The sequence below is a fragment of the Tasmannia lanceolata genome, unplaced genomic scaffold (assembly GCF_043159265.1).
Source record: "Tasmannia lanceolata isolate RefF3 unplaced genomic scaffold, GAP_Taslan_0.1 ptg000002l, whole genome shotgun sequence".
In the NCBI taxonomy this organism is placed as follows: domain Eukaryota; kingdom Viridiplantae; phylum Streptophyta; class Magnoliopsida; order Canellales; family Winteraceae; genus Tasmannia; species Tasmannia lanceolata.
Window position 1 is genome coordinate 27,505,494 of NW_027518679.1, and position 72,089 is coordinate 27,577,582.

The 72,089-nt window shown below is 38.2% G+C and overlaps 3 protein-coding genes, 1 long non-coding RNA gene and 1 pseudogene across 5 annotated transcripts; 3 read left to right on the forward strand and 2 right to left on the reverse strand.

Annotated features, from left to right (window-relative positions):
* The first annotated feature begins 282 nt into the window (after positions 1–282).
* On the forward strand, positions 283–4,579 carry LOC143851328 (uncharacterized). The gene is made up of 7 exons (XM_077360749.1): positions 283–454; positions 545–616; positions 1,425–1,492; positions 2,651–2,798; positions 3,266–3,346; positions 3,463–3,561; positions 4,143–4,579. The coding sequence occupies exons 1-7, from the start codon at positions 320–322 to the stop codon at positions 4,212–4,214; spliced, it is 675 nt and encodes a 224-aa protein (XP_077216864.1). The 5' UTR covers positions 283–319; the 3' UTR covers positions 4,215–4,579.
* A 13,085-nt stretch (positions 4,580–17,664) lies between these two features.
* Positions 17,665–21,003, forward strand: LOC143851405 (uncharacterized). Its single transcript, XM_077360857.1, has 2 exons — positions 17,665–18,052; positions 18,635–21,003. The coding sequence occupies exons 1-2, from the start codon at positions 17,869–17,871 to the stop codon at positions 20,686–20,688; spliced, it is 2,238 nt and encodes a 745-aa protein (XP_077216972.1). The 5' UTR covers positions 17,665–17,868; the 3' UTR covers positions 20,689–21,003.
* A 6,300-nt stretch (positions 21,004–27,303) lies between these two features.
* LOC143851478 (calreticulin-like) lies at positions 27,304–35,253 on the reverse strand. Its single transcript, XM_077360964.1, has 14 exons — positions 35,112–35,253; positions 31,864–31,971; positions 31,454–31,646; positions 31,082–31,340; positions 30,936–30,992; positions 30,093–30,140; positions 29,863–29,949; positions 29,720–29,777; positions 29,546–29,613; positions 29,331–29,426; positions 29,199–29,246; positions 27,854–27,883; positions 27,635–27,730; positions 27,304–27,510 (listed from the first exon to the last, which is right to left on the reverse strand). Exons 1-14 carry the CDS (start codon positions 35,209–35,211, stop codon positions 27,499–27,501), a joined length of 1,260 nt encoding a protein of 419 aa, XP_077217079.1. The 5' UTR covers positions 35,212–35,253; the 3' UTR covers positions 27,304–27,498.
* A 4,026-nt stretch (positions 35,254–39,279) lies between these two features.
* On the forward strand, positions 39,280–40,582 carry LOC143883415 (uncharacterized). The gene is made up of 2 exons (XR_013252381.1): positions 39,280–39,368; positions 40,217–40,582. It is a non-coding gene; the product is annotated as an uncharacterized LOC143883415 (long non-coding RNA).
* Positions 40,583–45,065: 4,483 nt separating this feature from the next.
* LOC143851556 (mitochondrial Rho GTPase 1-like) lies at positions 45,066–58,642 on the reverse strand (annotated as a pseudogene). Its single transcript, XR_013236418.1, has 5 exons — positions 58,455–58,642; positions 56,820–56,936; positions 46,270–48,309; positions 45,948–45,993; positions 45,066–45,753 (listed from the first exon to the last, which is right to left on the reverse strand). The product of XR_013236418.1 is annotated as a mitochondrial Rho GTPase 1-like (transcript).
* Positions 58,643–72,089: the final 13,447 nt, after the last annotated feature.

Consider the following 72,089-nt stretch of genomic DNA (forward strand, 5'->3'; position numbering starts at 1 on the left):
GTCGGGTAAAACCCGACCCAAGTTGCAGCCCTGAAGTATATTGTAGATCTGAATGAGTTGAGAGTTGAGACCTTACCCGACCCAAGTTGCAGCCCTGATGTATATTGTAGATCTGAATGAGTTGAGGGTTGGGACCAACATGGATGACGGGCATTTTTGACATTTGGCGTTTTCCGAGTTCTTTCCCCAAAAGCCGAGTCTTATGGGCATTTTTGACATTTCCATAACAGGGTCAAATTGGGAAATCTTCAGCTTACCGCCTGTTTAAAAGTACACGGAGGGAGAGAGAGGGAGAGAGAGAGAGAGAGAGAGAGAGAAGATGGGAAAAGAAATTCCTCTGTTTGTTGATGATTTGATCCCTTCTTCAATTTGTCAGTGTAGAATTTGCCATGAAGAAGAAATAGAAACATCAAAAAGCATAGAAACTCCTTGTGCTTGTTCTGGAACTCTCAAGGTAAAACAACAAAAGAGAAGAAAATACAACTTTTGGGTGTTTTTCTCTTGTTTTGGAATTTGAATTCATGCCCTTTCGTTTTCCTTTCAGTTTGCTCACAGAGAATGTATACAAAGATGGTGTGACGAGAAAGGAAATACTACTTGTGAAATCTGTCTCCAGGTTAGACTCTAATCTAAAGAATAAACAGATATTTGACTCTTTCTTGGATTTCAATTTTCTTGTTTGTTTTCTCTAGTTTCTGATTCTAATCATCTTTTGGGATTTTCTTTTTTCTGTTATTGAAATTGGGTTTTTCTTAATCAGGGTTTTGTTGGTTTTTGCCTCGATGAAAGTTGGACTTTCTTTATTTCTTGTTGCCTTTAGGCCCTGTTTGGATTGCAGGAATTTTATGGAAAAGTCTGGAAAGGAGAAATATTTCCAAAACTTGGGATAACTTGAACCTATCCTATTCAATTTTTACTTATAGGAAGCTTCAATTTATTATGATAACTCTCAGAACTAACCAATATCATATTATTTTCCTCTAAATTGTGGAAGAGAAATTTTTTTTCAGTCATCAATATTTTTCTTGCAATCCAAACAGGGAAATGAAAATGAAAATTGGCTTTTCTTTTGATGTATTCATTGTTTCTTACCAAGATAAGAATTGGGTTTATGTTTTTTGGATTGAACCCTCTTAATTAACCATACTCATATTTTTTCCTGAGAAAAACTTTTCCGTCAGAAATATTTTTCTTGCAATCCAAACAGGGGAAATGAAAATGAAAATTGGGTTTTATTTTGATGTATTGGACTTATGCTTTTTTGGATTGAAGGAAGCTTGGCCTTTTCAGCTCTGTTTGTTTTTAGTTGGTGCAAATTCTCTTGTTTGGTAGAAAAATCTTTCTTCCCAATTTTCTACGCGTTATTTCGATAGAAAATCCTTTCTTTGTTGTATTATTGAAAGAGAAATTTCGTCAACTTGCAGAAATTTGAACCTGGGTACACAACCCCACCGAAGAAGATTCGATTGGCTGATGTTGCAGTGACAATCAGGTAATTTTCTATGCCTTTCTTTTCTTAGTGCGCACGTTAGAATTTCCCCATACAATGTTCTAAACATAACGGCATTTTTTCAAACACTTCTAAAATACGCCGCCTGGATAAGTGGGCCCAACGGTCGCCAACTTTGTGAGGTTTTATACGTACACTATGGTGGGGCCCACGTGTTTGGTCCCACCGTAGATAGGCACTGGCTCAAAATCTTCTCCGTAGTAGAATGATCCTAACCCTTCAATTTGTAGAGGTTTTTAACGGTCATTTGTTTCAGCTCTCTGAGCCGTCCATTTTACACCAAAAATTTCGGAGGGTTAGGATCATCAACTGAGAATGATTTTCAAGGCACAGCCTATACAAGATTGTGACCACAAATGAACGGCTTAGATTCGAAAAATAGGTGGGCCTCACTTTATTTGTTGGCTTGTTATGTATGGACACTGGTCTAGAGGGCCCACATATTATATAAAAGGGAACTGATATATTGGGCCCTGTTTCTTCCCCGAGCCACCCTGCTCTAGTGTATTTATGAATTCTATTTTTGCACTAAAATGGGGTGGCCTGGGTTAGAAAAGGGGTGAATATATCATTTCTGCAAAAAAGGCTACTGATATTGGCACTCCCATGTTTTAATAATTTCACTAACTCAACTTGCCTTTTATCATTTAAACAACTGTCAAAGGTTACCACAGTTCCCAAAATCTCTTGTTAACCAATTAAAAATGAAAAGACAAGCTGAATTTGTGCAATTATTAAAACATGGTAGTGCCAATATCAGTACCCTTTTTGCAGAAATGATATATTCATCCCTTTTCTAACCCAGGCAACCCCATTTTAGTGCAAAAAGAGAACTCATAAATACACTAGAGTAAGGTGGCTTGGGGAAGAAACAGGGCCCAATATATCACTTCCCTTTTATATAAAAAGAGAACGCTAGATTACTTGCATGATATATGCTAAGATGTTCAGGGCCCAAGAAACAGGGCCCAATATATCACTTCCCTTCTAAATCTCTCCATACATTGTGCAAAGTGGTGCACGCTAGATTACTTGCATGATATATGCTAAGATGTTCAATTTTTGCTTTTAAATTTCAATACTTAAGCAATCAAAGAACAAGAAGAACTCATGTATTTTACTTGGAATTTATTGCCACAGAGGAAGCTTAGAGGTTCCAAGACAAAATCACAACCATAGATTAAGGGTGATCATACCAAGAGAAGGAGGAATTCACGAAAGCAATAACGGGGAATGCTCTTATGAGCCTGAAAGAAGTATTTCTTGTTGTCGATCCATTGCTCTAATTGTAAGCCTTCATTTTCCAGATTTACACTCCATTAATCCAAAAAAAGCTTTTAAATTAAAGAGTAAATTACACCCAAATTCGGTGTAAAGCAAACTGGTGATTGAAGGGTGGGATCAGGTACAAGGACCACCCAATCAAGGATGTAGTGAAGTATAGTTTTCAAAATAGTACTATGAGGCCCACTTCATTGGTTGATCCAGACCGTTTAACCGTTGGGCCACGATGTAAATAGGATGTAACCCAAAAATCATTTCCATATGATGATCCGAACCCTTTGATCTGTTGAGGGATAAGAGGGGTGGGATCATCCTATGGTGATGATTTTCGGGTTACAACCTATTTAAGTTGTGGCAGGACATATGAACGGTTTGGATCAATCCTATGAAGTGGGCCCACTATTGGGTTTTTTTTGTTTATCATTTTTAAGTTTTTTGTTTGTGTATTTATTTGTTTTATTCTATTGGCAGTTCACTATCCTTATGCTCGGGAGACATCTTGTTTCTGTGCTTACTGGTGTAGTAGACCACCATGGATTCACAGTTCTCACTGTAAGTATCAGATTTTACTCTAAGTTTTTAAACTAATATAAGCTTTGGGTGTTGAAAATATAATAATAATATGCTTATATACTTATTTTTGTTATTTATTTTGTGCAATTTTGCAGGTATTTGTTCTAAGAGCTGCTGGAATTGTTATACCACTGTATTTAATAATGCAAGCAATCGAAGCGATACAACGAAGACAGAGGCAACAACAGCAACATGTTTGTTCATGCTCTTTTGTTAAATTTTTTTTATGATTATTGTGAATTACTGTTAATTTAGTTAAGCCGTTCGATCCTTCTGTACATTCCCAAATGATCTTAACCGTCCAACGGATGGGCCCTCCCCTTTGATGGGCCATTGAAATCATGCTGATCAGATGGTTGTGATCACTCATTAGTGGTGATTTGATTGCTATGGCCCTTTGAACAATGGCCCATTGATTGGACGGTCTAGATCGATGGGCTTGTGCATGAATCGACAGTAGAGATCTCCGATCCAATAATAATACGTTAATTGGACGGTCTAGATCAATGGGCATGTGCTCCAGTTGACAGTAGAGATAATTCCTTTATGAGAATAAAATTTCTTGTAGCAAATGACCTTTTGTCTTGGTAGGAAAGAAATGGCAAAAATGTGAAGAAACTCTAAGAAATAAATTTAAGTTTGATTGCTTTTTGTTGAGATAGGGAAAGTGATTTTGACAGTGCTTTCACATAATTAAAAACCCATTTAGATGGAAACACTTTATTATGCTGATTTGAACCTAACTTTTAATCCATTTATGATTTGATTGTAACAGGAGGCTGATGTTTCATCCCTCGAAAGTGATCAAGAAGAAGAGCAGTTACAGCATACTATTCAAATACATTAATGATAATCCATTTGTAATTTTATTTGCAGTAAAGCCTTATATATGTTCTTTCTTTAACACACAAAAAAAAAGAGAGTAATTCCCTTGGAAGGAGGTGCTTTTCTCCTCATGATTTACTCATTAGATTAAGATAGATAATCCATTTGTAATTTTATTTGCAACAAAGCCTTATATATGTTCTTCCTTTAAGCAAAAAAAAAAAGAGTAATTCCCTTGGAAGGAGATGCTTTTCTCCTCATGATTTACTCATTAGATTAAGATAGTAAAAAGTGAGTATAGGTGCTGAAAATTCACTGATTTTAAGTCTTTTGGGTGTGTTTGGATGTACAATCAATTTGCAATTTGAACTTCCTTAGATTGCAGTTTGTGTGGCCAGTTTTAAATTACAGTTTACATATGAACTTCAATCCATAAAGACCCAGATTGCCATTTGGGTGTACATACAAAATGCACCTTTTAGCTACAAAATAAGATTGCCATTTTGGGTTGTTTACAGTATTAAAAAGCAAAGGCTCCAGTTGCTTGCTGGGTTGTTTACAGTATTAAAAAGCAAAGGCTCCAGTTGCTTGCTGGAGAGAAAAAACCTAGAAAGTATTGCACTAGAAAAACAAAACCCATTAAAAAGAATGGACTCATGCAGATAAGTTAACAGAAGCTTGCTCCCTGTGAGAATCAGAGGTACAATTCCACTGCAGAATTAAGCTAGCACTCTGCTGTAGATAGATCCATGCCTGTGCTTACCATGTATCACCTAAAATTCACTCGACTTGGTTGCAACTTTTTGTGAGTTCCGACTTGGGAAACCCTGGAATTTGGAACATGATATGAAGCGTGGAATGATAATTATGGAAAATTTTCTGCAAACATAGGTTGCTTTCTTTGGCCATTCTCTCAATTCTCATTCAGGAAGCCATGATTCTTTGGTGTGCTTTTAGAATCTGAATCACGATTGGTAACTCACAGCTAAGAATTACCTTTTCTATTTGGGATAATTACATTTACACCCCTCGACTATAGCCAATTTCCAATCGGGCCCTGGATTTCAATTTCATCAAAGACACCCCCTCAAGTTTCTGACATTTTTAAGTAGACCCCCTCTGTTGACGGACCGTTAGTTTAACCTAACGGAATGACTAAAACTAACCATGGTTAATATTTTCAGAACAGAAATGCCCTTGGTTTTAAGCCATTTGCAGAGGATTAGGGTTACGCCATTTCCCACCGCCACTGTCACACCTCCGCTCACCGCCGCTATCGCCACCTCCAGCCACTGCCGCCATCGCCATCTCCGGTCACCGCCGTCACCTCCACCATAGACAATGAAACCCCATCCCATGGCTACATTAAACCCACATTTCAAGAAAAAACAGTGATAAAAACAAAACAAAAAAGCCCTAAAATAATAGGGTTTCTATGCAAATCATAATAATGATGTGAATGAAGACAAATAAAACTCCTAAATAGAGGGTTATGTTGATAAATAAACAAGGGTTTGAATCAAACCCTTAATTTCAGTTTTCAAGTATGAAAATCCTAATTTTCAGTTGGGGAAGAGGAAGGCTATTATAGTCTTTTCCTCCTCTCCATCCGTTAAAAAAACCCACGGAAACTTGAGGGGGTCTCTTTGATGAAATTGAAACCACAGGGATCCGATTGGAAATTGGCTATAGTTTTTTTTTTATGGGTAAATTTTTTTTTGGCTATAGAAATTGGTTAGGGGGTGTAAATGTAATTTTCCCTTTCTATTTTTATTTTAAACAAGATCATGTTTCATTACCATCAAAGAAGAAATCAATTCTAGAGTACCAATTTATGATATAAAGTTGAGGCTTTAATAATTAATATTGTTGGTGGTCGCATTTGATATAAGGTACTAGAGTACTAATTATCAGATATGTGTTGTCCATCATCCTCTTTTACCCCTAGCCGTGAGAGATTTCTTTTGGGACATCCGGTCTTATCTGTCTAACAATAAGAAAACCTAGCAACTTCCAACTGCCATTGTCAGATATTGGTCTCTCTGTTTTTCTAAACATTAACTTAATGATCCCTTTAGATCTTGGGCAATGAAAAACAAAGAAAAATTCAAATTTAATGAGATGGGTTAGAGATACCTTGCACCATGGCCGATCATTCCTTTGCACGAAATCCAACGATTGTTGAATCATTTCCAAGCACAATGTAGGCACATAAATGCCCCTTAGAACTTCTCTCCCTTTATAGACCACTAGGTTAATGGGAAACCTCTCTCAAAGTGAACTCTCACTTAATGAGCTCTCTTGTTGTGATGGTAGGAAGAGGGTGCAAGTGTCTCTTTAAATCGGCAAAGAGCTCCCATAAAACTTCTAATTTGAGTGCAAATCCATTTCGATCTTTAGACATAAATTGGCATGCGTTATTTGAGCCAACTTGCCTGCCAAAACATTTCCAAATTAAAGAGATTAACTTATTAATGAAATGTTACTTAGAATGAAAGGCCACACATGTTTAGCAACCATAAGAAGTAATAATTGACATGCTAGATGTGGTTCTCGCTCCGACTTCGAACTGGAGGCCTTTCCAACAAATTAGATATTTCCATCAGGCAATTATTCTAGCATGTTTGGGCGAACGGTTGGATTCGATTCGAATGAAAAATATGCCCTCAATATGCTTATCGAACTGTGGTGGTGGTGACAAAAAGCAGCTCTCGCTTTGATCGACATCAATGACTTTGTATTCTTGACGGGACGGATCTTCTTTTTTTTTTGAATTTTATCTTCCTCAAGGTGTTCGTCTGGCGTCTGTGGATCTTCAACAATGATTGGAGAAACTGTTTCACTCTAATTATTTTCCTCAACTCTCTCGTCTAATCCATCAGTTCCTGCCTTGATTTGCTCGGTGAGGGCGTGTAGACACCCCATTTTGACCGTGTCCTAATCCCTTCATTTTTGTACGAAACATTATCAAATCAGTGAGGTAGGATCCCAAACTCCACCCTAGGCTAGCTTAGGGTCTCACCAAGGTCCGTTCAAAATTTCGTCGAAATCCGAGCGCGTTTGCCTAGCGAACGAACCGAAGCAAGGTCGTAGTGTAAAATGCAGAAGGGAGGTGAATTATCCTAGAAGGGGCAAATCTGGAGGCAGAAAAGGACACGATACGATCGTGCGCCTATCATTTTTTGCGCAAATTCGCACACCCACCAATTCCAGTAGTGCCAATATCAGCACCAAAAATTTTCTATATATATGTAAGCCCAATGGTTTCCACATTGGCATTCCCATCTTATTTTGATAATTCCAATACACAAGTGATTTAAGATCACTAATGTGTTTGAATGTCTAAGTTGTAGATCATAATGATGTTAAGACAAGATTGCTTGAATTGAGGCCAAGAATCTCTCATTGGACCACATTATGAAGGCCGAAGACATCGGAGATCTAAGACGATTGAAGACTTGAAGAATCTATTGAAGATCGAAGTCTATTAGAATGTATAAGATCCAATCTTAGTATTAGATTTTAAGAGGCATAAAATAAGTTAAACTCACACACCCTAAATATCTAAGAGATTGTCCTTGTGGTGTTCCAACACTTTGGAACCCTCATAACAATCCCATCTTGGTGTAAAGTTGGAAGCCCAAAAACAAGAAGTGAAAATCTGTTCAACATAGGCTTCTCGGAACTCCGAGATTTGGTCAAGTAGAAATTTTCCAACTTCTGTTCGTATTCCCGGAACTCCGAGATTTTTTCTCGGAACTCCGAGACCACTATAACGGGAAGAAAAATGTGACCGTTGGGACTTTGCCAGATTTACGACAATGCCCCTCAAACGGTCATATTGGGTTTTCCTATATATATATATATGAGTATTCTAAACTTCCCAATGATCTATCCTAACACTCTTAAACTCTACTTGAATATCCCAAGAGTGAATCAAAGCTTGTTTATGCCTCTCATCCTCTAAGATTAGGATTTGGATCATAGGCTCAATTTGTACATCTTATTCAAAGTTGTAAACCCTTGTGAGGGATTTTTTAGCTCTTTCTTTCTTATTCTAAGATTGTAAGTGGGCGAGTGCGAAGGGACGCGGAGCCATCCCTAGAGGGCTAGTGCGAAGGGGACGCGGAGCCATCCCAAGAGCGAGTGCGAGGAGACGCGGAGCTTTCTCCGGTTCGTGGCAAGTCTTGCGAGGCGGAGCCGAACCAAATTGTAATTGGGTTGATTCCTCGCCATTAAAGGAATCCTTAGTGAAGCCATCAACGGATTTGGTTGGTGGAGTGGAGTAGGCCTCGCGTTTTGAGGACCGAACCACTTTAAATCTCGGGTGCACTCTCTCTTATCTTTTGCTTTAAATTTGCATTGCACTTAGGATTTAACTTGTTTGCTTAATATTCATTCCTTGATCCCTTGATCTACAAAATTAGGTTAGAGGTTTTCAAAAGATTAAAACTTGTTAGGAACCTAAATTTTTATCTCCTCATTTGTTGCCATATCGGGACCACTCTTGGATTTTCAATATATCAGCTTAATCCTCATTTATCAAGGGGGGATTAGAGTTTTTCTTAGATTTTTTAGAGAGAGAGAGAGAGAGGGGAAAATGGGATTTTCTTGTTTAGATCTTCTTCTCCGATTCCTCCGGCCATCTTCGCTTCTCCATTGCCGGTCTCAATCATCTCGCTGTTATCTTCTTCCTTGTTGTTACCGGAATCTGTCCTCCATTCCGGCAAATCTCCGTCCGGCATCTTCTTCTCCGGTAACCTCTGCAAGTTCCGGCAACTCCGCGACTCCGATCATGCTCTGGTAAATTTTTGATTGATATACCTTCTCTATTTTCCTTACAGATCTGTTCTTCTCTCTTTTGTTTCTTCACTTGAAACTTTAATTTTTCCGATTGTCTTTTCCGACTCCGATCATGCTTTGATTCTGGCTTTCTCCGATCGAATATGGCGGATTTCGGCATAGCTCCGGTCAAGCTCCGGCTATTTCCCGGCTCTTTCTCCTTCTTCTTCTTCTCCAGCAAGCTCCGATCACAGATCCAAACCCTAACTAATTTTTCGAACAGAATCTCTCAGATTTCGATGAGTTTCACATAAGATCCGACCGCTGGAGTTTCTCCACATCACCTCCTTCACCTCCTCTTTACTGCTATACTCATTAAAATCCTAGATCTTCACTTTAGAACCCTAGATCTACATCCTAAACTCTAGGCCCAAACCCTAACTCCATTAATTTCGGTCCCAAAATCTCAGCTATCAAACACTTTAATCATGATAGATTCAGAGCAAATATTCTCCATTTGAGCGAAAATTGCAGAGAAATTTGATGTGCAATGGAATATAAAGAGGGAGGGATCGAATGAGAAAGAGAGGTTTAGAGATTATTGAATAATACGAGAGGAGGTTAAAGTTCTTGCTAAAATCAGAGAGAAAAGAGAGGTAGAAAGAGAGATTTCAGAGAGTGAAGGTTAGAGAGAGAGAAATAAAAAAATAAAAAAAAGAGTTGTCTTCTCCGGCAAGCACACCGGAGATTGTTATCGGAATTTACATTATTTTTTTTAAGTTCTCAAAGAGAGCAGAGAATTAAAGAAAAGAAAAATTAGAGAAGAAAGATTAGAAAGTGGAAAGGGAAGAGAAAAATCAGTGAGGAGAAATACAGGGAGGAGAAGGTTAGGGTCTGCAATTTCAAACTCCACTGTTGTTTTGACCTTCGATTGGTGCAAATCTCTTTACAACTTCTAGCAGACTTGTGGCTTTTATTTGCCGGTGAGTTTGGCTTAACCACCTCCTCTGTTACTACTATCAACTACTTCTCCATCTCATCTTTCTCAACGGTGCAGGTAACACTCTTTTCTTGTTCATGACATGTACCATGTTGATTACTTTATATATAGATTTGATACAGATTGAAAATTTCATGGTGTGATGGCTTGTAATAAAAACCTTGGAAAGTTAAGCAAATACTTTGGATTTTTAATAATTGTAGCTTTTATCCTCTTCTTGACAACTGGAAGATATACATGTCTCTAATTCACAAATTTGAAAGAAGTTCGGTATCTATTGATCTCTTGCAAAAAGTGATGTCCCTACTACCATATTTTGATGTTGTAACTTCTATCACTTTCACTTTTTCAATTTGCCTTTCACTGTTATTAGGGCAATCAAAATATTATCATCATTTTTAATGGTCAATTAAAAAGAAGACAGTCACAAACCAATCAAAATGTTGATGAGTTGTTTGCTAATTTTCTTGTTAAATTTTAGCAGGAATCATAAGAACCGATTGATTTTTTTTTATAGATTACAAGGGTGCAGTTAATAGAGACAAATATAATGAGTACAAATATTAGAACTGATAGGTGAAATCAGATTGTCCTCATTATTTTGATTGGATGCCTTCAGTTTGAGGAAGTTAACATAATTTTGAAGGTTGCTCGGGTAGTATGAGTTGAGGTGGGCGATGAAGGCGATAGCCCAAGCCCATCCTTAGAGGACTTACCTAGCATTCCCCTCTCACTTAGAAGACTTGCCCAGTCTTTTGGCTACCCTTGAATATTAGAAGCCCTTTCATTGTAAGAGAAATAAAAGAGTCATCTTGAGCCCACCCCTTTGAGGAGACTAGCTATGTCTCATGTAGGAAAATTCAAACCTTTAAGAGACAAGCTATGTCTCATGTAGAAAAGAGTTATACCTTTTTAGGAGACAAGCTATGTCTCAGCAGAAAACTCAAATCATTTGGAGACGGGCTTTGTCTCATTAGCACCTCCTTCTTAGAATTACTAATTTCAGAGTCAGTCCTTAGCATAGAAATCTCTCCTTAGCTAAAGAGTCAATCCTTCAGTTTCAGGAGTCAGTCCTATCATCATAGGGGTTAGATTTCCGTCCAACCTCTCATCAAGTCATGTGATTTTATCTAATCTTGCAAGGTATAAGATGCTGTCCAACCCTTGCAGATTCGTGATTCTGTTCAATTCCCCCGCAAAGCATAGGATGCTGTCTAACCTTTGCGGGATATCAGGAGTCTATCCCACCCTTATGATGATAGGATTCTGTCATCTTGAGTCAAAACTCAAAAACACATCAAAAACATCTGAAATTTCCAAAAAATCTCAAAAATCTTGAATCAGCAAGAGTAGCTAGGAAGTCTGGTCCGAACTACGTTGGCTTGATCCCTTTCCACAGGGTACATAGTGCAGCTTGGGATCCACATCCCAAGTCCAGCCAAACCTTTAAAAATTAACATTTCAAACTTTCCCAAAAATACAAAAATCTTCAAAACCTTTTCAAAAAGATCTTCCCATAGAGTTAGGAGTCTGTCCTAGCTGTTTGGGGTGTTTTAGAGTTAGGAGGCTGTCCTGTTTTTGTTGATATGCAGTGTCTTGTCGTGTGAGTGTCCCTAGAGTTAGGAGGCCTCGAGTCCTTGTCGGTTATACATTTAGTCGAACTGATGGCTAGACTAGGAAGCATATAGTCAACCCATGGTTTTCTTTAGGATGCATAGCCTAGTTACACATAGGATGTAGGGCCCACCTGCATTAGCTTAAGGCTAATCAACTTGCATTAGTTAGGGCATATAGGGAGTCCTAAAAATTACAATTCACGTGAACTTAAACAATTGTACAAAAAGCTTTAAAAATCAGTCGACTCTAGTGGATCGAGTCTAAGATAGCGGTTCTAGATGGTTAGGCATCGTAGTTTAGAATAGGTCATCGAACTACGTTGACTCCGATTCTTCCCGAGGTCGGGATACGTAGAGCAGCTGGGATGGACGGCCATCTTGGTCCGAGTCAAGTCTTGCATTAGAGTTTTATGATTTGTCTTGTCCAGTCAGGTATAGAGTTGATTTGTGTTGTGTGTTTCTCTGTGTTTTCTTACTTTCATGTACAGATCCTATACCTTTAGCTGTAACATGCATGTGTTTGCACGCCAGAACTTAGACACCAATTAGGTATGACATTCATAACCTAGTTATTCTCAGATGACACTTCTTTCGTTTCTTTTATGTGTGTTTATTAATCATCTCCGAGACATGCATGATTAGATAGACGTCTTCTCGGAGATATTCGTTCCTATTTCATATGACTTTTGCTCAAAACTCTTCAAAATCATTAAGTAAATGGCATAAGAGACCAGGTGCTTGCACTTGGGCGGACGAGGTGCTCTTCGGACCTTCCAAATTCATAACCAGGCACGAACCTTCTTTTTTATATCTCTGGTTATCCGTTGCAACAGAGCATAGTATGGGATCCATGGCCCACTTCCTTGGAGTCGACTCTTCTTTGTTTATGGTACGCCTCGAATCCGGGCTAGTCCCCGAATCGAGAGGTATCTCACCCTTTGTATCGCCACTCATGCTGTGAGGATCCTCTCCATTCACGTGGATGATTCTGAGACTGGTGTGGGGCTCGTCTCCCGCCTCTCTCGGATCGGGGTCCACAGGGCGTTGATCTGAGCTTGAAGTCGTTCACCGTGAACCCGTTGTTGTTCCTCCATCTTACTTATAATTTTCAACTTCTCGGCGATTAAATCCGCTCGTGATGGAGACATGGTGATGGCTCTTAATTTTCTAACCCAAGATTACAAGAAGATGGAATTCTTGTTTACCTGAGCTCTGATACCAAATAACGTAGGGGCATATACGACGGATTGCTTTGATACCAAATAACGCATGGGCGTATTGCGGAAGCTTGTTTTTGAAATATTCAACAGCAGGTAGTTGAATTGAGGCGGCAAAAACAAGCAGCATATGGCTTGTTGTAGAGATAGCAGCAAGTGGCTCTCCGGCGAACAAATTTCGCGGCAAAAAAAACAACGGAAAGGCAACAAATTTTAATTCATAAAAGCTGTAAAATTTTGTGTACAATGAAGTCTTTTTATAGACTTTTCATGGACGTTTCCTACTCCAACATAGTTTCCTAATTTTACTCAACCTTGTACCATAATCCAACCAGAACTAGGAAATAAATAAAATTCCTAAAATCTCTCCAACTTATCTCCTACACTTGACGTCCAACTTTTGCAACCAAATTCTAAAAAGTCTCCAAAAGAAATCTCTAAGATCACAAGATTCGTTCAACTCTACTCTCCCTAAAATTTCTCAAAAACAAATCCTATTATGTTAGGTACCTTACCAATACGCCAAAAGCTCCAGAACTGATGGAACGCGTTAGGCAAGGCCCTTTAAACTTATCTCATACCAGGCTGGGTCCCACCAAGTCCCATACCTAGGCGGGCCTCCACTTACGACCGTAACATAATAAAAGTAAAACTCCTAAATGTAGTATTCAATGTGAGCCGTTGATCTCGTGATCGTGCGATCTGTCAAGATGCACCTGCATTAGCATCTCATAGCAAGGCTTCTCATGGCACTATTCCCTTGAATTATTTTTACATAAAAATAGAAAAAATAGCATTTTGAGTCAAAATCATGAGAAAAACAATTTGCAACCATAAGATGCCCTCCTCAATGTAGTCTCCAAAAGCCAAAATGGTCCGAGTCTATTTTACTCGGCATAGGAAAAGCTGGGTTGGGTTGGTGAGAAGCAAAAGCTTTATCTTTCATTATCTCTATCCAGCATTATCATTTTAGTCCCAATCAAACAAACCCCCAATCCCACTTTACAAAAATCTCTTTACAAATGTCACACTTCCAAAACTACATCATAAATAATTAAAAAATAGCTTGCAGATCTAGACATTACATACCAAGCTCTCCTAAAACTGTTATAATTGCATTTCATATACTTGGATTTAGGGTTTTATGTATGATCCATGATTTAGAAAGTCTAAATCATGGAAATTCCACAACTTTAGAAACTCTAAAGTTGGAAAACATCCAACAGTCCTTGCCTACATCTAAAATTGGTGCCTCTGCCATTGCAACAACAGAGATACCTTGCACCATGGCCGATCACTCCTTTGCGCGAAATCCAACGATTGTTGAATCCTTTCCAAGCACAACGTAGGCACATAAATGCCCCTTAGAACTTCTCTCCTTTTACACACCACTAGGTTAATGGGAAACCTCTCTCTCTTAATGAGCTCTCTTGTTGTGATGGTAGGAAGAGGGTGCAAGGGTCTCTTTAAATAGGCAAAGAGCTCCCATAAAGCTTCTAATTTGAGTGCAAATCCGTTTGGATCTTTAGACATAAATTGGCAAGCGTTATTTGAGCCAACTTGCCTTCCAAAACAGTTCCAAATTAAAGAGATTAACTTATTTAGTGAAATGTTGCTTAGAATGAAAGGCCACACATGTTTAGCAACTCTAAACTTGGAAATCCATGATTTAGAAAGTCTAAATCATGGAAATTCCACAACTTTAGAAACTTTAAAGTTGGAAAACATCCAACAGTCTCTGCCTACATCTACAATTGGTGCCTTTGCCATTGTAACGTTAGGGTCCATGGCTACCACGACCACCATAATGGATTCCACTGAAGAATACAGTAAGTACTTACATACAATATGCACATTGGACAACATTAATGTTCATATGTATGTACTTTGAGCAATGGTTCCTAATAATGTACTCCCTTAAATCTTATATCACTATACTTCACCCAATAAGCTAGTGAATTATGGTTGTCGGGTATATAATATAACCCATATATGTTCTAATATAAGCCCAATAAGATAATGGACCGGTGTAGTGGACCTACATGGGCTAGAGTCCATTAATCAGTCATTAAGCCTAGTGTATCTTTATATATAGGGGCTGGAGGCAACAAACTTGGTATTCCAAACTAGATACCTTGGGAGTAATGCTTCAAGCAACCTCTTGCTTGACCTAATTACCTACCTTTAACAATGGCATGTCCACTCCCCACAATTAGAAGACTTTTATGGCTGATCTGATGTTTAATATATTTTGGACCCATTGAGAGACACCCATCTTGCTGAGAAATATATTGCAAGCTGCGGCAGAAAGAACCCATCATATATGTCGAATCCAACGAATCCAGCGAGCAAATGCATCGACTATGAAATTGAACTTTGCTCTCTCTCTCTCTCTCTCTAAACCTACGAGGCAGACACCACCAAACGACTAGGCATTCTTCAAATAAGAAAGAATAGAACAATGAAATGATCCTAATATTCAACACTAAAATCACTTAATTCAGACAATTCCTACTGTTCAAAAGTATTTTAGGGTGACAGCCAGTACAGGATGGCCTCTCTGTAAATGGTCCAAAAACATGCAAATAATCATGTAGGCTTGTCTTTGTTATCGAATGTACCATTAGAGGGCTCCAATTAGCTTCTCTCCAAGCTTTAAAATTATAGCTGAGAATTAAGAGTACACCTGTGTGTATGTTAAGTCACGACTGATGTGATAAACATAATAAAATAGCGGAAATGATAAGTAAGCCCCTTTTCATCACATGGGACACCCAACTGCAACATAAGTGGCAATAAAATCTGTTGAATCCTTCTGACATGAAGTACATCAGCCCCTCTACAGTCATTGATACATTGCTGCTGGGTGTCCCAAGTGATGAAAATTGGCGCATTTATCATTTCCCTAAAATAGTTGGATGTTGAAACCTGTCGTGGGGCCATTTGTCTTCTTTTCTTTCCTGCCCTGTTTTGTATTTGCATTCTCTTTACTGCTAAAAAATTACTATTTTGAGTGAATTTAAGCCTTCGATCAACTACAAACACAGATATGATTTGCTAGCGTCCCTAGCAAAAGGCATTTCGTGGATGGTCTGTTGCATGTGAGACCAGCTACAGAGGCTCACTTTTCAGCAAATTGTCTTCAATTAGAAGGGACCGGTCTCACATGCAACAGGCCATCTGCGAAATGCCTTTTGCGGTGGAAGCTAGCAAATCCCATTTTCTCAGGGTTAAATTCTTTCTAAATTCATTAATCTCAATTTTTGAGCTAGGTCAAAACATCACCCCAAATGTTTTTTTTTTCCATAGGTAAGAGCTGGGATCGGACGTGCGACCTCAAGGCCCCAACTGTTAGGACCGAAAGATATGTAGAAAATTTTTGGGGTATATTTGTCCCTTTTCTTTCGTCGGACAACCTCTTGTAGTGTAAGAGAGTAGTCATAAATACGCTAGAGGGGGTTGTCCCAAGGCAGAAAAAGGGACAAACGTCTCATTGTAGTGTAAGAGAGTAGTCATAAATACGCTAGAGGGGGTTGTCCCAAGGCAGAAAAAGGGACAAACGTCTCATATGTGGGTCTGCTAGTAAATTTTTTGGGGCACTGATAAATTCACCCCCTTTTAGGATGACTTCACCCCTTGTACCGGTTACTGCAACCGTTAAAACATGCACCAACACGAACAGGGTAATCATCCCCAACCAGTACTCACTTCCCTCCTCTCTCCGAGTCCTTGAGCACAAACCTTCTGTGGGCCCAACAATGAACGGTTTAGATAAAAAGTATAATCTTTTTAAAAATCACTTGGGCCCTTCAGATTCAAAGATCCAAACTGTTCATTTTGGGACCCAACGTAAAGAAGCCTTGCCCATATCTCCATAGGACTATCCAAGCCCTATGATCAGCCTCTTAGGATCATCATATGTAGTAATGTAGATGATTTTTTTGGAGAAAGGCTTATTTGCATTGGGCCATCAAAAATCATCTCCATTGGCAGTGGCAAGGATTATACATAAGGGGGCAGGCTTATACATAAGGGAGCATGCTTTATATTTTAAAGGGGGCTGGGCCTATCAAGGATGTTGTGGGGAAAATGATATAAACTCGTATAAAGGAATTATCGGTGCTGGCCCAACTGTCTCACCCGATCCACACTTCAACGAGCCACTCATACAACATTCTCCAAGACCGGCGCTTACTCTGAAAGGGAATCAGACACGATTGTGGAAATCCCATCGTCAAACGACTAATCCAGGTAACCGTTATACCCAATACGCTCCATACAAATTCAAAAGTTCCCGCCAAGACCACCATCCTCCATCTCCACCCAGAATTTCATGAAATCACGCCCCCACGAATATAATCACTGCTCATCACGCCCCACGTAAACAAAATCAAGGGCACGATTGTCGTCGTGGACATCGTGGGTCTCCTCCCCTATAAAAGGGCATCTACACACTCAAGCAAAGGGCCTCGAATTCAATTCTTTTCCACCTGTCTGGTACTTGTCTTGGCTCTTCTCCCATTCATCATTCATTGTCTGTGCTGCCCATCCCTGACTTAAGTGTCGAAGTGGCCGTCCGGAGCCACAACTCCGGCCCACTGACGCTTTTTCTATGAGCGCAGGAACTTAAGTTGGACCAAGCCAGTACGTGCAGTCGGATTTTGGGCACCATCAAAGGAGTTTGGCCCAACTCAACAAGGGCAGCTGCTCCTTTTATGCTACCATTGGATGATCCTAACTGTATAGTCTTTGAAGATTTCTATATGGTGTAGCTTATCTACAGATTAGAGGGTTAGGATAATCCGATGGCTTTGATTTTTGGAGCATAATCTAAGTAACATAGGGAACCAACAAGTCGATGTATCATATAATATCTTCCATACTAGTCCACTCTAGGCCGTAGCTATGACATGGAAGATGGCTTGTTTCTTTCACTTCTCTGCTACTCCAACACCAAACCCTAGATCCAACCCCTTTTCCGATTCCATAAAACCCTAACCCTAACCAGAGAGACACTCCAGCCACATTTCCATCCCTTCCCTCCTCTTTAATGGCAATCCGATGGATCTCATGCTAAGAAAATCCAACACCCATTCGATCATTCTCCGCAGTCAGATTAAAATCCCTTCAATCTCCGATCTCAATGGCCGAGTCTACTCATCCCAGCTCTGCTCTGGAGATGATAGACAGATCTTATTACGACAAAGACGAGGATTACAAAGAGGGCAAAGGCGAATTCATGATGGTATCTCTCTGCCCTTGTCTCGTTATTTTCATCATCCTCTTTATAGTTGGATTCATCCTTCTCATGGTAAAATTTCACTTCTTTTGCCATACCCCTTTACACAATATCATTTTCAAAAAAGAATGTCACCATTGAGTTCTAGGGTTTTGAATGGAATTGCTGGGAAAATGCCAGTTTTGAGTTATAGGGCTCATTTTCAAGAACTAATGTCTCCATTGAATTATAGGGTTTTAAATGGACTTTCTAGGAAAACGCCAGTTTTGAGTTCTAGGGCTTTTTTTGAAGATCAAATTTCACCATTGAATTCTAGGGTTTCAAATGGACTTTCTGGGAAAATGCCAGTTTTGAGTTCTAGGGCTCATTTTCAAGAACAAATGTCTCCATTGAATTCTAGGGTTTTAAATGCACTTGCTGGGAAAACGCCAGTTTTGAGTTCTAGGGCTCATTTTCAAGAACAAATGTTTCCATTGAAGTCTAGGGTTTCAAATGGACATGCTGGGAAAACGCCAGCTTTGAGTTCTAGGTCTCATTTTCAAGAGCAAATGTCGCCATTGAATTCTAGGGTTTCGAATGAATATGCAGGAAAATTGGCAGTTTGGAGTTCTAGGGCTCATTTTCAAGAACAAATGTTGCCATTGAATTCTAGGGTTTCGAATGGAGTTGCTGGGAAAACGCCAGTATTAAGTTCTTGGGTTGAAGTGGGAAAGATGCCACTTTTGAATTATAGGGTTATATCTGGGGTTTCGAATGAGGGTGCCGGTAAAATACTGTTTTCTACTATTTCGAATGGATACGCAGGAAAATTGGGAGCTTTGAGTTCTAGGGCTTTCTCTACCGCGTCCAATGCTGATGAAGGGGAAATGCTACTTTCGGATTCTTGGGATTTTTCTAGTGTTTTGAATGGTTATGTAGGAAAAGTCCCAGCATGTTCTGGGGTTTCAAATGGAGATGTGGGAAAAGGATCAGTTTTGAATTCTAGGGTTTTTTATCGGGTTTTGAATGGAGATGCAGGGAAAATGCCAGTTTTGAGTTCTACATTGTCTTCTAGCATTTGGAATGGTGAGGCAGCGAAATTGCCAGTTTTGAAATTTAGGTCTTTTTCTAGTGTTTCAAATGGAGTTGCAGAAACAGATGATGAAATTGATGACTCTGGTGACATTGATGATGATAAAAATGTGGGTTTTACTGAGTCTGCTGATCCCAAAGAGGTTGAAAGAGTATGCAAAGTGATTGATGATCTTTTCGCATTGGACCGGAACATGGAGGCAGTTCTTGATCAATGTGATATCAATCTCTCTCATTCTCTCATTGTAGACGTGTTAGCTCGGTTTTGCCATGCATGGAAACCTGCCTTTCGGTTCTTCTCTTGGGCAGGGCAAAGACCAGGTTTTTCCCATGATTCACGAACATATAATGCAATGATGGCTATACTTGGAAAGACGAGGCAGTTTGAAAGCATGGTGGACATGCTTGAGGAGATGGGGAAGAAGGGTCTCCTCACGATCGAGACTTTTGTTATTGCAATTAGAGCTTTTGCTGCTGCGCGGGAGATGAAGAAAGCTGTTGGGATATTTGAGTTGATGAGAAGGTATAAGTTCGAAGGAGGTGTTGATACATTCAATTGCTTGCTTGATGCACTTGCAAGAGCAAAGCTTGGAAAGGAGGCTCAAGCTTTGTTCGAGAAGATGAAAGATCGGTTCCCACCTGATTTACGAACATATTCGATTCTTCTCACTGGATGGTGCAAGGTAAAGAATCTAATGGAGGCGGGGAAGGTTTGGAATGCGATGATTGATAATGGTTTGAAACCTGATATTGTTGCTCATAACACAATGTTGGAAGGGTTGTTTCTGGGAAGAAGACGATCAGAAGCTATTAAACTGTTTGAGCTCATGAAAGCCAAAGGCCCATTTCCAAACGTGCGGAGCTACACCATCATGGTTAGGAATTTGTCCAAGAGGAACGAAATGGAAGAAGCCGTGGGGTATTTTGACGAAATGCTTGCTGCTGGTTGCCCGCCAGATGCTGCCATTTACACGTGTTTGATTGTTGGATTTGGAAATGAGAAGAAAATGGATAAGGTCTATGGGTTGTTGAAGGAAATGAACGAAAAGGGTTGCCCGCCAGACAGTAGAACATATAATGCACTGATTAAATTGATGACAAATCGCAATATGCCAGATGATGCAGTGAGGATTTACAAGAAGATGATTCAAAACGGTTTCAAACCAACTATCCACACCTACAACATGTTGATGAAGTCGTACTTTCGGGCGAAGAATTATGAAATGGGGTGTGCTGTTTGGGAAGAGATGGGTAAGAAGGGATGCTGTCCTGATGATAATTCTTATACTGTTTTTATAGGAGGTCTTATAAGCCAAGGAAGATCAGAAGAGGCTTGTAAATATATAGAAGAGATGATAAACAAAGGGATGAAGGCTCCTCAGCTCGATTACAATAAGTTTGCAGCTGATTTCTCTAAAGTTGGGAAGCCGGATATACTCAGTGAACTGGCACAGAAGATGAAGTTTTCGGGCAAGTTTGAGGATTCAAATGTCTTTGCGAGGTGGTCTGAGATGATGAATAAAAGGGTCAAGAGAAGGGATCCTGATCATGTTGGACGGCGGCAATTTTGATTTCTTTATCGGAGCATGAAGGCGTGGGATCTGAATGAGGCATAAACTGTGGATAGATTTTCAATTAATCTCGTGTTGGATGTGCTAGCATGCCTTTCTAGGTACTTAACTGATTGTCTTTCTGTTCGTATTTGATCTATATCAATCAATCATGTATAATTATGTACCGAAGATCAAAGCGATGTCATGATGTATAGTTTGTTAATTGCATTTAAAATTTCAGGTTTTCTGAAATTTTAGATATGTCCATGACTCTTGATGCCTTTAATTGTTATTCAGCCTGTTGTATCTTATAGAACATGCGATTTCAGTTGCCTTATGGGCATGCTGATTGTATTATTGAATCGTATAGAACAGGCAATTTCCGGGACCTTATGGACATGCTGATTATATCATCATTTCAAGTGTTTCCTAAGAGGCAGTCAATTTCATCTGCCATCGCCCGCCCACCCACACACACTCAACTCAACTCAACTCAACTAAGCCTTTGTCCCAAACTAGTTGGGGTCGGCTAATGAATCCTTCAGAAAAATTTCATGAAGAAGGTGAAAGGATCTACCCGGCTCAAATCAACTAAGTCTACTCCTGACACTAGTTGGGTTCATCTACATGGATCATTTTCGTCAATTCTATCCTATCCAAGGTCATGTTCTATGTTATATTCCTAGCCCTCAAGTCTTTCCTCACTGTTTCTACCCAACTTGTTTTCGGTCTGTCCCTACCTGTTTTTACTCCATCAACTTGGCACGAGTCACTTCTTCTCACTGGAGCATCCAAAGGCCTACGTTGGATATGTACAAACCATCTTAATTGGTGCTCTCTCATCTTCTCCTCAATTGGTGCCACCCCCACCTTTTTACGGATGTCTTCATTTTTAATTTCATCTAACCTTGTGTGGCTGCACATCCATCTAAAGCATTCGCATCTCCGCTACACTCATCTTATGCACATGCTGCTTCTTGGTGGACCAACATTCTAAGCCATACAACATGGCTGGCCTCACAGCTGTCTTATAAAACTTTCCCTTCAACTTGGTAGGCATTTTACGATCGCACAAAACTCATGAAGCATGCTTCCACTTCAACCAACCTGCTCTTATTCAGTGATCAACATCCTCTTCAATCTCTCCTTTCGTAAGTAGGATTGAACCAAGATAGCAAAAGATATCCCTCTTAGGTACCTCATGTCCAACAATATTTACTACATCGTCGCCCTCCTCCTTACATTACTAAAGTTGCACTCCATATTCTCTGTCTTAGTCCTGCTTAGTCTAAAACCTTTGGATTCCAAAGTAGTTCTCCATAACTCTAACACATACGCACGATTATATCATCATTTAAGTGGACCTCGGGTGCATGGCGGTCAGTGTGCAGCTCTAGAGAGGATTTTCTCTCTTTCACTAGATTTATTGTGGGAAAGGTTGTGAAAATCAGTTTTAGTGAATATTTGTGAAGGGATAATGCTCCATTCTATCGTGAGTATTCGAACCTCTATGAGTTAGTTCGTGAAGAAGAGCTTTGTATTATCAATTGTTATGAGAGTGGTGGTGGTCATGATTGTGTGTGTGTGTGTGGTGCGTAGGTAAGATAGGGTTGGGTAATTAGGCATTAACTCAAAGATGAAGGGAGTAATTTGGATAGAGAGGAATTCTCAGATTTTATTTTTTTTAGTGATAAGGGCTCCCTCCCTAGCTGCTTGGCGTGGGAAATTAGATTGACATTGGCATCTTGAGCTTTGCAACACAAGTCTTTGTCGTGCCATTCGGTGGACAATTTTATCAGGAATTAGGATATGATTTTTGTTTGTCACGGTCCCCAAAGCAAAAAATTAACGTTGACAATTGCTACTTGGCAACCCAGGCATGTCAGATATTGTTGGCGTTTTCACGAATTGCTTGGGTAACATCATCTAATCCTTTGTTGGTACGATCAGGCACACTAATTCTTCTAAAGCCTAGTTTGTTCTCTTCATAGGGGTTTGATCATCTCTTGCTTAACCTGATGGAGGAGAGCTTGGAGGTGGAACACAACTTCTAACACTATGTTACCGGCCAAGGGGATTAGGGACAGTCTGTGGAGATTAGACAAATTCATTGATGCGATTATATGTGTTTGGATAGTGTTGTCTCCATTTTGCTTATTCCTAGAAGTTCTAATAGTTTGCCCGGTCATTTTGTGCGGCCAAATTGGGTGCTTCTAGAGTCTTTATTTTTGGGGTATTATTTGCCTCCCCAAGTGCACTTGTAATCCCTCTTTTAATCAATGTTATCCTTTCGAAAGAAAAAGTTCAACGTGTTGCCCTTGCAGTGAAATTGTTTTTCTGATCAATCATGGTATTAAGCAAGTTATTCTCTTTTGGTTTTTAATATTACGATTCGGATGGATATTCATGTTTACATTGAAAACTTGATCTTATATATTTCAAGAGAAATATCACCTAGATAGCATTTCTTATCAATCAAAGTTGAGCTCCCTTTGAAGCTTTATCAATCTGTTTCTGTTCTTTCCTGTGTGGTTATGCACTTATGCTTTCAATGTTATAAAAATGTTTCAATACTTTTCTACTAAATATTATCCCTTATATCTTGATATAATTCTGATAGTGTAACTGATCTAACGAGTAGTGTGCAACATATCTATTATAATATAGCAGGATGGGGGTTTAGCTGTTCACTCTGACATGGACAGCCCCCCATCCAGCGTCAATCCAACGTGGCAGCATAAATAAAACGTAAATATCTTTTGTACTCCAAAAAGGAAATTCTCTAAAAATCTGCTTCTAAAATCTGCTTAAAATCATAATTTCCCTAAAAATCTGTTTAAAATCACGTATCTCAGAATTTTCTAGGCAGCCTAAACTAAACGGAATGCAGAGAATACTAAACGCTTGACTCAGAAAATCTCTCCCTTTTCCAATATTTCTCTTCTTCTCATTCACAAACACCAAAACCCTGAATAAGTTTGGTTGTCTGCAGATGTTATGGAATTTCATGGGCATAAAGATAATGAATTGCTTAAGATTCTTCTTCTTTTTCTTTAATCTCTGAATACGTTTCTTCGTCTTTCTGTCTATCGTTTTCAATATCTTTCTATATTTACTCCCTGTCGTCGGATGGGGAATGACCTCAGAGCAGGAAAGCTTAATCACTATTGGTTTTGTTTTGGCGTCTTCTTGCTTAAGGAATTTAGACACCCTCGAATTTTTAGTACATCGACCTTTGTATTAACTTTTTTTTATCCGTCACTGTTAGGGCCAGGTTCATTCTGGGTTTTGAGAATTGATTTTAAGTCCAAAACTGATTATTGGGCGCAAAAGTAGAAGGTCCCTCTTTTCATTCTACACATGTTCCTTGATTCTACGCTGGAAGCTTCATTAACTTGGTTTAGAAGGCAGATTCTGTCAATTTTTGAATATGTCTAATTTGGTCAGGATTCCCAGTTAAGGCAGAATAGACTTCAAACTCGAAGCTAACTCAAATCTGCTTCTTAGTTTGATAATGTGGATAAAAAAACATTTATATAATTTAGGAGAAACTAAAAAACCCATGTGTAATGAATGGCAGTAATTGTTTCATTATTCCAGGGAAAACACTCTAATGCTTGGCATCATATTTATGAGTCGACACCAAATTTTCTGAGCATTCTCAAAGTGAGCATGTGAGCCAAGATATAAGAGCAATCCACCTCACTTCGTAGCAGTTTAAACATGTCATTCTCTCTTTCAGGCTGCTCCATGTGGCTGATAAGCTTTGGGAAACAATGTGCCTGAGACAGAATCACAGATGAAATTGGACGGGACTTTTGCGCTCTCTTTCGGCAATATTGAAGAATAAAGAAGTGTTTTTTTCCTTGGTTTGTATCTCTTCCCAACCCTTACCCAACCCGCCTCTAAATCTCTCAAACGTAATTAAACCGATAGCTCGTCTTTTCCAAATCGGTTCGGTTGAGCTGAGTTGGGTTCTGTTTGGCCAGAACCAAAAAAAATTAAAAATTAAAACATAATTCTAATATTTTTAAAACCCTTACCTCAACCCTAACCCAACACAAAATTAAATCGGCTTAGATTTTTCCAACCCTAATTCAACCCAACTCGAGGAAATGCTAGCCCAACTCGGCCTGAAATCAGGTTGAACCCATTGGGGACGGGGACGGGGACGGGTTGAGCCCAACCCAAGTTGCACACCTTTTGAAAACAAGATTATAGTAAACATTAGAAGATACTTTTGAGAACAATTGCTCACTGCCTGGCCTCAACACCTTTGAATACCTCATATCAAAGTGGATGCTTTTTAGGAACAGAAAGAAACTCTTTTGAAGTCCGAATAAACCCATTTGAGCTCTATTTCTTTGGACGTAAAAAATGGGGTTATAACAAATTTCAGACCCAATTAAGTGAATTTCTTTCATTTCAGAAGATCAAATTATTTATATAATAAACAAAATATCTGTTTTTTTAAAGATAGGTAAGAGCAGAAGCAACCTGTACCTGTATAGATTTTTATCTTGTGGTTGACAGTGAAGAAATTCATAGTGCATTTTCCCCTGTAACTTTAGGCTTCCTTGTATAAATAATTTCTCAGAATTAAACTTAGATTTTTGCTACAATGTTTACTAATTACTACTAAGGCTTGAAGCACACTACAAGAAAAACCTTTCCATGAATTTCTGTGAGTATGGGATCAGTAATTACCTTTGTAGCTATCTAGCCTAAGAATTTACATTGGTTTGAGGTATGGAAATTGGGATAAAATGAGAAGAATCGAATCTTAGATGCAGCCTGCATAATAACCTCTGCTCACCAAAACTGAGATTTATAAATCATGAATTGTTCACATGAAGTGGATGTTCTTGAAGCCCTCCAAGAAAATGAAGTGGATGTCTCCGTATCTAAATTGTTCACATGAAGTGTATATTCTTGAAGGCCTCCGACAGACAACAGTAAGAGAACAATTCTACAGAAAGTCACTTTTACAAGCAATGGTAAAAGGCAATTTTTGGGTCGGGCTGGCAATGGGGCGGGTCAGGGCCGGATGTTGGGGTCCCCGACCCCTTCCCTTCTGCGGGAAATTTCCCCCCTCCCCGCCTCCTCCCCACTGCAGGGATGGTGGGGAATCCCCCTCCCCTTCCCCACCCCGCATCCTTCCGGGACAAAATCCCCGCCCTGCCCTCGACCCAACATCAGCCCCTCTTTAGTATACACTACTGCTGGGTGTCCCTAATCTATGGATGTTTCTCTCCATAATCCAACAAAAGAAATTTAAGTGAAAACATAACCATAAGATGCATGAACATCAATGTTACAAAAGGAGAATTTCCAATACAACAAAAAAGTTGGAAAATAATGCAATGCCGGATATTAAGCAAGTGACCAAGCTAACATTCTATAGAACAAAGTATCGACTCTCAAGAGCTAAAATGTAAAAACCCAATCCCTTGTTATTTGATAGATATAAAACTTAGAAGGTAAAGTTAAAAAGCCTTAAGATGATGTTGGCACTCCCATGTTTTGATATCTTCCCCTAACTCATCTTGTCTTATTATCTGTTAAGTTTTAATTTTTAATTAGACTTTGTTTGTGCAATTATCAAAATATGGTGGTTCCAAAATCACTTACCTAAAAGAAAGAAATGCAAATGTGAAAATGAAATGTTTAATATTATATTCCCAAGAAAGTTCTCGGAAAAAAAAAAAAAAAAAAAAAAAACTAAAAAAATACTAAAATAAATAATATTGATTAATGGGATATTAGGGTGTATTCGGCAACCATGATTTTTCTGGATTTGCAGAGAACGAGGAAAGCAAAAAGCTACAATTCTCACCTCTGTCTTATCACATGGTAAACTTTAATTTCATGGGAAAAAAATTCATGGCCGCAACACATGGCCTATAGGTAGGGCTGCAACTCGAGCCGGGTTTTACCCGACCCGAAAATAGCGTGGGTTGGGTTCAGGTTTCATGGGTTTCGGGTCGAGCCGGGTTGAGCATTCAAAAATCCGCATGAATCTCAGGTCGAGCCGGGTTTGAAGGGGCCCGACCCAACCCGAGTAACATAAGTTTCAGTATGTACATTTTTTTTCTATTGTTAGTTAAAAGTTAAAACCCACACACCCACTGTTATTGCATGTGAGTGTAATTTCTGCTTCTATGAGTTGAGTTGATTCAAGTGTAATGTGAGTGTAATTTCTACTTCTATGAGTTGAGTTGCCTTGCCAAAGAAGAATTTTCCTTAAAAATTGCGTCAACGTGAAAAAACCTGACCCGACCCGAGATTTATCATGGGTAGGGGCGGGTTTGGGAATCGTGGGATTTCTGAAAAAAAAAACCCAACCGGACCCGAGATATTTCTCGGGTAGGGTTGGGTTCTCCAAAACCCGACCCGCCCGACCCGAGTTGCAGCCCTACCTATAGGCAGAGAGAAACCTTAATGAGGCCTGATGGATCAAAGGCCAAGGTGCTATGGACCTAATCAGTTAAACAAGGAAGAAGTGGCACCCACTAGTAGTTTTAGGAAAGAGCATAAAAGTGACTTTCCTTTTAGTATTTTTAAACAAAAGAGATTTTGGAGGTCTCTGTGATGCTCCAATCCTTTCTCAAAACAAGGAACAAGATACTGAAAGAGTCTAAATTATCCATGAATTATTAATTGATAAGTGCAATCCAACATTGAGATCAGCCAAGCATGTTTTGAGTGGCTTTGCTCTAATCAATGAGATAAATTTCCTACAGCCGACAAATAAAACTTATAGACCCTGTAACACCCAAAACTTCTCTCTAGGCTAAACTGCACCCTTAATTTGTTGAATGGCTCTCTCTAAAGTTCATCCTGCAAACATGAGCAAAAACAGAAGTGGATCAAAAACCAAGGATAAGCTCTTTACCATGTGAATTTAGCAAATTGACAGTAACTGAAAAATGAAGGAAAAGGACAAGCAGAAGAAAAGCATTACATGTTTGTCATCTTTTGCATCTGAATCCGCATCATCATCATCATCGTCTGCACTGGCATCAGCATCATCCTCTGCATCAGCGTCATCTTTCTCGTCCTGATTACACAGATTACAACAATGAGAATTAAGATAAATAGATAATGTTTAATGCTTAAACAGCTGGAAAATTGATTTGAGATGAAACGATGAAGAAAAAGAGAATGAATTGAGAGAGCTTACGTCCGAATCAGTGGGATCAGCCTTAGCTTCCTGCAAAAAGGATCAGAATAGGGAAGAGTAATGAAAATCAATACAGTTAGCCAAAATAAAAAAGGGAATCCAACACGGGTAACTGAGTGTCGGATTTGGAAGATCTCGAAAAAGAAAGATTCATTGATTCGTCAAAATATTTTAATCAAATTTTAAAATTTAATTTTCACACAATAATTTAGTTATAACAAGTAATATACTGAAATTTTTAATAGGCTAAGTAACATACTGTTTTAGTTCATAGAAAAAACTTACTATTAGGATCGATAAAACTCAAAATATGTTGTAATTGTATAGTTGTGGTAGTAGTGGTAGTATTAACAAAAAAACATGTCAGGTACACCACGATTTCACAATGGCTACAAGCAAATAGCATATTGTCATGGAAAAAAGATCATATGAATAGTGTAAGTTTGGTTCCTAGGCACCGAGGGTTCTAGACCCATTGAGGTTGGGAAGCCCACTTCCATAGTAGCTCAAGTATGCCTACTGGACTATTTGTCTTAAGCTTCTTACACTACTGCCAACGATATCATCCAACAACCTCCTATAGTGAACTGGAAATACTTGATATTTATATCACTAAGAAAACTAAAGAGAAATGATAAATGCGCCCCTTTTCATCACTTGCGACACCCAGCTGCATTGTACGTGGCAATCAGGTCACTTCATTCCTTCAAATGTGAAGTACATCGGCACCTTTTCAGTCATAGATACACTGTGGCTGGGTGTCCCAAGTGATGAAAAAGGGCGCAGTTATCATTTCCAAAACAACCAAACTTCTCCTCAGGAGGATAGATGGGGCGATTCAGGTGAGATCCAATGTAGATCTAACTTTCTAAAGTTAATTCTCTCTTAAACTCATAAAGAACATTTTTACCCGACTGACATAATCTAGGTAGCTATATATATGGTTTGTGCAGTGGTTTATTTATATATCATATGTTGCCCAATGCTACCTCTCAGCCAAGGTTTTAAATTTCATTTTAGGAATGCTCCGAAATTTTTGAAATTTCTGACAAAACCTCCCGAAATCACATAACGTAATATTTCATCCCCTCGGCCAAATCCCTGAAATTTCGTGATAGTATTAAATAATGAATAAGGCCCAGATTTTTTGGTGTTATTACTTAAATTTGGGGAAAAATGAAATTTCAAAATTTCACTCGAAATTTTGTAACGTTTCGAGTTTACCCCATTTCAGTTTCGGTCTCAACCAAAACCCAAAATTTAAGATTTCGGTCGAAATTTAAAACCTTGCTCTCAGCCATGTACAAACAAAAAATTGAGTAATGAAGTTTAGCCAGGAACATACCTCCTCTTCTCTCTTTTTCTCTTCTTCATCAAATGCTGCCTTCTCAGCCTGTGAAATCCAAGATTTCAAGATGAAATTACCAGTTCAACTCTTTGAAAAGATAAAAAAATGAAACATAAGAAGGACACATACATCCTTGTGCTTTCCCCATGTTTCTTCAGCCAGTTGCTTTGCATATTCCGGATCATCGCAAACTAAAACATTGTTAAACAGGGTTCCTGATTTTACCTGGCATGGACATTTGAGGAATTACCGAATTACTATCTACAGAAGATAAGGGCAATCTACCATTAAAAAAAAAGAAAAAAGATAAGAGCAGTCATATAGTTATAGTCATACAGATTTACCTGCCACAACTCGATGGCTACATATTTCAAATTGGGGTAAACATAAACATCTGGATCGTCCTTGAAGTCTGCAGCATTGAACCATGACAAGTTTACACAGCATACAATACAAAGAGGAGAGATGGCTATAAAAATGTGAATAATATAAACCATAAATGCAACATCGCCAATAACCTGGATTGTCGATCATTGGTCTCTTCCATTTCCCACTATAATTGGGGTTCTTTATTTCCTGTCAGCAGATAAATGTTGATCAATAAAATTGCAGCTCCTAATATTGAATTAATTGTTCTGAATTGCCACTACAAGTTTCAAACCTTTGGTTTCCATGGTCCATGGTATTCAGGATTTGGGATGGTTGGGGCCGTCCATTCACCATCTTCTTCATCATCCCAGTCTTCTGGCTGCAGCAACCACATGAAAGAAAAAAGTCTGTCAACAGTGGAGAAATTTAAGCATCCCACTCAAAAAATTAGCGTGCCTCTAGATACCTATATTCTATGAAGGCTCAGTCACAATATAGGGAATGAAGTTTCAAATTCATTACCTTCTTGGCATCAGGATCAGGTATCTCCTGCGGAAGGTCATCATAACCCTAGGGATGCAGAAAAAGTTAGTAAGTCCTATTAGCAACGACATGTTTTTTAGAAGGTGAAAGCATTGAAATGGATACAAAAGCTCCAGCAAGAAAATTATGGCACGGAGAACATTCTGATCTGCAGTTCTAAATTCTAATTCAGCTGATGTTGAACAAGAAGACCGTGATACTTGGATTAATTTTTCTTTCAAAAAGAGGTAACAGATTTCATTAATATAAAGAAAATAGATACACGAGGTAACAGATTTTAATTTAGGTAGAGCTAGATTGAATCCATACATCTAGAACAATTGAAACCACCAATAAGGCAAACCAGCAAATATTAGACGTCCGCTTCAGATGGCGAAATGCACACAATTATAAATCAAGAAATAAATGAAGTGACGCAAAGGAAAATAACATGTTATAATATAGAAAATGCAGTCTCCTGTGCCCTTTTTCTATAATATTTAAGTGACAGAAAACCATACACCATGCAAGAACCAGGGATGAGTTCTCAGTGGGGAAGAATTTAGACGTAGTGTTTCTGAAATCAAGTGGCTTACAAGTTACAACATATATATTTTTTATCTAGGGTAAACTCTTTGTTTAAGAAAGAAAGGGGTCCGAAATTTTTGCAGTGCTTGGATTCATACAGGCCAACAAAAATAACAGTCTGTCATTTACCTGAGGTGGTTAAATAATGATTGGTTTAAAAGCAATTAGCAACATCAACAACCATCAATGGGACATAATTAAATTGGAGATTGAGATAGAAACAATGTACAGCATTCTGTTAACGAGGAAATTTACCTCTGGCTTCTTATCCTCAGGATCGGGAATATACTCCTTATCATCCCAACCGTCTGGCTGTTGATTACACATAAGCAATCATTAAAGTTAATGCCCTCTGACAGATTTGAAGAAACTATAGAAAACATTTATTCAGGAAGTCTTACTTTTTTGGCATCAGGATCCTTAATTTTTTTGGGCGGGAGAATGTCCCAATCAGTATATAAGCTCCCTGATTGTTTCTCTTCATTATCAATAAGGATGGTGTATGTAGCATCGGGTTGGACGATCAAAGTATAAACATGAGTCAACTGGTCAGTCTCACAAGGAACATCCTTCTTGATCAAGTGGTTCTTTCCATCGCGTGAAAAAATAGTATGAACTTTTTTGGTGGTGTACCCACATATATCTGGTCCAAACATAACACTGCAGCACCCCATGCTTATAATTTTCAAGGAAAGATCATCTTTTTGAATGGAAAACAAAAGAATAAATGAGCTGCAAAATCTTAGAAGTATGAAGGCAACATAGTCAATTACCTGTATGGAGTCTCGCCCCCAAACTTCTTCTGATCAACTTCACCACTAAGCAATTTCATGTAGCCACCTCCACAGTCAAGCTTTTGCTCATGTTTAACTGAGAACTGAAAAACTAATGTCTTATCCTTGTTACTGAACTCAGGGAACTCTGCCGAGATAGCATAGAATCTGTGGTCTTCACTGGTTTGGATACCTATATTGAATCAAGATCGAATTTACCAACAAGCAACCAGCTACACACTTTATAATGTTTCAAATACTAAGCATTATTAAAAAAATAAAAATCAATTTATGCTAAATGAGATAAACGAAGTCATTGACCACCTATAGAACAAAAAAACTAAGAACATAGTGAAATTTCATTAACCATTTTAATATTATAGAAGGATTTTAACGGGTTAAATGAGTACCTTTATCACTAGGGTCGCCATTCCATTTACCCGAAGTGTAGTTCCATTCCCCAGCCATGTTTTCATCTTTTTTCCAATCAGATTTCACCCACCGCTTTTCCCACCCATCTACAATTACCAGCCATTAAAAGTTGTACAAATAAATCTAATACAGCTAATAAAACATTCATAAAGAAATGAAAGAAAAAATGTATACTGGAAAGACACAAGAACCAAATTCATACTAATTAATCGCAGATAACAGTGAACCTCAGTGACCAGAAAAGAGATGCAATCATTGTTTCATCAGAACAATGATGATTCCATTGAAATCGAGAAGGGTGCAAATGAGGATAAGTAACAATGAAAAGGAAGATGAATTTCTAAGCCAAAAAGTTCTTTCTGGTGTCCCCTGACTAAAAAAAAGGGTTGGTATCACCTATACTCAATAATATCAAAACTTCTAGAGAACGACTAGCCCAAGTTACATGGCCCAACAAATGGATGTGGATCTATTTATAAGGCTCCAGAAAAGGGATAAGAAAATGCCCACCTTTCATAAGGTCTGTTTATACTATATAGTATTAGAAACAAAAGAGTTCTCCGTACCAAGTATGACACAACATGCTAATAAGGTCGAACACTGTGTCCCTGTTTGGATTGCAGGAATTTTATGGAAAAGTTAGGAGAAGAAAAACATTTCCAAAATTTCTTAGTTTTCCATTGTTTCGTTACAAAAAGAAAAAAAAAAACTTGTACCACGGCAGTTAAAGTTTTATAATGGCATCCCTCTAAATCGTGGAGGCGAATCAATTTTCCTATGAAAGGTATTTCCACGAGAAATGTTTTTCCTGCAATCCAAATAGCGCCTAAAGGGCGAATGAAACCAATGAACTAGGATTTGAATACCTTTCTGATGTAGCGGCGAATTTAAACTAAGATAAGAACAAAACTAGCTTTCTAAGTTCCTTAGTTTTCTTCATCGTTGCTGAAATTCGAGAAATTCAAGTACTGTATGATGCCACTCTAGTCAGCTAGGACCCAAAAAAACTAAGAAGGCTCCATTTCTGCTTGACTCATTACAGACTTACCCAACCCAACTGGACTCAACGTCAATCGCAGATTTGGTTTGATTATTAAGACTTAAAACATGGTAAAAATTAAATAAAAACACCAAAGCCATCAACTTTCCATAAGCATTGCTGAAAGAGATAGAATGTAAGTTCAAACAAGATTTAGGCAACCATCGATACCAATACACGGAAAGGCAAAAAATCACAACAACTACATACAATTCTATTAAAGAGCTCTCATCATCTTTTAAGAACAGAAAAAACTCCAATTTTTCAAACATTTAAGCGTGAAAATAAATAAAAAAGAAAAAACGTATTTCAATCGGATAAACAACATAGATCTATTCATGAAAGATCAAATATCATCTCAGTTCTCCTCGAACTTCAACATTAATTAAAAAAAAATACAAGGAATAGATTAAAAAAGTATAGCATGCAAGGCAGATTTGAGCACGAAGTGCTAAAAGAACAAAACTAATCTACCGGATCAATAAAAACACAGATCGCTTTCTGAAAAACCATAGAAACCCTAAAAATATGAAAATACACCTAAAAAGGCAATTAAATGACAGATAAGAGTAATGATAGTATAAGAAACAGATTCGAACACTAACTTCTAAAACAACTAAAAAAAATATACTGGCTCAAGAATACCACAGATCGCTTTCTGAAAAACCCTAGAAACCCTAAAAATATGAAAATGCAACTAAAGACAATTAAATGACAGAAAAGAGTAATGATAGTATACACAGCAGATTCGAACATGATCAGCTGAAAAACCGAAATTAATCTACTGAATCAAGAAAACCACAGATAGCTCTATCAAAAACCCTAAAAATATAAATTGCACCTGAAAAGGTAATTAAATGAAAAAAAAAATAATGATAGCATACAAAGCAGATTCACGCACGAACTGCTAAAACAACGAAATTAATCTACCGGTTCAACAAAACCACAAATCGCTCTCTGAAAAATCCTAAAAACCCTAAAAATATGAAAATGCACCTAAAAAGGGGAATTAAATGAGATTCGAGGACGAACTGCTTAAACAACTAAATTAATCTACCGTATCAACAAAACCAACTAAATCAATCTACCATATCAACAAAACCACAGATCGCTCTCCGAAAAACCCTAAAAACCCTAGAAATAAAGAAATGCACCTAAAAATACAATAAAGTGTTAAAAAAAAAAAGAGACTTTAGAAATTTTGGTGATCTCCGTACCTTCAAAGGTTTCTGAAAACCCTAAAAATATGAAAATGACCCTAAAAACGCAATTAAACGACAAAAAAAGAGTAATGATGGTATACAAAGCGGATTCAGGCATGAACTGCTAAAACAACAAAATTAATTTACCGGATCAACAAAACCACAGATTGGTTTCTGAAAACCCCTAAAAACCCTAAAAATATGAAAATGCAGCTAAAAAGGGCAATAAAATGAGATTAGGCACGAACTGCTTAAACAAGGAAATTAATCCACCGTATCACAGATCGCTCTCTGAGAACCCTAAAAACCCTAGAAATATAGAAATGCGCCTAAAAAGGCAATAAAATGACAAAAAACAGTAATGATGTGTACAAAGCAGATTAGATCCCGAACTGCTAAAACAAAGAAATTAATCTAACGGATCAACGAAACCACAGATCGCTTTCTGAAAAACACTAGAAACCCTAAAAATATGAAAATGTGCCTAAAAAGGAAATAAAATGACTAAAAATAATGAAAGATCTGAAGTTTTGGTGATCTAACCGTTCAAATAACATTATTAATATACCGGATCAAGAAAACCACAGATTGCTTTCTGTAAAACCCTAAAAATATGAACACGCACTTAAAAAGGCAATAAAAATACAAAAATAATGAGAGATTGGAAATTTTGATGATCGAACTGCTAAAACAATATAATCAATATAATGAATCAACAAAAACACAAATCGGATTCAAGCAAGAACTGCTAAAAAACCGAAATCAATCTACCGGATCAACAAAACCATAGATCGCTTTCTGAAAACCCCTAAAAATAAGATAATGCAGCTAAAAAGGGAACGAAATCAATCTACCGTATCAAAAAAAAACCACAGATCGCTCTCTGAAAAAACCTAAAAACCCTAGAAATATGAAAATGCACCTAAAAAGACAATAAAATGACAAAAAAAAGAGACATCTTTATAAATTTTGGTGATTTCTGTACCTTCAAAGCGTTCTTCAAAGAAAACTTTGGCAGATACGAATGAGAAAACAGAAAAAACGACGAGACCTAGAAGAAGAGGGGATTCTCTGAAAATCGCCATTGCTGAGAAAATAAGAGCTCTTAGGCTGAAGCTTTATAGTCTGTAGAGAGTTGAAAAGAGAAAATAAAAAGATGATTTTTACAATAGTAAACTTGATTTAAATCGAGCTTGGAGTCCGAATGGCTAAATATGGAAAGTAAAAGGACGAAAAAGTCCCTATTTCTTACTAAAATTATAAAATGGTCCCAATTGTTTGGTATTGCCACCCATTATTTTAGTACTTTTGATAGTAATCTCTATGATTTGTAATTTTCTCATTGGCTAGACGTCTATTTATGAGTTGTTCCAACCAATGAAATGCTAGTAGATTACGTAGATGGTCGTAAAATAATAAAAGGAAGTGGGTGGCAATATCAATTTCAAGGTAAATATGCCTTCTTGAAATCACAATTATGCACGGTCGTGGGACTACTGAAGTTGGTACTCCGCCCTATTCTCAAGAACATTAATGATAATTGCACCCTTCTTCTTTCTTAATCGTCCATTTTCAGCCGTAGATCTTATTTTTGTCATATCAAGGCAAAATATATCAATGGGACTTGGTTTTACTTGAAAATTCGTGTCTTAAAAATCAAAGCAAGTGAGCCCATATCAATCATGGAAAAAAAATTCCATGGAAAATGAATTTAATATTAGATGATCCTACCCATTCAATTCCCCACCCCCCCCCCCCCCCAAAAAAAAAAAAAAAAAACCAACTAGTGAGTGGATTTGCTAAGGTCCATCGCAAAAGGCATTTCGCAGCTGGTCTGTCGCATGTCAGACTAGCCACCTCGTGAATGGAGGTCAGCCGCATGTCAGACCAACCACCTCGTGAGTGGAGTCTCCATTCGCAAGGTGGCTGGTCTGACATGCGACAGACCAGCTGCGAAATGCCTTTTGCGATGGACGCTAGCAATTCCCACTAGTAAGATATACTTAGTAGAAGTCTGTTAATTGAATGGCTATGATCATTTGGACGATTTAATATATCAACAATGGACGGTCGTGCTAAACCCCAGCCATGTTATATGGAGATTGTGGAATGGGGAAAATGATATTTGAGCCCCTTTTTTTGTCTTTTGCTAAAATTGGATTCAATACCACCCTCCTTGGGACAGCCCCCTCTAGTGTAAAAAGAGTAGTCATAAATACACTAGAGGGGGTTGAAGCATCAATTTGATGGGGGAATAATCTAGTTTTAGTATGGATTGTGTAAACAGCATGCATTCTTTTTTGGAAAACCCAACAAACCGATAAACACCATAAATAGAAGGAAGATTATATGAAAATTGAGAACCTACAAAATTTGCAAAATCTAAGCCCGAAAGATCAGAAATAGTTCAATTTTGACCCTAATTGACCCGATTACCTTTCATTTCCTAATATGACTACACACTATATCCAAGTACATGTACGCATATGGGCCAAAATCCGCTGGGCTCTCACCATCGGTTGTCACAGTCCGAAACGAATGGGGCCCAGATGCTCTTACAAGTTTTATTTTACTTAATTAAATTTTGAGGAATGATAGAATGAAGGGCGCCCTTGCAAAAACCAAATTCAAGGGCTCCCTCATTGGTCAATTTGGTACGGCTTTGACTTTTGCTGAAATTGACCAATGGTGGCGCCCTTGAAGTTGGTTTTTACAAGGGCAACCTTCATTCTATCATTAGACTAGTCATATAATTTCTCAGTCATATAGATAATGGATTGAGAAACACAAATATATTACAGAATTTTTTTAGGGTGACAGTAAATTCGCACCCTTCTAGGATGAATCGCACCTCTTGTAACACGAATTGTGGCAGACTTTTGACGTCAATTCACGTTAAAAGGGGTGCGACGTTCCAATTTATCATCTCCCTATTTTTAACATTTTCTAGAAGGGAAATGATATATTCGTCACTTTTTTTACTTGGGTTAGCCCCTCATGTGCAAAAGATTAGCCCTAAACAAGCTAGAGGGGGCTGTCCTAGTGAAGAAAAGGGGTGAATCTATATTTACCTTTCTAAAAAGGGAGTGATAAATCGACCCCCAAATATCTTAAATCAACCCCCTATGTGTCTATTGAGTGATAAATCGACCTCAGATATCTTAAATCGACCCCCTATGTGTCTATCGAGTGATAAATCGACCCCCAGATATCTTAAATCGACCCCCTATGTGTCTATCGAGTGATAAATCGACCCCCAGATATCTTAAATCGACCCCCTATGTGTCTAGGGGGGTCGATTTATAACTGGGGGTCGATTTAGACACATAGGGGGTCGATTTAAGACTGCCCTTCTAATATTATAAGTATGTACAACGTAGGTAGGATCTAGGACCCTTTGAGTGTGATCCAACGGTGAAAGTAGAATCTGAAGAACACGATGGTGACACAAACATAGGTGGATCCAATCCCAATTTGATGCATCATTTTTGGGATGTAATATCACAAAAATGAACGGTCATGATACAACTCCTGATTATGTATGAAATTGGAGATTGGGGCGGATTACCAAAGCTGGGAGTCCCTTGCATGTTAGTATGTAAAGAAAGGGTATTTGGGGATCGAGGAAATGATATTTCCACCCCTATCTTGTTTGCATTTTGATGAAAATGGCTGCATTTCCACCTCTTCTTCTTGTCCTTATCCTGAAATCTTATGAGATATTTTCTGGTCAGATGATTTATGGCAAAAGAATTGGTTTGGCACGTCACTAGGTCTATTTTGGGAAATCAAGCAAACCCATAAAACCCTAGAATTAGAAAGGAAAGTTGCTATGAAAATGGAGATTTTTTTTAAATGTGTGTAGCCGTATAGTGCAGTATTTTTCAAAAAGTACTGTAGGGCCCACTTCATAGGGCGATCCAAACCGTCATTTACTGGGCCACAATGTAAATAGGTGTGGTGCTACAAAAAAAAAATCATTTCCATAGGATGATCCTAACCCTCCGATCTATTGAGGGACTGCACATTATGCAAACCTCTATAGATCCGGGGTTGTGATCATATAAATGAACGGTTTGGATCACCATATGGAATTGGTAGCACATTACTTTTTTGAAAAATTCTGGACTATACCGCCACACACCATATAAAAAGTCATGAAAATGAGCCCACTAACTTGTAAAGTTGGCAAAAATTAACCCCGAAAAATCAGAAATATATCCTTTTGTTCCCTCAATCAGATAACTGGAGATACCCCCAGCTGCAGTGTATCTATGGCTGCAAAGGGGCTGATGTACTCCACATTTGAAGGAATGAAGTGACCCGATTGCCACGTACAATGTAGCTGGTTGTCCCAAGCATGGTTTTAAATTTCGACTGAAATCCGAAATTTCGGATTTCGGTGGAGACCGACACCGAAACCACACAAAACTGAAATGGTCATTTATTTCGGCTGAAATTTCGGAATTTTGGCCGAACACAAAAAATCTGTTTTTTTAATATTAATTTAATATATCGCCGAAATTTTGGCCGAAATTTAATAATGAATAAAATATTGTTTTTTTTTTTACCAGATTTCAACCGAAATTTCAAAATTTCAAGGTCCGAAACCGGTACCGAAACCGAAATTTTGGTCCCAGGTGATGAAAATGGGCGCATTTATCATTTCCAAATAATAAGTGTGAGGCCGATGGAACTTGGCCACACTTTAACTGCCTATCAGATCAACGGCCCAATTATGTCCATGCAACACATGTGGGTCCAAAAAGTGGCAACTAGGAAAATGCCAAACAGCCATTGTCTTCTTAGAACTTTTCAAATCCTAAACTATGAAGTGATGGGAAATAAAAATTTAAGATTTCAACCAAGCTACCGAAGGGAAAATTATATTTCCACCCTCTTTCTCAGCATTTCCACGCATTCTACTTCTCGTTTCTTGAAAATGAAAAAAAAAACAAACAAAAGTAGGTGAAAATGCAGTTTTTATTTTTAAGGAAAAGATAAACAAAAGGGGGTGAAAGGCTAGAAAAGGGGGTGAGAGTATCATTTTCCACTATCGAATCATGTTTTTTTTACCATGACCTTGAAAGCATGCCCTGCCCTCATGTTATTTGTATGACTCAAATGAAAAGAAGAGAAGATAAACATGAAATAGAACAGCTTGCCTTTAAAAGGCTGCCACCAACATGAGAAGAAATGAGTGCTTAGAGGCATCCCTTGCATGACCTTTGCTTTGGGTGAGGTACAAGACATCTCTCTCTCTCTCTCTCTCTCTCTCTCTCTCTCTCTCTCTCTCTCTCTCTCTCTCTCTCATTTGAATATTTTAGGGTTATTTAATGTTACGTGTCGGAGAGTTGCATTATTGACATAAAAATGTCATTTTCAAAAAAATTAAAATTTTAGGACCAAAATACCCCTCAATATATTTATTCTTCTTCCCTTCTTCTTTTTACAGTTTTAGTTTTACCCATTTTGTTCGAACCCTGTTTTTAACCTAGTTGAAGTGCTTCTTCTTCTCCGACGAAACCTACTCTTTTCTCCGGTAATACACTAATACATAAGAAGGTAAGTCTGAAATCTCATTCTCTCTCTCTCTCTCTCTCTCTCTCTCTCTCTCTCTCTCTATATATATATATATATATATATATATATATATATATATATATATATATTTTTATTTTTTATTTTTTCAAAACTCCATCTTACATCATCTCCTTCTCTCTCTCTCTCTCTCTCTCTCTCTCTCTTTATATATATATATATATATATATATATATATATATATATATATATATATATATATATATATATTTCTATTTTTTTTTTCAAAACTCCATCTTACATCATCTCCTTCTCTCTCTCTCTCTCTCTCTCTCTCTCTCTCTCTCTCTCTCTCTCTCTCTCTCTCTCATTTTTTAGGGTATTCAAAGGTTTTTTTTTACAATTACCAGCGTAGTTGATTTTACAAGCATTCATAGGTAAAAAAAAAAACCCTGGAATTTGCCTTTTTTCTTTCATTTTGAACACTGCAGATATAAGTATCTTTCATGACTTAATTTTTATGCTGGGTACTTATTTGAATTATTGCAGTTGTAAAATAGAGGATGGAATTTCACCTTCTAGCTGGTTTTTGCTCACGTATAGAGAAGTCTTGTGAGGGATTCTGAAGATAACAACTATGCCTTTCTTGAAAGCCAAGAGCACCGATCTATTGGTGTTTATATCGTCATGTGAGCAGAGGAAGAAAATAGAATGGGAAGATGAGAAGGAGAAATTGGCTTATAGACATGTTGAGAAACCCCATTGGATAATTTTTTGTTGTGTTACTGTGGCTAATGGAAAACTCCACTACCTCTCTTAACTTCTAAACTTCTAAAAGAGATGCTATGGCAAAGTCATATGTTTATCATTTTTGTGCTATCCAATGGACATCAAATGATTAGTTATTTTCAGAGAGGACAAAATCTTTATGCTAGAATTTGTAGAACTACCCTGTTTCGATTGCAAGAGTCTTAGGTCCAAGGTAGGTGATGTTTACCACCGTCTGAAGCAAAAAAACAGTTATTCAAAGCCTAAAAAAATTTAGTCGAAGCGAAAAACACAACGGCGAATGCTACTAGAAACACTTTTTTGGCTTCGAATAACCTTTTTTCGACTCGAGTACTTGTTTTTGTATCGAGAATGAGAAAAAAAGTTATTCGAAGCCTAAAAAATTTAATTGAAGCGAAAAACACAAATGCGAATGTTACTAGACACATTTTTGGCTTCGACCAACATGTTTTTTGGCTTCGACCAAGTATTTTTTTGGCTTCGAATAACCTGTTTTCGCTTCGAGTACCTGTTTTTGCATTGAAAAGAAGAATAGCAGTTATTCGAAGCCTAAAAAATTTACTCGAAGCGAAAAACACAACTGCGAATGTTACTGGAATCAATTTTTGCTTCGACCAAGTTTTTTTTTTTGCTTCGACCAAGCAATTTGGAAGCCATTAAATACTATCTTCAATAGTAAAGTCTGGAGCAAAAGCCACAAAAAAACTTAAGAGGTTTTACATAAACATTTAAAACAAAAAAATGGCAAATGTTTATGGCAATTGATGGGCCTAGCCAGCGCACTTCTTGCAGCCACAACGCCTCATAGTGTTGCTAGTTCAAAAGGAAGCTTTCCAGAATGGGGGTAGTCGAATCCATGAGGAAGCTTTTCCAGAATTTCTATAACTGCTCGAATGCACCTACTAGAAAAATGGGGCTTGACAGGAGACCGGACTTGCCGAAAATATGACAACGACCAATTAATATTTGAATTTCTGATCAAAAGGCTCTCTATATAGTAATTCAAACCGTATATGTCACATACCTGTTGTACATAGGAGCAGATGGCCCAAAGGGACTCTGGTTGACTTGTTGAGTTTGTTTGGGAGGATTTTTACATGACCTTTTATTATGGCCTAGTTGGCCACATGTACTGCAATTATGAAGTACACCAACTTGCAGTTCTCGCTTGGTCCTTCTTGAACGAGGTCTTCCAGTTGGCCTTTTGGGGTGTGGGGGTGATACAATCATCAAAGAGTGGGGAGGAACCTGCCACTGCGATCGATCTAATGTAGGTAGCACCACCTCTTCATAAGTGTCCCGATACTTCTCGGTGAGAAACCATGGTTGGCAGAAATCATATTCATCATAATTCCTCTTGGTTATGGCTGCCATTGCATGTGAGCATGGTAGTCCAATTGTATGGAATACACCACATGTACAAATTTTCTTCTCTAAGTCCACGATATCAACATTTGTTGACGACAGTACTTCAAATAAATACTGCCCAATCGGGCGTGCTATATGGTGACGACCTTTACGACGTGAAAAATCTAAACGGGTCTCTGCGTTTGGAGTCAACTTTGTCTTCCACTGATGACCCATCTTCCGACGATGCTGGAAGAAGTCAGATATTTTCCATCGAATATGTTCTACCAACGATGCAATCGGCAATGTCCTCGCATCCTTTAAAAATGCATTGAAGCATTATGATCTATTCGTTGTCAACAAATCATACCTACTGCCCTGGAAATAGCAACTTGCCCAATGTTCCTTTGGCCAATGTTCAATTATATATTTGTGTGCACGTTCATTCCTTGCTTTAATTTTGTCCATTTCATCTCTAAAATGGCTCTCACGCAACGCCTTTGCAGCAGCCCAGAAATACGCATAAAGCATGTCATCCTTAAATTTGTCGTAAAAGTTAGCGCTAAGATGACGCATGCAAAAGCTATGGTATGAGTTTGGTAGCACCATAGGTATGAGTTCGTTGAGATGACGAAAGTGTGTTAAAAACCAATTCCAACTATCGTCATTCTCATTTTCGACGACAACAAATGATATTGGAAATAACCCACCGTCTCCATCTACACCACATGCAACCAACAAAATGGCATGGTACTTGCCTCGTAGATGTGTCCCATCAAGCAAAACAAGTGGTCTAAGTGAACGATTGAAAGAAAGTATAGAATGACCGAACGCCCAAAATAACCGAAGAAATGAATCATCTCCATTTCGACATAGTTCTCTTTCTCGAAGAATATGAATAATGCTTCCATAATTTGATCTGACCAGCTCATGTGAGAATCCAAAATGAGTCACTTGAAGCCAAAATAAGAAGTGAAAATTGGTAGATGAGGCAAAGCAAGGTACTCGAAGCAAAATGTAATTAATTTGAAGGCAAAAATGATAGTCGAAGCCAAAAATAATGCTAGTTGAAGCCAAAAAAAGGTTAATCGAAGCCAAAAAATGTTAATTGAAGACAAACAAAAATTTACTCGAAGCCAAAAAATTTACTTAAGCCAAAAAACTAGTCGATGCCAAAAAACAATTACTCAAAGCCAGAAAAAGTTACTTGAAGCCAAAAAAACGTTAGTCGAAGCCAAAAAGTATTTATCGAAGCTAAAATTTTTAGTCAAAGCTAAAATGTGTTAGTCAAAGCGAAAAAAGAATTTAGTCGAAGCCCAAAACGTGATAGTCGAAGCCAACAAATATTTCTCGAAGCTAAAATATATTAGTCAAAGACGAAAAAGTTCCGAATGTTACTGGAAATCAAAAGTTTTAGTCGCAGCCAAAAACATGTTAGTCGAAGCAAAAAAACCAGTTATTCGAAGCCTAAAAAAATTTAGTCGAAGCGAAAAACACAACGACGAATGTTACTGGAAACACATTTTTCACTTCAACCAAGTAATTTTTGGCTTCGACCAAGTAAATTTTAGCTTCGAATAACCTGTTTTCGCTTCGAGTACCTGTTTTGCTTCGAGAAGGAGAGGGGGAGGTCTCGAAACCCTTTTTGAGAAAGATTTGAGGAGGCAGAAGGCCGATGTGTCCAATTTTGTGCATTCAAGCAAAAAAAAACCTTTGAATACCCTAAAAAATGAGAGAGAGAGAGAGAGAGAGAGAGAGAGAGAGAATGAGATTTCAGGCTTACCTTCTTACGTATTACCAAAGAAAATAGTAGGTTTCGCCAGAGAAGAAGAAGCACTTCAACTAGGTTAAAAAAAGAGTTCGAACAAAATGGGTAAAAGTAAAACTGTAAAAAGAAGGGAAGAAGAATAAATGTACTGAGGGGCATTTTGGTCCTAAAATTTTGATTTTTTTATAAATCAGCATTTATTCGTTTTTTTCTCAACAAGTGACATTTTTATGTCAATAATTCAACTCTCCAACACGTAACAGTAAATAACCCAATATTTTAAGCTTCGATTGCTTCTCTCACAGTATTGCTTCCATTTCTGCCCGACTCCAATGTTTGGTTAAAAAAAGAGGAACATAATGAGGGGGCTGAATTGACACGGGGCAGAATTAGAGGGGGGAAATGCCAGAATTTGTTATCCGCCCCAAGAGGTGGTATTCTAATTCCACACCGGTCAGAATGGGATTTTTATTAAAAAAAAACTAATTAAAATTTTTATTTTGATTTTTTCTCACTAGGAGAATCAGAATATGATGTCACTCCAAACGCAGCCTAAGGCCATGTTCGTTTCAGATTATGAAACCGATGGCGAGGGCCCAACCGATTATTGGCCCAAAAATTTTGGGTATCTGTGTCATCGGGATCTCATTAATAAACAATAAAGTCCAATAATAGGTTTTGGGCTCACCATCAATTGCCATAATCTAAAAACGAATAGGGCCCAAGTATAATAATGCAACATGAAGCACACTTCGAACGAATTACAAATTACATCGTGAGACAGTTTCATAAAGCTCCCAGGTCCGGTTGGTTGCCTCGAATCGACATCTTTCCCCTCTCTATTTCTATCTTTTTCTTGTTTATTTATATTACACCCAATTAGGCACGTAACAAATTAGTATCAGAGCGGTAGATCCTACGCCATAACTACGCCTTCAGAGATTTTGGAATCCTACGCGATGATTTCCAGCAATTCAAAGTGCTTTTTAAAAAAATGATGGAAGAACATAGGCGATTTGCGGATAGCTTGGAAAAAATCAGCAAAGATATCAAAGAAATGCGTAAAGATAGAGAAAAGGTAAACCTTGAAAGTTTTGATGTTCATGTGAAGAATAATGCGAGAATTGATGGAGACAAAGATAGTTTTGTTAAAGACACCACCAAGGATCATCTTGATCATTTCATCATTTTGAATTGGTTTCATAAAAAATCTTATTCCCTTCCAACTTTGATCACAATGGACTTTGTAGGTTGAGTTCGAATGATCACGGCCATTACTATTTGGGACCCCAACGGATTAAAGTATTTTATTCAATAATTCAACCTTGAAGACTAGGCCGTTGTAAGGGGGAAGGAATGATATGTGCTTATGTTTATGCGAAGTTTTAATGTAGTAATTATGTAAGTGTGTGTATGTAGTTTAGGATTGTGGGGTTCGTTATCTGTGATGTGTCTTGTTAGTGGGTAAATAGGCTTGTGATGTGGCATTCCACCTTGCTTGTATTTATGTAGTAGCAACTCTATGAAATGAGAAGAAGAGAAGAATTTTTATAGCACAAAGGAGATTTTCTTCTAGAAGAGTCATGGTTCCTCTCGAATCGAGCGATTAGGAGGTCCGGTTGTCTCGAATCAACCTCTTTCCCTTCTCTATTTCTATCTTTTTCTTGTTTATTTATGTTACAACCAATTAGGCACATAACAAACACCCACTCCCTTCTTTGTTTTAAGATTGGGGATTTGTTAGGAAATTTCACAGAAAAATGAGCACATTTGTCAAGCTTTATATCCATCCATTTTCACCTCACAGTTCGAAGGGTGAGGTGGCGGGTTAGAAACACGATGGGCCCACATTTTTGGGGGATCTAAACCATTCATTTGATAGGCCCTAGCATAGATAGGGCGTGCCCAAAAAATCAACTCCATAGGATCATCCCAACCCTTCGAACTGTTGAGAAAAGTGTATCTACTCGATCGAGTAGATAACTTATCTACTCCGTCGGCCAGAATCACAGTGGGCCCTTGCTTCACTGAGGAAAACTCCTTTTCCCTGCTCTGCTCTGTCCAGCAGAGGATCCATACCGTCCACTAACACCCTCTTTTCCTGCCCTTGCCGTTGAAGGTGTTCTCCTCCTTCTAAGGTAGTTGTCTCTCTCATTCTCCGGGAGAAATCCCTCTTTTTTACCTGGAAGCCAGCAAATTATTTCAATCATTACTCGAGATAAGGGCATATTGGTGAAGTGAACAATATATCCTCAATAAAGCACAATAAATCTAACACAGCCCATAAAGATATTTTTTATGTTTGCAAACTAGATCAAAACACAAACTAATTAGCTTCTGAGACTAACAATCCCCACAAAGCAACTGCAGCCTTACCTTGAAGACCTTGGGAGGCATTTGAGCAAGTTTGTGCAAGAGCAACCTAAATAACCAAATAAAAAATGAGTATCAGCAGATGGAAAATCTTTCACATTAATCTAATAATCAAAAGAAAAGGATCTCTTGGAGCAAACAAATATTAAATATCATGAAAACAAAATTTTTAAAATAATTATCTCGAGTGATCAATAGATGAAAATCATCTAATATTATTTCTTTCATCTCATAGAAACCCCAGAAAAAAAATCAAATTTAAATTCAGATTTAAATTCATGCAGAAAAGAGATTAAAGTATAGGCATCCAAAATTCAAATTGTACTCGGTACTTGGTGATGAAGCCCAATTGGATGCATTTTTCCTCATCACATTTTTTCTCGTCGCATTTTTCCTTGTCGCAAATAGTCTGCAAGCTGCAAGGAGGAATTTTGCGAGTGCAGCCCCAACAGAAACAAACATGGGAGTGTGGTTAACAATCCAGCGGTACTGCTTGCAGGTTCTCCCTGCTTCAGTCTTAGCAATGCTCAAATGGGGGTGCTGTGCCGCACTGATAATCCTATGGAACACATTATTTAAGTCTCCCAATTTTATGCTGACTGTTATAAGTGCTTCTATACCCATATCCTGGCTGACCCTTGTTGAATCTTGTGAGGCCATTGGAGACGGATCTAGATCATCTTTAGTAGAAACAATGAGGCAAGGCACCTCAAATCTGGTGTTTTCTCCATGACTAGCAACATCCACAAGTAGATCCTTCGCTTTACACCATGATTCTTCATCAGAACTATCATACAAAAATACTGCGCTATATCACAAGCTGCCAATGACTATATTAGAAAGCAGATCTTTAACTCCATCTTCTGGTATCTCCCGCATTATAAGGGTCTTCTTACGTGTTTCCAACGGATCGTCCACAATATTTGCTGCAAAACATTCATTCATGGTCTCCTTATATCCGGTGAGAGAAGGGTTTTCCAATAAAAGAATTTAACAATGCAGACTTTCCAGCCTTTTTAGGTCCAAATATATGGCATTGGAAAACATTTCTTTGTGATTGTCGCCGCTTGCGATCTAATCATCTTCGTTCTGGTTATATGGAATGCTGAAGCAGGGTCACTAGCATAACCAATGTATATCAAATTAGCCAGACTACAAGCTGGGTCTAGCAGCGTCACAAGGGCCCACTCAGACAGAAATGCTGTAAGTGACAAACCTCCTAAAGCATTCTTTTCCACAGCATCCAGATAAGGGCCTTCAGCCAAACGACTAGCTGGTGCACTTGAGTAAACATCATCAAGCTCAGCAGGCAGTAGAGCCCCATCACCATCAATGTCAAACATGAGGAAGATTCCTTTCAGGAACTCCACAACTTCATTTGTCAGCTCCACACTCTGATCAGGAGCACGTTTGAAAGAGACTGGGATAGGATCATCTCTGAGTTTAAGATCGTTGTCATATCCAAATTTCCTCAGGACTACCCATGTTGGTTTAGGACACCCTTTTTCTATAAACAGGGCATGCAGAAACAGAAATCCTATCAAGGTAAGACCACGTTCATTGACCCCCTCAGGTAACTTCGGTCGTACAACCAAATTAACACCCACTATGTTAGAAGGATGAATTGGAGTATTAAAACATCTAACCTCAAAATCATTCAACTCTGCAAAACTGAGAGCTCCATCCCTGTCATGATCACAAGAAATGAAAATCCGCTTCAGAGCCCTCACACATTGAGGCTTCAAAGTCCGTATCTGCTGATCAAATAGTGGTTCTATTGGATGAAGCACTGCCCTTTGAGCATAATAGAAAACATCACGAACCTGAATTTGCTTCAGTGCCGAACATTCTATATATGTCTCGATCTCCCGAAACTGTTGCCTGATGGACGACAACACCTGCTTCAGTCTCGCCTTCTGGTGGTCATCTAGCAAATCCAACTTGCAACCCACCACTAAAACAGGAACCTTAACCTCTAAGCGATGAAGCTCCGGGAGCCAGAAAGTAATCAACCGATCGAGCGTGACTAGTTGGTCGCAAGCGTATGTTAACACAACAACATCAGCCAGCTTGCATTCTGCAGCGAGCTTACTTGTATTCTCCGGGCTCGTGTCAATGATGGATCTCTATAGAAATCCAATGGCAGGTGCGTCGGGGGTAAGACAGGGGGAACAATGTCGGGGAAAGATTCTTTGGCAACGGAGACAATGAAGCTGGATTTTCCAGTGCCGTGGTCTCCAATGACGACTGTGCGGATGCTGCTCCAACTGCAGAAATTCCCAGTGGCAGCTGAATTCACCATGGGAGACTAGTTTTGGCCGTATTCTGTCCTAGAAGCCCCTCCTCGCAGTGGCTCCCCAAAATACTGTTTAAACAATAAATTAACATAAATCTAAATTTAATACTTTTAAAGTGGGATAAAATAGAATGATTTTGAAGATGGATTTTTCTTCTAATTCTAACCATACAACTCCAAAACAAAATCCCATCAATAAAATCATAAAAAATCCCACAAAACAAATTATATAAATCAATTTACATATTTATTGATTTGTCGCACAGATTCTATTCTGCATAAAAAATTCCATCTAACCCAGAAATAGCATACCCACAGCATGTAGTCTTTTGTTGCTTATGTTATAAGTGTATCATTCCTCATGCAAACTTCCGTTGTGTGTGAGAGAGAGAGAGAGGAGACATAGGATGTAGAATAGAAGAATGGCTAACAAGTAACAATGGAATATAGAAGTGAAGATAAAGAATTATAGACTCTAAAGAGAAACATTTGACAACTATTTATAGCTTATATAACTCTCTATGTAAGTTACATGAAATCTCCAGTGGTATGTTTGTTTGAAGAATTTCCAGGGTTTACTAGGTGTTTTGGTTGGTTTTGGGCTGCCACTTCTATCTATCTATCTATCTATAATCTATACTATGCATGTTTCTTTCCATTTGTCTTTTGCCTTTTCCAAGAAAAAATTTTATTGGAAAAACTTTTCTTTATACATCATGCTTTTTTTTTAAAGGGGGGGCCTAACAAGCATAGCATGTGTGGGAGCCGCCATTTTATACTTATCTGCTAGGTCCACTATTTTACAAATCTGGCTATGATGGGATGCGCCCCAACATTTTATAACCATACCTAGCATGGGTGGGGCCCACCATTTTCCACCTCATGTTTTGATGTGGTGGTCCACCATCTCCACTCAAACCCATGCATGGGGTGGGACCTACCATTTTACATCTCATGTTATTGATGGGATGGGGTCAACGTTTTACACCACAGGTTTTGGTGGATGGGGCCACGATCTCTACCAAAACCTATGCATAGGGTGGAGCCCGTCATTTTACCCCTAATGTAATTGATGATGTGGGGTCCACCATCTCTATCAAACCTGTACATTGGGGTGGGCCCCACCATTTTGCACCTCATGTTTTGATGTAGTGAAGCCCACCATTTTACACCCATGCATAGCATGGGATTGAATTCTAGTCATTTACTAATGGTATTTGTAGCATGTTTTGATTTAAACTACTAGGAGACTAGCTACTTCCTTGTCTCTCCCTTGTATGCCCATGTGGCATGATTCTTGTCCCCCACCAAACAACTGAAAAAAAAAGAAGAATATTTGTTTGCTAGTAGTGTCTTGGGTTCTAGAACTCCTCTCTCTTTCTCTCTCTTCTCTCTATATTGGTAATTAATGACACCCCTACTGCTTCCTTATTTTGGCAATGAAAATCCGCACCAATAAACTACTTTAGTTGACAACCAAACACTACCTACCACTACTCCACGAGGAGGCTACTTCACTGCTATTACACATGTTGACTACTTAATTGGTTCTAATTCACCACTATTCTGCAAGGCAACTACATGAAACGAAACAGAGCCTATAAAATTCTTGTCTCGGACTTCCATTTATTTCTATCTCCTAAGTTTCCACATTATTCTAGTATATTCTAAGATAAACAAATAAAAATAAAAAGAGATTTAAAAAAAATCAAGCAATATTTCTAGACAACTGATCATTTGTCTCATAGTACTTAAATTGAATTTCTCCTCTTTCTAAAATTTTGCATCTGTGATAAAGTTTATTCTTTGATAGCAATAAGCTTCGTAATATTGTAGTTAGTAATATTCTTTGATACATCAATTGCTGATTTGTTAGCACAGAAAACATCTCTTCCTTGTTTTTATTTTTTGGCCAATGTCTTCTAAGATCATTCAAAACCAAATTACATGAGAAGTTGCGTTTACATCTAACTGGTAAAAAAAACACTTCTTAAACAAAATTAGAGTTATGATAGTGTCTAATTGAGCAGTATGAGCAAAAAAATCATAGAAGACAATTCCTATTTGTTGTAAGTATCGTTTAGCAATAAGCCTTCCCTTATATCTTTTAATGTATCCATCTGAATTTCAGTTTATTTTGTAGACTTAGTTTACTTCAATAATATCTTTAATTCTTTTTATGTGGGTCTATCTACCAATTCTTTCTTCTTCTTTTTTAATGGTAAAAAATTCCAATAAAAGAAAACAATCCAAAGACCGAGAAGGTCTTTACAAAAGCAGCAATGAATCAGAAATAAAGAAAAGATTTTTTTTTTGAAAGGTAGCCGAAAAATGTATTAAGAGAAAGACCGAGATGGTCGAAGTACAAAGAATTTACAAGAAAGAAAATGAGCTTATGGCTTATACAAAATACAAGAATCAAGGCGGAAGGGTGTCAAACAAGGCCAACGCTTCTTTAGAGACTCCTTTAGCAAGCTTATCTGCCATTGAATTAGCGGAACGCCGAAAATGATGGAACACAATAGGAGAAGCTCCAATTCTATCATTTATCTCGTCAAAGAAACTATCGAATCTCCATGGATGGTTTTGCGAATCGTTTATCGATCGCATGATATTTAAGGAATCCCCTTCAACCACAACTTTGTCCATTTGATTACGATCGAATAGCTTTATTCCTTGATGAACTGCTCGAACTTCTGCTTCTGATGCATCTGCTATGCCAATAACCCTGCAAAGGCCCAGATTACTTCCCCGACATCATTCCTAAGAACTCCTATCCCTACAAGACCAGGGTTCCCTAAGTTAAATCCATCAAAGTTCAATTTTAGAAAACCCCTTGGAGGATGCTCCCAAACTTGAATGATTTTTTGGATGACGGCCGAATTTGAACACACTTCCCTCCATCCTTCCCACAAGTCATAAGCAGATAGAAATTTAAAACAAGGGAGAATTTTTGCCCATGATATCGCTAAGGCAATAGCTCATGTGAAAATAAAAGAAGTATTTCTTGAGACCCCGTTGAATACTCTAGCATTCATTTCTTTCCATAACACCCAAATTTTTTATAGAAAAGACAGATTCCATAGGATTTTTCCTTTTTTCTTCCAAGGAACTAAAGACCAGCCAAGGAGCAAATCCATGATACTTGCAGGAAAAACCCATGCCATTCCAAATCTACTAAACAATTTGCCGCACACTTCAGCTAATTTGCAATGCAGGAACATAGGATTTACTGTTTCCCAGACCTCAAGATAAAGAGCATAATGATCAATAATGAAAAACTTCCTTCTTCGCAGAAAGTTTACCATGTGGATCCTTTCCATCAAGGCCACCCAAGCAAACACACTCACTCTAGGCGGGCCCTGAAATGACTACACTCTAGCTACATTGGAGGATGCAGGGCTAGCCACTAAATGAAGATAGAAAGATTTGACGAAGGATTCACTAGATATATCCCAAATCCAAACCCTTTTATCTTCCCCGTCCCGTTTAACATAGATATCTGATAGCACCTCCAGCATCCTATCAACAGAAGCTAATTCTCTCTCAAAAAAAATCCTACGGAATTGAGGCTTCCAAATCACATGATCTGATTCTCTTTCCATATTATCCTTCACAAAACTGTCCTTTACTACAGCGATGGCGAACAAGTCCAGAAACATTTCTTTGAGAGATCGGTCTGACACCCAACTATCATGCCAAAAATTGAATTATGACCCCATAGTACACTCTAAATCTGGTACCAGCTACAAAATGGAAGTTGATTCGCAAGATATCCCTCCAAACTGTTATCCCGAGCTTTCTGAAAGTGTCTTTCGATATCCATTGACCCGGGGGCAACACCGTATTTACAACCAATCACTTTTACCTAGAGCTAAGGTTCTTCTTTGCCAAATCTCCATAGCCACTTCCCTAGCAAAGCAAAATTCATCTGTTTGATTCTTCTAATCCCCAGTCCACCACCTTTAATGGGCTTGCAAACTTCCATCCACTTCACCAGCGTGATACGGTATCACGCTTGTCATCTGACCCCCCCCCCCCCCAACACACACACACACACACACACACACACAGGAATCATCTTTGAATTTGTTCTATGCGGGTCACCACACTCATAGGGTATCTAAAAACCGACATATGATATATCCGAAGATTAGCTAGTGTTAAATTAAGATCTAGGGTTGCTCAGATTGAGATTGAGAAGAAGAAGAAGAACAAGAGAACATATACGAGAGAAAGAGAGAATCGTTAGTTACTTCTCTCCCTTCACAATTTGTTATTTATATGAATACATAATATGAAATGGCAATAATACCCTTATATGTCTAACACTCCCCCTCAAGCTGGAATGTATATATCATACATTCCTAGCTTGTTACCCTCGTCCTTTAATTTTGCAGGCCCTAATGCTTTGGTAAACACATCAGCAAGTTGATCTGTGGATCTAGTAAACATGGTGCAAATTTCTCCTCTTTGAATCCTTTGACGAATGAAGTGACAGTCAACCTCAGTATGCTTGGTTCGCTCGTGGAAAACTGGATTGTTGGCAATATAAATAGCTGACATGTTATCACAATACAACCAGGACGGTCTTGAAGGAGGGAAGCCAATTTCTGACAAGAAAGAACGCAGCCAAATTAACTCTCTAGTCGTATATGACATAGCTCTGTACTCGGCTTCGGCACTAGATTTGGAGACAATATCTGCCTTTTTACTTCTCCAGGACACCATATTACCACCAACAAACGTGCAATAACTAGTCATAGATCTCATGTCCACTGGAGAACCAGCCCAATCAGCGTCAGAGAATCCCTCTACTATTTCATGTCCATTTTTCTTAAAGCATAATCCGTTTCCTGGAGTGCCTTTCAAGTATTGAATAATCTGAAGTATTGGAGCCCAGTGAGATGTGTAAGGAGAACTCATAAACTGGATGACCCCTTCTACCGCATATGAGATATCAGGTCGAGTAACAGTCAAATAAATCAACTTTCCCACTAATCTCTTGTATCGACCTGGATCCTCAAATAACTCTCCTTGTTCAGGAAGAAGTTTTACATTTGAGTCCATAGGAGTAGATGCTGATTTTATTCCCATGGAGCCTGTCTCCTCTAGAATATCTAAAGTGTACTTTCTTTGTGATAGGGAAAGACAATGTTTAGAATAAGCAACCTCTATTCCAAGAAAATACCTGAGACGACCCAAGTCCTTTGTCATAAATTCTTCCTGAAAGAAGACTTTCAATCTATGTATCCCGCCTTGATCATTTCCAATAATGACAATGTCGTCTACATAAACAATCAGGAAAACATATCCTATATTGGAGTAATGGCTAAACACAAAATGATCAACCGAGCATTGTTTCATGCCAAAACACATAACTGCACCACTGAAACGACCAAACCATGCCCTCGGAGATTGCTTCAACCCATAGATAGCTTTCCTAACGCGACAACTGATGAACCCATCTCCCCCTGAGCAACATACCCATGAGTGTTCCATGTAAACCTCCTTAGTAAGGTCGCCATGGAGAAAGGCATTCTTCACGTCCAACTGATAAAGTGGCCAACCACGGTTAACTGCAATGGAAATCAGCACTCGTACGGAAGGTATTTTTGCAACCGGAGAAAAAGTTTCTTGGTAATCAACACCAAATGTTTGAGTGTAACCCTTAGCAACTAGTCTCGCTTTGAGATGCTCAATTGTCCCATCAGGCTGATATTTAATAGCAAATACCCAACGACATCCAACGGCTTGCGCACCAGAAGGTAAGGGAACAAGATGCCATGTGCTATTTGAGTGTAGGACATCCATCTCAGCATCCATTGCAACCTTCCAGCCAGGATGAGCCAACGCCTCTGTAACTGATTTTGGAACAGAAATAGAAGAAACACTCGAAACAAATGAGTGAAATTTGGGTGAAAGATGATCATAAGAGACAAACTTTGAAAAAGGATGAGCAGTCGTACGAAAACGAGTACGACTGGCAACAGCCACCCTGAGAATCAGAGATATCATAAGGATTACCTGTAGTCTGATCAGACATAGAAGGAGGATTGGCTTGTTGAGGAGATGGAGGCTAAAATACCTGTTGAGGACCACAGCTATACACTTTCGTCACTGGCAAAGCAGGAACTTCCGGAGAATATGTCACAGGCTCTGCTAAGGAAGAATCTGTGAGAGGTTTGGGGGAAGAGGAATCAAGATTAGTGGGAATAGTATCAGGTCCTGGCAACGGGAAAAGTAAACTAGGCGGCTCGACTACAGAGACTTGAGAATCGGAGAAATAAGGAGTATCCTCAAAGAAGGAAACATCAACTGAAACAAATGTTTTGCGCAGGTGAGGACTATAGCATTTGTACCCTTTCTGAGTTTGTGAATAACCCAAAAAGAAACATTTTCAGAACGAGGGTCCAACTTATCCAGTCCCAGAGCTAACTTGTGAACAAAGCAAGTACAGCCAAATACACAAGGTAGTAAAGGAAAAGGATTACCTAGGGGATAAAGAACTGAGAAGGGGGTCTGACCAGAAAGTACAGAAGAGGGCAGGCGATTCCTTAGAAAACATGTCATGAGTACGGCCTCACCCCAATATACCTTTGGTACTCGCATTTGAAACATGATTGTGTGAGTCATATCTAAAAGATATCGGATTTTGCGCTCGGCAGACCCATTCTGCTGAGAAGAATAGGCACAAGATGACTGATGAATAATACCTCGAGAGTCAAGAAATTCAGTGGAACCACTACTGCGAGAAAAGTATTCCTTGGCATTGTCAGTACATAAATAAGAGATAGAACATTTAAACCGATTCTCAATTTCAAAATAAAAGCTACGAAAGGCATTATACACAGCAAAACGTTCTTTAAGAAGAAATAACCACGTAGTGCGAGAAAAATCATCAACAAAATACAGATAACAAAATAGCGATAACCATATAAAGAAGTAGTAGTTGATGAACTGCTTTTGATAGGAGTGAGCCTCCCTCCTCTGGACACAAGATTTCTCTTCCGAGTATCCAATCTTCTCTCTATTCTTTCGACAATATGGCTCCAACTCGGTTTTTTGGCTCTTCCTGCTCTAAGGGGTAACCCCAAATAAGAAGATGGGAAAGAGTCTATTTGACACCCCATAAGACCGGCCAAACCTTGCAGCATACCCTCCTCCAAATGGATGCCGTATACTCTAGACTTATGAAAGTTTGATCTATATCCCGTAATAGCTTCATAGCACCGCAAAATAGCTTTCAAGTTCATTACTTTTACAATATTTGGAGCACAAAAGAGAAGGGTGTCATCTGCAATCTGTAATCGAAAGATTTCCACTTTATTCTCATTCCCTCCTATCTTGAAACCTTCAATGAGACCACAAGCAATCCCCTTATTTATCAATCCGCTGAGAGTTTCTGCTACAATGAAAAAAAGAGGAAGGGAGAGAGCGAGAGAGAGAGGTACCCCTTGTCTTAGCCCCCTTGAGGACTAGAAAAGCCTTTGGGATAGCTGTTTATGAGGATAGAGAACCAGGTAGACGTTAAGCATTTTCCAATCCATGATCTCCATCTAGCGCCAAAACCCATTCTACCCATAAGATAGTCTAGACACTTCCACAAGCAAAAACCCATTCCCTCCTATCTTGAAACCTTCAATGAGACCACATGCAATCCCCTTATTTATCAATCCGCTGAGAGTTTCTGCTACAATGAAAAAAAGAGGAAGGTAGAGAGAAAGACAGAGAGGAACCCCTTGTCTTAGCCCCCTTGAGGACTTGAAACCATGTCATATGTTTTCTCCATGTCCAACTTACACACACCACTTCTACCCATCTTTTCATACAAATCCACCACCTCATTGGCTATCAAAGAGCAATCTAGAATTTGTCTCTCACTTACAAAAGCGCTCTTACTACCAAAGATGATTTTTGGGAGAACCGATTTTAATCGTTCAGCTAGGACCTTTCTTCATTCCAAGCCTTTAGCTTTTGTTTCAAAAGGCGCAACTTAGATCCAATCATCCAATAAATACATCAATCAGGTCTTCTAGTCTAAAGCTAGACCACCATTCGCCCAATTTTTCCTCCATTTTCGGGTAGTCTGGCCAAGATAATTCAAATTTGAAAGGAGTGGGGCCCCAAGATTCAAGTCTAGGATCTAGAATAAGGGGACAATGGTCCGATGCTGAATGGGCCATTGCTCTTTGGAATAGATTTGGGAAGTGCTCCAACCATCTAGAGCAAACTAGAAATCTATCAATTCTGCGACAACTAGAGTTTCTAGCCCATGTGAAGTGAGCTCCCGATAGAGGAAAGTCAATCAACTCTTGGACCGCAATAAAATCTGCAAAGGCTACCATTTCTCGACTCATTCTATTACAACTCACATTGTATCCATGTGTAATCCTAATTTTTCCCAGTGCAAGCAAATATTCGCAACTAAAAATGGTTAAAATACATGCAGCTAAAAAAATTCTGCATCCAACACTTCTATTAGAAATTAAGGGCATGGAAAGAGCTATCCACAAAAGCAAAGGAGCAATTCAATCAAGCATTCCATAAAATCAAACGGTGAGTGGAAATTCTTTTACCTGCGCCTCGATCCTTGGCATTTCGCAAGAGAATGAGATCAGACCGTATCGCAACTCTGTTCAAATCGGAAGCACTCTCCTTTTTGCTTCAAAACCCTAATGCATCGGACGGTCCCACTTCACAGACACATCAGACTTTGTAGTAAATCTTAACAGATGTATAAAATCAAAACCCACTTGACAAAAACACAACAGACCATAAGGGCCTGTTTGGTTTGCTGGAAAGGTCTTTCCACCATGGAAAGGCTTTCCTTTCGTTTCCTTTCCAGGTAAATCTTTTTCGCTGTTTGGTACAACAAAGCCGAAATAGAAAGCTTATTCCTGGAAATGTATTAATCTTGTTTGGATGCCTCTTATTTGGAAAAAAATACAGACTCATTTAGTAAGTGACTAACAATGGCTAGTAGGCCCCACATGTATACAAATCAACAATATCACCACATTTTGCAAATCAAAGGTTGCTACAAAGATCTCATCTTCTAAACCACATTTAATCACCCATCCATGAATCCTTCTACCCATCTCCAATTCTGCAACTGTAGTACAGACAGTTAAAAATACTAGAATATGTAAACTCATTTGGCATTGAAAATCGATCTAACATCCTACGAAAAAGATTTATAGCAACCCAATTCTCTCTATTTCTAACACACCCAGCAATGATGGTATTCCAACAAACCACATTCTCATCAGGAAGCTCTGAAAATACACTCAATGCATCATCAAAATTACGAATATTTGCAAACGTTTTTCATTTCATTACAAATGTAGGCTTCTGAAACAGAACCATTTTTACTACAAGAGAGTAAACCTGTTTTCCAAGTCTTATAGACTGAGACCAGGCACAAGCGGAAAGAACGGTCCCACAAGTTATGTTGTTGGGCTCCAACCTAGAAGAATGCATTCTACGGGAAATTCTCTACGATTCATCAAATTGAAAGCTCTGATTATAACCAGAAATCATGAGATTCCAAGAGATACAGTTTGCATGAGGAATTTCATCAAACACGCAGAGTGAGTCATTCAATGCAGAGGAATTACTATAGAAATCGGCAAGAGTGTTAGCTATGAACTTATGAAGATATCTAATTGAAGGAGGGGTGTTTTGATGATATGGGCATGGATGGTTTTGATTTCTGTGATTGTGGGCTGCCCGTTTCTGGTGGGATGATTGAAGATGGGTTGAAGACTCGATGAACTCTAACTGTAGTTTCACTAACAAGCTACTTCCATGCTCGTGAAATAAAACAAGAATTGGATTCTACCAAAGAATAATTAGAACTGTAATTGTAGTTCTAGAGAGGGATCTTGGCCTAACTAACAGCATAATGGCTAAGAGAAACAGATTCAATGACAATACCATGACAAAAGGGGGAAACTAAAAAACCCCAAATCAAAAGAGTAAGAGAGTTAAACCCATGTAAAAAGGTGAAACTAACAAACCAAAATATTATTCCTTCTTATTTCTCTTCTTCATTATTGTTTTCTGTAGAAACCCTAATCCACCATTCATATAACAACATAGAACCTGTTTCTACTAACATCAACAAAAAGATTTTTTTTCCTTGTTGGAGCAGATAAATCCCCAAAAAAATACGGAAAAATGCTAGGTTTACACATCTATGATAAACACACCTGAAGCTTCAATCCTCGAACAAGAAAACTTCTAGAGAGAGAAAGTAAATCCGTGATGGTGTTGATCGTGCAGAAACCAACGAGCCAGAGAGGATGAGAGAAGGAATCGATCTTGCAGAAAACCAAGTTCCTGTTTGAGGAGCAATGTGGGACAACACAAGTTCTTATCTGTGAAGGTTAATAAGAAAGTGAATACACGTTTAAACTTGCATTACTGGGTATGTATATTTATATATTACAAGGAAGATCTCTCACAGTCTTTGAATCTTAATTGACCAGTAAAAATGCACGTGAAGTATTTTATATTTTAGAACATTAAACTGGAAAAGCCATGTTTCATTAAATGATAAATATGTCAGTTTAAGCCATTCAAGTTGCTTAAAAATGCATATTGATACTTATTGATTAGATAGCAAATATATACATTTTCAATGGCATTTGCTATTGAAGTTATGATCAAAGCTGAAATTTGAGCTGGGTATGAACCTATAAGCTATAACCAAAAACACGAGGTAACCAATCATACTTCTCCTGAAGATGTAGAAGCCAAACAATAATGTGATTGACTAATCTCCCTGTGACTCCTAAACGAAACAATTACACAGGATCAGGTGCCTTCAAGTCGACATAAAAAGGGCTAATGGTCAAGATTAATATTATTAACTTAACAGTTAGACCAAGCCTAGATATTCAACCCATGAAAGCTATAAAAAAGAACGGTAAATTCACAGAGTTCTAAAAAATACATCTCTACTGAAGAATGCAAAACGATAATTTAGATATGGACGAGAATGAAGCATACAAGCAGGATTTGTAGTACAATGTCTCGTGGCTCTAGAATGTGTGAAATCTTCTATATTTTGGAGAAGGGTAGTTTGGTTATTTTAAGATAGGGCATTATTATCATTTTTCACGACACAAGGGAATTTGGTTAGTTGGCAAACTTCAGTGTAGCTTTCAATTTGCACATCAAACCTTGTATTGGTATAGTTATCTAGCCAATGTGATTTTCGGATGATGATCCGTCAACATATTGATGGAGTAGATCAATTATTGAACCGTTGACGTGTTCAGTATAATATTACACAAAAAATGTTTCAATTTAGTTCCAGTTTGTAGTTGATCACTCCTCATAATCCAGAAGAAACATGATGCCTTAATTTTGAGTCCAATAATCATTTTAGGACCAACAATCGGTTCCCAAGATCCAAAAGAAATAGGGCCTTAATTTTGAGTTCAATTACAGTTTTGGACACAAAATCAATTCTCAAAATCCAGAACAAACAGGTACCAAGTCCCCCCTTTTTTTAGATTTTCAGAACCGGTTGCCCTAATCAAGGTAGATTCTCGAAACCTTCAACTAAAATTAAAAATCATATCCTAGTCCTAACCAGGGTCAAACCTATCAATAGAAAAGGAGAAAAAACATATCACGAAACAAAAAAGGCACAACCTCATCGAACCATACAAAAACTCAAACAATACAGAAACCTTAACCCTAATCTTCAATCAGACACATCCAGCATCCACAAAAATCAGAACTCTAACAACCAAAAATAAATAAATTCCAAGCCCTAGCCAGAAGAATATCACTACAAGATCAAAAACAATAATCCGTGTACCTGTTCGCAAGGTTGAAAAAGAGGGGGAAAGAAAAAAAAGAAAAGAAAGAGAAGATCTCTTTGTCACGATTCCTTCGATCTGATCTCGAATCTAAAAGCACTCTAGTGTATTTTGACTATTCTTTTACAGTAGAGGGGGCTGTCCACTTTTATTAGAATTACTAGAAATACACAGTTTTTAAGTGGGAGATGATATGTTCACTCCCCCTGCATTACACATGCGCTCCTCTTGTAACATGATTTGACGTGAAAAGTGGGCAACTTTAACGCTTTTTTATGTCGAATCACGTTATAAGGGGGGTGCATGCGTAATGCAATGTAGGGGTGAAAATAGCATCGCCCTTTTAAGTTCAAAATCATGTACATATTGAAATTTTAAGGAAAAATTTTCTTCTACAATTACGAGGGAAATGATATGATCATGCAAGTTTTATCGGAAGTGAAAGAAATGAATGATGTTTTATTGGCTTTACAATAGGCAATCTCGAGGTTAATTGATAGGTTTGGTAGTGTTAAGAAGTTTTTTTGGCGTTACAAAAATGGTGGTGAAGGAGGTAACTTTTGGATGCATTTTGAAGGAAATGTTCGTAGGAAAAATCAAGAGATGGTGATTTGTTTTTTGACGATTGTAGTGGTGTATTTACTACTTAAAATGAGCGAAATAGGCTAAAGAAAATAAATAACGGTCAAAAAAAGTTTTTATATGATGAAAGGCCTTAAGAGTCCTTTATTTTTCAAAAAGTATTGTACTGCCCACACAATAGGATGATCCAAACCGTCCATAAGATAGTTCGTGTATTTACTGCTTAAAATGAGAGAAATATGCTAAAGAAAATAAATAATGGTCAAAAAGAGTTTTTATATGATGAAAGGCCTTAAGAGTCCTTTATTTTTTCAAAAAGTACTATACGGCTCATACAATAGGATGATCCAAACCGTCTATAAGATAGTTCATGTATTTACTGCTTCAAATGCGAGAAAAAAGCTAAAGAAAATAAATAACGGTCAAAAAGAGTTTTGATATGATGAAAGGCCTTAAGAGTACTTTATTTTTCAACAAGTACTGTACGGCCCACACAAAAGGATGATCCAAATCATCCATAAGATAGGACACAACATAAATAGGTTGTGCCCCAAAATTCATTTCTGTTGGTTGATTGTAGAGAGGTTCATCATATAAAAACTAAAAAAAACATTGTCATAATGCTATTTTGGACAATTGTAGAGGGGTATTCAGTGCTTTCTTTAAAAGACATAAATAGGCTAATGAAAATAGATAATGTGATAATGTCTTATGAAAAGCATAGTCATAAATGCAAATGGGACATGGATGGAATATAGGAAGAAGGGAGGAAGAAAAACAAAAAGCATCGTCATAATGCTATTTTGGACAATTGTAGAGGGGGATTCATTGCTTAAAAGGACAAAAATAGGCTAACAAAAATAGATAAGGTCATAAAGTCTTATTAAAAATATAGTCATATTGCAAATGGGACATGGATGGAATATAGGTAGCAGTGAGGAAGAAATTAACCCATGATTCACGCTTTATATATAGTATAAGGATTGAGAGACAAAAGGAATAGAGGAATAAAAGGAAAACATTCAATACATAAAAAAGGAAACAAATAACCTTTATGTGCAGCTAGACTGGCACATTCTTGCTAATAGATAAATATATATCTATCTATATCTATATACTAGTAAAAAAACCCGTGCGATGCACGGGCCGACAAAGAATTGCACAGACCACATCATAGGTTGATCTAAACCGTCCATGTGATGGAACACAACATAAATAGGTTGTGCCCGTAAAATCATTTCCATAGGCTGATCATAGCCCTCCAATCTATAGAGGTTTCCATAATTGTTGTTCATCTTAAGGTGCCCAGAATTCGTCAATATTTTTACAGGTGTCTTGCATTCGTAATATCAACATTTCCATAATTTGACCCGCACATAGTAAATAAGGAAAAGTAGTTTTTTTGTCATCGTTAGGGGTGTAACTTGGGTGTCAACCCGACCCAACCCGAGGAACCCATATTTTCCAACCCGACCCAACCCAATTTGCAATTTCCTCAACCCGACCCGATTTCCAATTCGAGTTGGGTCAGGTTGACCCGATTTGATATGGTACCAATTATTGACCACCTCAACTCAAGCCAGGTTGTTTTGGATTTTGAGAACCAATAGTGAGTGACCAATAATCAGTTTTTAACTCACAATCGGTTCTCAAAATCCAAACCAAATAGGGACTAACAATTAACAAAGGGAAATGTTATCCGCACTACTATATTTTGATGATCACACTCCTCACTTTATTAAAGTATGGTATGGCCCGCACCATAGGATTATCCAAACCGTCCATTGTGGATTGTGGAGACTATTTCAATGTTGAAAAAGAAAAACACATATACAGAACTTCTTCAGATGGAACCCAAATTTGGGTTTCGGGTCGGGTTGGGTTGCTCGACAGCCCAACCCGATTTCCAATTCGGGTTGATTTTTCCCAACACAACCCAACCCGATTTGCGAAAAAGCTTAACCCGACCCAACCCAAATTCAGGTTGAACCCCACCCGCGTGGGAACATCCATGTAACAACGATGGTTTCAAATTATATATAGTGCTAATGTCCTCACTACCATATTTTATAATGGCACTACTCGCCGTATTTTGATGATCGCACTCCTCACTTTATTAAAATGTATGGTATGGCCCGTACATAGGATGATCCAAACCGTCCATTAGATGGGCCACTGCCCTACATAGGTTGTTCCCCAAAAATAATTTTCATAGGTTGATCTAAACCCTCCGATCTATAGAGGGTTATAGGTTGATCCAAACCGTCCATGTGATGGAACACAACATCAATTGGTTGTGCCCGTAAAATCATTTCCATAGGCTGATCCTAGCCCTCCAATCGTTGGGGGTTTCCATAATTGTTGTTCCTCTTCAGGTGCCCGGAATCCGTCACTATTTTGCAAGTGTACTGCATGAGTAATAAAAAGTAGTTCTTTCGTCATTGTCATATGTCTTTACCTCTTCTTGGTAGTTTTTTGTTGTAATCGTCATAGACAGGTGTCGGTACTTTTCGTATGTAGATTACGATTTTACCCTCAAATAATTTCTCATAAAGATAGATGTTAGATATCAGCAAAGGGGTTAATGGTAAAAGAGTAATGCTGACGTCTAAATCCCAGATAAAAAGAAAAGAAATTTCTTTTTCCTCCCATTATATTGTAGTAGATATCTATCTACTACAATATAGTAGAAGAGAAAATGAGAGAATTATTTGAATTTCTCCCAAAATTCTATGAGAATTACACATCACTTTTTTTAACTTTTTTTAACAAAGGCACCCATTCAACCCACATATTTTCAATCCTACCCCCTCCTTTATTCTTTTTAACAAAGGCACCCATTAAAGCCACATAATTTCAATCCTACCCCCGTCCTTTATGCTTTTTTAATTATGGAAACCTCTATAGATTGGAGGGCTAGGATCAGCCTATGAAAATGATTTTACGGGCACAACCTATTGATGCTGTGTTCCATCACATGGACGGTTTGGATCAACCTATGATGTGGTCTTGTGGACCCCGATCCGAGAGAGGCGGCGGCGGTGAGGGACGAGCCCCACGCGCTAAGGTCTCTATGGATCATCCACGTGAATGGAGAGCTCTACCAAGGAACTCTCGAAAGAAGAAATGCCTCTCACAGCATGAGTGGCGATACAAAGGTGAGATACCTCTCGATTCGGGGACTAGCCCAGATTTGAGGCGTACCTTAAACAAAGAAGAGTCGCCATCCAAGGAAAGTGGGCCAAGGATCCCATACTATGCTCTGTTGCAACGGATAACCAGAGATATAAAATAGGGTTCGTGCCTGGTTACGAATTCGGAAGGTCTGAAGAGCACCTCATCCGCCCAAGTGCAAGCACCTGGTCTCTTATGCCATTTACTTAATAATTTTGAAGAGTTTTGGGTGAAAATCATATGAAATGGGAATGAATATCTCCGAGAAGACGTCTATCTAATCATGCATGTCTCGGAGGAATAATAAACACACATAAAAGAAATAAAAGTGTCACCTGAGAATAACTAGGTTATGAATGTCAAACCTAAATTGGTGTCTAAGTTCTGGTGTGCAAACACATGCATGCTACAGCTAAAAGCATAAGGTCTGCGCAATAAAGTAAGAAAACACTGTAAAACATAGAAAATGACTCGATACCATACAATCCTAAGACTCTAATCTATACCTAGGCCCGAGTCTTTAGATGATCTGATGTTCATCCAAAGAAGCCTACGTATCCCCGCCTCCACGAGAATCAAGGCAACGTAGTTCTTCGCACCTATTCTAAACTATGATGCCTAAGACATCTAGACCTCTATCCTAGACTCGATCTAAAAGACCGGACTAGTTCTTAAAGCTTCTTGTGTGATTATTTAAATTCCAATGGATTGTAGATTTTAGGACACCCTATATGCCCTAACTAAATGCAGGTTAGCCCTAAGCTAATGCAGGTGGTTCCTATAATCTATGTGTAGCTAGGCTGTATATCCTAAGAAAAACAGTAGGATCTATCGCATCTTAGACCTAGTCGTCAATTGGCGATGTGGATCGCCAACTGACCGGACGGAGGCGTAAAACTCCTAGCTAGGACTCACTCCTAACTCTAACACAAACAAATAAAACACACAACAAACAAACAACGAACGAGGGAGCAACTCCCGACTCAAAAACTCTCTAACTAGGACAACCTCCTAAGTCTAGAGGAAGATCCTTTCGAAAAAAAAAACAATATTTGAAAGATTTTTGTAATTTTGAAAGATTTAAAATGCTTATTTTTAAAGGTTTGGCTGGACTTGGGATGTGGATCCCAAGCTGCACTACGTACCCTGTTGAAAGGGATCAAGCCAACGTAGTTCGGAACAGATTTCCTAACTACTCTCCTATGACTCAAGATTTTTGAGATTTTTGGTTTTTCAGATGTTTTTTATGTTTTTTGACTCAAGAGGACAAAATCCTATCATCATAAGGGGAGGACAGGCTCCCGATATCCCGCAAAGGTTGGACAGCATCCTATGCTTTGCGGGGGAAAAGAACAGAAACACAGCTCTGCAAGGGTTGGACAGCATCCTATACCTTACAAGAGCGGATAGAAAAACACAAGATTTGATGAGAGGTTGGATAAAATCCTAACCCCTATGATGATAGGATTGACTCCTGAAAGAAAGACAGACTCTCTAGCTAAGGACAGACTCCTAGGCTAAGGACTGACTCTGAAAATAGGATTCTAAGAAGGAGGTGCTAATGAGACAAAGCCTGTCTCCTAAAAGAAAATGAGATAAAGAAGGGTGCTAGTGAGACTATCAAGCTAAGATAAAGCTCACAAGTAACAAGGAAAAAGAGACCTTGCACATATTTAGCAAAGGTAAAACACCCAGCCGGGCCGGACAGCTACCTAGCCCTAGGGTGCAGCAAATGTGCAACCCAATACCCATAAGGATCGGGGTATGATGCCAAGCCGAGTAAGGTGTTCTCCCAAAACCAAAAGATGCACAAAGAGGAGGTTTAGTAAAAGAATGAGACTGGGTAAGTCTCCTAAACACAAAGATGAATTCCAAGAGAGGTGCTGACGAGACATGGCATGTCTCCTAAGGATTGACTCACTAATGAGACAAAGCTTGTCTCTAAATGATACAACTTTCTCTATCTGAGACATAGCCTGTCTCCCTGAGAGGGCTCTAGAGAACTCTTTCACTGCCCTTGCAATGAATGGATTTCTAATTTCTAGGGGATACACACCATAAAGACTTGGACAAGTCTTTTAAGCAAAGAAGGGAGTGCTACTTGGACTGAGCGAGTCCCCTAATGATGGGCTTGGGCTAACGCCTTCATCGCCCTTGCAACGAGAGGGAATTTTAATATCTAAAGAATTTAACAAAAATCTAAAAGACTGTGTTAGTCTATCAAAGAGAGAAGGAAAGTCTACCAGATAATCACAAATTCCATTCTATTCTTATAAAAATAAATCAAGTACTAAACAAAGAAAAATTTTCAATAAAACAATACACGATCTATAGCAATTATAAAATGATAAACAACATTAATTAGTCCAGACCAGCCGCTGGATAGCCTAATAAAGTAAAAACAATATCAAACACTTCAAAACCAACCACAAACCCCAATACGGGGACTCCAATGAAATCAGATGATGCCAAAGTAATCATCTGATATCAAATACACATGATAATATTTCTAATCCCGCCTTGAGATCAGACAGTACTCATGTCGATAATATCGAACAGAGTAGTCATCTGATCTCCTTCTTCCTATTAACAATTTATTTAAATAAATAAGAATGAGTATAAGAAGCTTTGAGATAATCACACCTGAATAATCCATTTATCTTCAGAATCTAACTCAAAACTATAAGATGAAAGAGAAATATTAAATTTCCAACAGATTATAGAAACACATTAAATGATATTTACATCACCCTAAAAGATGGGCTTCGGATAACTCCTTCATCGCCCTTTGCAATAAAGAAGAGCAAGGGTTCAAAGGATGTCTAAAAAGCTAAGAAACTTCTATCTAAAGAAGGAGAAAGAAAATAGGGGTGCTACCATAGCAAGGTATAATATTCTGATTTCATACTCATTCTAGATACAAATATTATAACAAAATAGATATAACAAAATTATAAGGAATGATAAACTGAACATAGAGCTACATGTATCAATAAAATTTCCCTATGCAACTATGACAACCTGTCTGGATAAATGCACTAAGCACAAATCAAAGATAAAAGCAAACTACAAGTCTAAATTCTAAAAAGATTTAAAACTAAATGTATCTATACAGAATCATATAGGAAAAGGGATTTCCAATTAAAAACCGCATCTCTAGAAGAGATCATAGTATCATTGATTCTAGCACATCACAATATCACTGAAGAATGTACAACTAAGACTCCCTATGTTCCTTATAACATTTAATCAAAGGTTATTATAGTTCCCAAAATAGAAATTCTAATAAACTAATGAGGGTCAAAAGACAAAAATGGCTCCATATAACTGTTAAACATGGATCTGCTAATATTATAATATTTTGATCTACTAATCTTGACATTATCATCACAGTAGCCCCTGTGCAAGGCTAGAACTGGTGCAAAAGAAATTGAAAAATATGCACAAGTTCAGGGCCTATCAAATTACATATATAAGATCAGATTTCACAAACACAGGAATATGACACCCATAGAACAGAATTTGTAAAAAACAATTAGCCTCAATCCTTTCATCATGTTTATATGATCACCATGAACATTATGACATACGTCATCCAGAATTCTTAGCATTCCATTGGCAAAATATTGATTTAAGCATTTGCACAATAGCATGAATTAAAGAAGTGACAAAATTTCTAGCAATTTATTACCATACTTCAATTACAGTAATTATTAAGCAAATAAACTTACCTGATCTTTTCCAAAGTACTGAGATTTAGCAAGATCAAACGAAATAGAAATGATGTCCAGATTCCATACAGAGCCACTGAACTCTTATTTGATTAGATCGACCAAGGATTTGCAGAGATTTCTTCTCTTTCAGCTTTTCAGAATTTTCGCCCGGAGCCGGCAAAATCAACCGGATCCCAACCGGAAATGATGATCTTCTCTTTCTCTTTTCAAAATTGGAGATCTTCAGAACAGGGAGAGCGAAAACAGATTGTCTGAGGATTTGAGAAAATTCAAATGATGCTGCTCTATCAACCCCAAAATCATGGAATAGGCTTCGAAGCTACTCTTTTTTACAGAGAACATGAAAGAAATCTAAGATTTTGAAAGAAAAATCAGATATTCGAAAGGTCGGTCAGAAGTTGAAGTGATTTTAGCCTGAAATCTCATAGAGCAATTTCTCTTTGGAAAATCAAAATCAACGATCTTATTCGAAACTTGAACGAAAATATTCAACGAAAACAGAGCTTCAGCTTCTTTTAATTGACACAGAGAAAAAGAAGAAACAAAGAAAAGGTGAAGAGGAAAGGAAAATGGTAGGGTTTGAAGAAGGGAATTTCTCTTCTCTTTTTTACTCTCTCTCTCTCTCTCTCTCTCTCTCTCTCTCTCTCTCTCTCCCTGTTTGAACGAAAATGAGAGAGTCCTTGCTTGGATCGGAATCCGGTCGGAGCTAGGTTGAGGAAGAAGATGTACATGATCGGATTTCCATCGGATCTGGAAAATGAACTCTCCCTTTCTCGATTTTTTTTTTCTACTCGAATTTCTATCCTATATACTTATCTGTCCCTCTCTGCAATTGTTCGGAAAGAATAGAAGAAAGAAGTAGATCTGATGAAAGATACGAGCAAGAGAAGGCTTTTGTTGATGCAGGAGATGAAAAAGACGATGGAAGATGCCACCGGATTCCGGCAAAGCTTGCCGGAGAAGACAATCAAAGCGTACAAAAACCCTAACCTTGCTCTCTGATTTGGGTTTCATTTAAAAAAAAAAAAAAAACTTAGATCTGAAAATCCGCTCCCCTCCAACGAATTTTGTTTTCGATTTTTATAAGGAAATAATGGGTGGTGATATTGGCACTCCAAGATGATGGGCGCGCGGTTTTGCGCGAAAAAGTGATGGGCGCACACCCGAATCATGTCTTATTCAGCCATACACGTCCTTTCAAGGATAAATTCGCCCCCCTAACCAGATAAATTCAACCCCCTTTCTGGTTTACACTACGGACAGCTCTTTGGTTCGTTCGCTAGGCAAACGCACTCGGATTTCGACGAAATTTTACAGGGAGCTAGATGGGATCCTACCCTAGCTTAGGGTGAAATTTGGGACCCTAATTCATTCATTTGATGGGATTTTGCTCAAACATGAAGGGTTTAGGGCACTGTCAAAATGGGGTGTCTACAGGTCTGTACAGTTCTTTGTCGGCGATGCACGGTTTTTTTTACTAGTCTATATCTATTTAGCAGAAGAGAAAAGGAGAGAATTATTTGAATTTCTCCCAAATATTATATCTATATAGCATAAGAGAAAATGAGAGAATTATTTGAATTTCTCCCAAATATCTAGCAGAAGAGAAAAGGAAAGGATTTTTTGAATTATTTGAAAATTCTATGTGAATTACACATCACTTTTGTTGACTTTTTTTAACAAAGGCACCCATTCAACCCACATATTTTCAATCCTACCCCCTCTTTTATACTTTTTAACAAAGACACCCATTAAAGCCACATAATTTCAATCTTACCGCCCTCCTTTGTGCTTTTTTAATAAAAAATCTATAGGGTGATCTTAACCATCCGATTTAAAAGGAACAACATATTATGGAAACCTCTATAGATTGGAGTGCTAGGATCAACCTATGGAAATGAATTTTGGGGCTATATAGCAGAAGAAAAAAGGAAAGGAGTTTTTGAATTATTTAAAAATTCTATGAGAATTACACATCACTTTTTTTGACTTTTTTTTAACAAAGGCACCCATTCAACCCACATATTTTCAATCCTACGCCCTCCTTTATACTTTTTAACAAAGGCACCCATTAAAGCCACATAATTTCAATCTTACCCCTCTCTTTTATGCTTTTTTAATAAAAAATCTATAGGGTCCTATTTGAGAGGAACAACATATTATGGAAACCTCTATAGATTGGAGGGCTAGGATCAACATATGGAAATGATTTTTGGGGCACAGCCTATTTATATTGTGTTCCATCACATGGACGGTTTAGATCAACTTATGATGTGGTCCGTACAGTTCTTTGTCGGCCCGTGCATCGCACAAGGTTTTTTACTAGTTATACTATATAGCAGAAGAGAAAATGAGAGAATTATTTGGATTTCTCCCAAAGTTCTATGAGAATTACACATCACTTTTTTTAACAAAGGCACTAATTCAACCCACATATTTTCAATCCTACCCGATAGTGACTTTTTTCTTTGCAAAAATACGGATTGGGTGCATATGTTACATAATACTACGAATTTTTGTGAACATATTACATAATATTACGACTTCTGGACACCTTGAGAGGAACAACATTATGGAAACCTCTATAGATTGGAGGGCTAGGATCCGCCTATGGAAATGATTTTACTGGCACAACCTATTTATGTTGTGTTCCATCACATGGACAATTTGGATCAACCTGTGATGTGGTTTGTACAGTTGTTTGTCGGCCCGTGCATCGCACGGGGTTTTTTACTAGTATATATATATATATATATATATATATATATATATATAGCAGAAGAGAAAACGAGAGAATTATTTTAATTTCTCCCAAGTGGGACTGAGTTATTCAAGACACTATTTGAACCACTTGGATGGGTGGAGGACGTGAGAATAAGGAAGACCAACATGGGTGGTTAGCAAAAAGATCCCTCTAAGAGAATGTGGGTAATGAGGAGTGTTTACCTGGATAAAGCTATATAAGCAGGTATTTGTCTCCACAGAAGAGGTCTCATAACCAAATCCAAACAATTTTATCTTTATCTTTTCAGCGCTGTGTACTTTTTGCTTTTTCGTAGTTGAAGCTTTTATCTGGACTAAGGAAGCAATGAATTCATCTTCCCGGCTGAGTCATTCACTTTAATTCAACTATCCCTCACACTGATGTTTCATCTGTGTTGTTTTCTCACTTAGTTTGAATCGAACGATCTGTCGACCCTATGTGCATCAACGACGTCATTTGCATTCTACGCGTGTTGATGTGTCATTCACATTTTTTGTGTGCCGACATCCCCACATTTGGTGTCATGCATGTGCTATGAAAAGTCATTTCCACCTGTGCAAGGGCAGAGGAGCCCAAGGAAGAAGTGGTGTTCCCCTCTTCTTCTCAATTGCCTGAAATCCAATCCCAAGGGATGAAAACACTTCGGTCATCGAAGCCCTTGAATTGAGTTTCTGATTTCTTGCCTCGAGAGTGGCTGGCACGGCCACGCACACTAATCACTCACACACACATCCACCTCACTCCACGTCACTAAAGCTGTGTTTAGTTTGATTAGGTACCCCATACACGGTAGTCAATGAAATGCCTTCATTAGCCAAAAAATGAGTTAATATCAAAGCAATGCAATCCATCAGCCTTACGTCTCAAACAGGAATATCACCATGCTTCTTAATGAAAACATTTTCAGAACAATAATCAGACTACAAATCCATGTTCATCAATGTAAGCCAATGAGAGTACATTGCATCACGTAGTCGGCGCTTCCAATACTTAGTTATAAGGAGATTTTTATCATGGTGCATTCTCATTTTTTAGAAGGAGATTTTTTATCAAGGTGCATCCTCAAGAGTACCAACTCTCGCAACAATGTAGTATGTGTTTTCTACCACATACAGGTGATGATCACCGGGCTTTATCTCTTTTAGGTCCACAACACTCTCACGGGACCTAGCTACATAGATGGTCAATCCAGAATCAGCCCACCAGACACAATTGTCACCATCTACAACTAGGGCCTCGAAAAACTACAGAGACCCTGCCATTCAATCTTTTGTTCTTTTTTTTTCTTTGGTTTTGTTTCCTTTCAAGACAATTCTAATTGATATGCCTAGTTTCCCCATCTAGAAAAGCTCTATTTAAGATTCATTCCACTGGGTTTGTAAAACCCCTAAAATTTTTACCCGTTGGTTTCTTTTTGTACATAATTTATTTTGGGGCTCGATACTTTTAGGTAGAAATGGGCCAACTAATAAGGCTTCAAAAATTTTCTTTTCGAATCTTCTCCCAACCTCACACTGAGAATCCTATGTAAGTTTCACATTATAAAAGTCAATGGCGATAACCACGGATTTTCATGTGGAAATCTAGATCTCGTTTACTATATGGGTTTCCTACGACGGCTATTTCTGTTATGATTGTCATTTTACTAGTGTGTCCAACTACCGACTCACCTTCTTTCGTTTTTGTAGTGTTAAAACTAGTAAAAACGGCAAGTGCATTTGCACGTGCGACTAAGAGTCTTAGCAAACAAGATGATAC

Coding starts and splice junctions, on each gene's coding strand:
- LOC143851328 (XM_077360749.1), top strand. CDS start 320: ATGGGAAAAGAAATTCCTCTGTTTGTTGATGATTTGATCCCTTCTTCA. Junction 617..1,424: donor CTTGTGAAATCTGTCTCCAG/GTTAGACTCTAA, acceptor GTCAACTTGCAG/AAATTTGAACCTGGGTACAC. Junction 3,562..4,142: donor AGAGGCAACAACAGCAACAT/GTTTGTTCATGC, acceptor TGATTGTAACAG/GAGGCTGATGTTTCATCCCT.
- LOC143851405 (XM_077360857.1), top strand. CDS start 17,869: ATGGATCTCATGCTAAGAAAATCCAACACCCATTCGATCATTCTCCGC. Junction 18,053..18,634: donor GCAAAGGCGAATTCATGATG/GTATCTCTCTGC, acceptor ATGAATATGCAG/GAAAATTGGCAGTTTGGAGT.
- LOC143851478 (XM_077360964.1), bottom strand. CDS start 35,211: ATGGCGATTTTCAGAGAATCCCCTCTTCTTCTAGGTCTCGTCGTTTTT. Junction 31,972..35,111: donor CTTTGAAGAACGCTTTGAAG/GTACAGAAATCA, acceptor TGGTAATTGTAG/ATGGGTGGGAAAAGCGGTGG. Junction 31,647..31,863: donor TGGCGACCCTAGTGATAAAG/GTACTCATTTAA, acceptor GATTCAATATAG/GTATCCAAACCAGTGAAGAC.